Source organism: Staurois parvus, unplaced genomic scaffold (assembly GCF_062004578.1).
Source record: "Staurois parvus isolate SC_StPar_1 unplaced genomic scaffold, SC_StPar_1.0 ptg001629l, whole genome shotgun sequence".
Taxonomy (NCBI): Eukaryota; Metazoa; Chordata; class Amphibia; order Anura; family Ranidae; genus Staurois; species Staurois parvus.
In genome coordinates, this window is record NW_028319425.1 from 184 (window position 1) to 71,762 (window position 71,579).

Consider the following 71,579-nt stretch of genomic DNA (forward strand, 5'->3'; position numbering starts at 1 on the left):
CCCCTGTATTATCCTGGCCATCCTCTGTATGCAGGTAGGTTATGAGGGTCTCCTCCTCCCCTGTACCCCCTGTATTATCCTGGCCATCCTCTGTATGTGGGTAGGTTATGAGGGTCTCTCCTCCCCTGTACCCCCTGTATTATCCTGGCCATCCTCTGTATGTGGGTAGGTTATGAGGGTCTCCTCCTCCCCTGTACCCCCTGTATTATCCTGGCCATCCTCTGTATGCAGGTAGGTTATGAGGGTCTCTTCCTCCCCTGTACCCCCTGTATTATCCTGGCCATCCTCTGTATGTGGGTAGGTTATGAGGGTCTCCTCCTCCCCTGTACCCCCTGTATTATCCTGGCCATCCTCTGTATGTGGGTAGGTTATGAGGGTCTCCTCCTCCCCTGTACCCCCTGTATTATCCTGGCCATCCTCTGTATGTGGGTAGGTTATGAGGGTCTCTTCCTCCCCTGTACCCCCTGTATTATCCTGGCCATCCTCTGTATGCGGGTAGGTTATGAGGGTCTCTTCCTCCCCTGTACCCCCTGTATTATCCTGGCCATCCTCTGTATGCGGGTAGGTTATGAGGGTCTCTTCCTCCCCTGTACCCCCTGTATTATCCTGGCCATCCTCTGTATGTGGGTAGGTTATGAGGGTCTCTTCCTCCCCTGTACCCCCTGTATTATCCTGGCCATCCTCTGTATGTGGGTAGGTTATGAGGGTCTCTTCCTCCCCTGTACCCCCTGTATTATCCTGGACATCCTCTGTATGTGGGTAGGTTATGAGGGTCTTTTCCTCCCCTGTACCCCCTGTATTATCCTGGCCATCCTCTGTATGTGGGTAGGTTATGAGGGTCTTTTCCTCCCCTGTACCCCCTGTATTATCCTGGCCATCCTCTGTATGTGGGTAGGTTATGAGGGTCTTTTCCTCCCCTGTACCCCCTGTATTATCCTGGCCATCCTCTGTATGTGGGTAGGTTATGAGGGTCTTTTCCTCCCCTGTACCCCCTGTATTATCCTGGCCATCCTCTGTATGTGGGTAGGTTATGAGGGTCTTTTCCTCCCCTGTACCCCCTGTGTTCTGACCTCTGGTTCATTTTCTCTCCTTCAGGTTCATAAAGAGACCATTGACGCAGTACCCAATGCCATCCCGGGGCGCACAGACATTGAGCTGGAAATCTATGGTATGGAGGGCATTCCGGAGAAGGACATGGAGGAGCGCAGACGTATGCTGGAACAGAAGACACAAGGTGAGTCCTGACCACGTATGGACTGTCACCACTCAGTGTTGTCACTATGGAGAGTATTTACTAAAGCTGGAGAGGGCCAAATCCTGCTCACTTCTGCCTGGAATCCAATCGGCTTCTAACCTCAGCTTGATCAATGAAGCTTTGGCCATACAATCTGGAAGCTGATTGGTGTCTCTGCAGACGTGTGCTGGATCCTGCACTCCAGTTTTAGTCATTGATGCCGTGATCTGATCTGTGTGCTCCTTCACAGTGGATGGACAGAAGAAGAGAATGGATGACTCGGATTATGATGACGATGATGACTCCGGCCCTTCCTCCTCCTTTCCTCCGCAGATGCAGCCGCAGCAAGGCTATATGCCAGCCATGGCTCAGGCAGGTCTTCATGGCTTGGCCGGAGCTCCAGGCATGCCCCCAGGTAACCCCCTGCATGTATCAGGCTGGGAAGGCTGTGTGTTAGATGTCATCAGTCTGTCCTATATGATGGATGGGGGACTGGGTTTGGTCCCTCTTTTAGCTTCGATGCTGAGATTGGTCCCTCCTTGGGTGCGGGGCTGGGATTGGTCCCTCTGTTGGGTGCGGGGCTGGGATTGGTCCCTCTGTTGGGTGCGGGGCTGGGATTGGTCCCTCTGTTGGGTGCGGGGCTGGGATTGGTCCCTCTGTTGGGTGCGGGGCTGGGATTGGTCCCTCTGTTGGGTGCGGGGCTGGGATTGGTCCCTCTGTTGGGTGCCGGGCTGGGATTGGTCCCTCTGTTGGGTGCCGGGCTGGGATTGGTCCCTCTGTTGGGTGCCGGGCTGGGATTGGTCCCTCTGTTGGGTGCCGGGCTGGGATTGGTCCCTCTGTTGGGTGCCGGGCTGGGATTGGTCCCTCTGTTGGGTGCCGGGCTGGGATTGGTCCCTCTGTTGGGTGCCGGGCTGGGATTGGTCCCTCTGTTGTACAGGATTTATATAACGCAAACAGTGTGCTCAGCGCTGTACATTATACCTGTTTAGTTGCGGGGGGTGGGGTCGGGCCCTCCCCTGAGGTGCGGGGGGGTGGGGTCGGGCCCTCTCCTGAGGTGCGGGGGGGTGGGGTCGGGCCCTCCCCTGAGGTTGAGGTATATCTTTTCTCCATCACACTGTATACCTTTGTATATAATTTAGAGGATTGTCCTTCCACACACTGACACCCGAATCCTTCTCATCTCCAGGAATACCCCCACTGATGCCAACGGTGCCCCCGATTATGCCTGGAATCCCACCTGTCATGCCAGGGATGCCTCATGGGTTAGTATGTCATTGTGTGCCTTCCCTTTGTGTTCATGCAGGTAAGAGATGTACCTAATGTATAACTAAAGGCAGTGCTTTTGTTTTGGATGGAGGGGGATGAATAAGACCCCCTATCAGGTTTTATTATGGTCTGTGTCCCTGTTGGGGAGATTCACCCCTCTATTTTTCCTGATTATCGTTGAAAGTAAAAGGAAAATCCCACATTTTTGTATGGTCACCAGAACAGGAGTAGAGGGGAAACCTTCCAATGGTGACAACCAGGGATTTGGAGGGATTCCCTCACTTCCTGTTTGGCAATGGGACAGGAAGCAAATGGAGTTCTCTCCAATGGGACACAGATGGCAGAAAATGCCAGGGGTCATAACCCTCCCTTCTTCCTTCCACAAGCCAAGTTCTGCCTTTAGTTAGCACATTTTTCAGCTGTAAGCAGTGGTACCGTCATCGGCTCCATGTCTGCACCTGAAAGCCTAGCTGAAGTAGAGTCCAAACTTCGAAGTACAACCTCTCTGGGTCTCATGTCGGAGGGCAGGAGTGATGATGGTCTGGAGGGGCAGAGATGAAGTGTTGGGGGATGACTGACAGCAATGAGGCTGTAAACTGCTATGACATGGGTCGGTGTATATTAAATGGTATCCAGACCCCACTAATCACAAGTACGATGTCATGGAACCTCCAATATAGGAGAGGAGTTATTATGGAAGACATGAAATGAAGGGAAATGTCTGCACCGTTGTGATCTCCTGGACTAGGGTTTGTAGTACATGTTGTGTAATGGTCTCCCTATACACACCCTTCCACATGGGGTGGAGAGAGATGCCATGTGCTGTATTCCCGGGTCACCCTTTGGTTCTATTGCTGAGATGAATGGGGTTGGGTGCTGACCAGTCCTTTCACCCTTTCCTATCTCATACTTGTGTCTTTGTTCAGGATGCTGCCAATGAGTGGTATGATGCACCCGGCTGCAGGAATCCCCCCTATGATGGCTGGCTTACCTCCAGGTATGGCATCTCTTCAGCTGCTCTTGTTCTCCTGTCCTCTGGTTTTGATGTATTGATTATTTGTCTCTTATGTTCTCTAGGAGTTCCCCCACCAGTAGGACCTCGGCCTGGGATGCCGGCCACCTCCCCAGCTCAGATCTCTGTACCAGGTGTCGGCAGAGTCCCCACACCCGGTACATCGTCCCCTGCTGTGCAGTCTGTGCCCAAACCACTCTTCCCCAGTGCTGGACAGGTATGGCCTCCTAAAGAGCTGCTGCTCGTTCTCTCCAGACACTGACTGAGAGGTCTGTGTAGTGAATGGTGTTGGAGTGGTAGACTCGGGATGTGGAGCTGATGGTGTCAGAGCTGATGGTGTCAGAGCTGATGGTGTCAGAGCTGATGGTGTCAGAGCTGATGGTGTCAGAGCTGATGGTGTCAGAGCTGATGGTGTCAGAGCTGATGGTGTCAGAGCTGATGGTGTCAGAGCTGATGGTGTCAGAGCTGATGGTGTCAGAGCTGATGGTGTCAGAGCTGATGGTGTCAGAGCTGATGGTGTCAGAGCTGATGGTGTCAGAGCTGATGGTGTCAGAGCTGATGGTGTCAGAGCTGATGGTGTCAGAGCTGATGGTGTCAGAGCTGATGGTGTCAGAGCTGATGGTGTCAGAGCTGATGGTGTCAGAGCTGATGGTGTCAGAGCTGATGGTGTCAGAGCTGATGGTGTCAGAGCTGATGGTGTCAGAGCTGATGGTGTCAGAGCTGATGGTGTCAGAGCTGATGGTGTCAGAGCTGATGGTGTCAGAGCTGATGGTGTCAGAGCTGATGGTGTCAGAGCTGATGGTGTCAGAGCTGATGGTGTCAGAGCTGATGGTGTCAGAGCTGATGGTGTCAGAGCTGATGGTGTCAGAGCTGATGGTGTCAGAGCTGATGGTTGTAGAATGGACAATAAATCTAAAGGCTCCTGTATGACGGTCTAAGCGCCTTCCACACCCAATGACTGGTGTCTCAGGCCTCATCTAGTAAGAACTGCCTTAGCCTTGCATTGTGGGACACAGGATGACAATCGGGAAGATTGGGTCATATTGCCACCCTCAGGAGACTGACAGAGCTGCAAGGACAGTCTAGTGTACAGCCCTTCCATTCCCAGCATGCCCCTGACTCAGAGTCTGACTGCTGCCCCAGCCCTGCCCTCCTCAGAGGGTTTGTTGGGGATGGCGTGTTCTGCCATGTCTGAGTTTATGGATGTTATTGTCATTGCTTGAGTCCTCAGCTGCTTAGGAAGCAAACCAGACCCCCAAATCTTTGCCCTGGAGTCTCTCCTTTTGCTGCATCTGCTGGAACTCAATCAGATGTAGGAGGGTGATGGGACTTTTTCCAGTTCTGGGTATCTTCCCCGGGCTGTATGCTCCCTGTGTCCACGCTCCCCGTGTCTGCTCTAGCTATACACACCAAACTGAGCATGTGCAGAGTGAATCCACACAATGTTTCATCAGGAGATAAGGGGGGGGGGGGGGGGCGGCACTGGAAGAAGGGGAGGATCAAACAGCCTTTTTTGCTCAATGCAGAGGATTAACCCCTTAGGTTCCACAGTGAGTATAACAAGCATGCTTTATCTACAGACTGATTGTACTGTTGTGGGGTTAGTGACGCTTTAAGGGCACGTTCACTCCTTGATGTGGCATCCATATGCCTTGAGTTGGAGCTGCCAGCATTGTCCTTGCTAAAGGTCCCAGCCTGGTATCACCTTCCCTGTATGTCCACCTTGTACTGGACTACTCTCAGCATAAACTGGCCAATGCCGGTCTCAAGACATTTTTTGTTCCTGTTGAGGGAATCCTGGTGTAAGGACCCCGTGGATAGGCCTGAAGCCCTGTCTAAGAGTTTGTTCTCCTTTGAAGGCCCTGCCATGGACCATTGTGACCGTGTCCATCTGCCAGACTCTGGATCCTGGTTTTATACCTACTGACCCTTCTGTCCCACCTGCTGGAGCTCCTCCTGACGTGGTGTTATGGTCTAGGTCAGGGGTCTGCAACTTTTAAGACATAAAGAGCCACTTGGACCCGTTTCCGAAGGGAAAAAAAAGACTGGGAGCCGCAAAACCATTGCAACATTTAAAACAAATTGTCACTCTTTTTTGGTTTATAGCGTAAAAAATAAAAACCGCAGAGGTGATCAAATACCACCAAAAAAAGCTCTATTTGTTTGAAAAAAAGGACGCCAATTTTGTTTGGGTACAACGTCGCACGATCACGCAATTGTTAGTTAGTGATGCAGCGACAAATCGCAAAAAGCGCTCTGGTCATGAAGGGGGTTTAAGGGCCCAGTAAGCAAAGGGTTAATCAGGGCCACAGTGTATCGTCATAATCACAATCATAGCCTTCGGTAAATATGAGGGCCCAATGTAATCCAAATTATAAATACATTATTATATTATTGTCACTTTTCTATTAATATTTTTTTAACCCCCCCCTCAGAACTACTTTTCATAGAAAACGTTAAATTAACTTACCTTTTTTTGTTCTTCACTCCCGCGCAGTGCTGTGTTCTTCTTCACGCTCATGCAACGCTAGCTCACGCTGGTTTCGGCTCTGTCACTCCTCCCCCTCGCACACAGGAGGCCTGACGTCTCCAGGCACTGTACTCGTGGCGAGGCGGAGCTGAACCACATTGAGTAGCTACGCCGTATAGTAATTCATCCCCCGTATAGTAATTCATCCCCCATATAGTAATTCATCCTCCATATAGTAATTCATCCCCCATATAGTAATACATCCCCCATAGTAATTAATCCCCCATATAGTAATTCATCCCCCATATAGTAATTCATCCCCCATATAGTAATTCATCCCCCATATAGTAATTCATCCCCCCATATAGTAATTCATCCCTCATATAGTAATTCATCCCTCATATAGTAATTCATCCCCCCATATAGTAATTCATCCCTCATATAGTAATTCATCCCTCATATAGTAATTCATCCCCCCATATAGTAATTCATCCCCCCATATAGTAATTCATCCCCCATATAGTAATTCATCCCCCCATATAGTAATTCATCCCCCCATATAGTAATTCATCCCCCCATATAGTAATTCATCCCTCATATAGTAATTCATCCCCCCATATAGTAATTCATCCCCCCATATAGTAATTCATCCCCCCATATAGTAATTCATCCCTCATATAGTAATTCATCCCTCATATAGTAATTCATCCCCCATATAGTAATTCATCCCCCCATATAGTAATTCATCCCCCATGTAGTAATTCATCCCCCATGTAGTAATTCATCCTCCATGTAGTAATTCATCCCCCCCGTAGTAATTCATCCCCCCCGTAGTAATTCATCCCCCCCGTAGTAATTCATCCCCCCCGTAGTAATTCATCCCCCATATTGTCTCAATTCACTTACCTTTGCTCCGCGCGTTCCTCTCGCTGTGTTCCCGCGCTGTGTTCCGGTCTTCAGGGCGGACTGTGAGAGGAGAGGAGTTCGTCACGCTGCCCCGCCTACATCCTGGCTGCCCCGCCTACATCCTGACAGCCAATGTTCCACGCTCCGCGGGCCGGATTAAAAGAGTCCTGACTTTTGAGGCGGCCGCCCGAGAGGAGGGAGGGGAGCGGGCGCCCAGCACACAGAAGGGATTTTTCAGATGTTTGCATCTCTGAGATACTGTTCTGGACCCAAACTATGATTTGGTCTTTGCTGTCAGCCAGCTTCATTTTCTCAAACTTGCCAACACTTCCCAGACCAGTCACTGGTGTAGAGCAGCTCCCCTCCCAAGGGGTTACACTGTATGGTTCTGGGGGTTCCAAGGTTTTTACTCCTTCTGTAGATTTCTTTGGTTTTCTATGCAACCAACCCAGTCAGTGTTTGTTTTCCATCACCCAGGAGGCTTTCTGGTCTCTGTATCCTTCATGTCTGTGTATTTGCATGTCCCAATCTGCAAGCGGTCAGCTAATGTCTGATGCCCTGAACATTTCCTACAGATTTGTGTGAATATTACATTTCCATAAGTCTCAGCTGGAACAGTCTCATTGCTCGGGAGTATTGGGGGGCTGCTCCTGGATATGGCCTTGTCCAAAGTTTTCCTGACTCTCCACCCCCATGCTAGGATTCTGCAGTCCAGGAGCTGGTCAGCCATCTGCTTTCATAGGAGGATTGTGGGCATCATGGTAGCATTCAAGGCTGCCCCATATGTCCGTTCTTGTTCTGTGACTTGGTAGTCTGGCATCTTGGGACATGTGTGCCAAGTCTCTGGACCCCTGTGTTCACCTGACCTCCAAAACTGGGCTTGTGTTGGAACGAAAAGTGGAATTCTTCCTCGGTGGTCTGGAAGGTTCTCATGATGGATACCAGCCTGTTGGGTCTTCTACGTTTTCCATGGACTCGGTTGTCTGATGAAGCTCAGCTCCTGAGCAGTATTTTGGAGCTCAGAGCAATTTGGTTATTGCTTTGGTGCTGAACCTTACCTGTAGGTGATCTGATGTGGATTCAGCTCGGCAAGATCTTCAACTATTGGGGGACCAGAAGGTTTGCAGCTCAAACGGTTCTTTGTGGAGCAGAAAGTTCTACTCCTCCTGTCTGGACTTCAGAGTGGACTCGCCATCCTGAGCTTTCTGACCCTCTATGGTGGAGGACATTGGACTTTCTATGTTCAACAAACCAAGCAAGATGCTCTAGTTCAGCCTCATCTGTGCTTTTCCTTCCCTTCATTGCTGCTGTGCAGGGTTTAGATGGAGAGCATGTAGGTGATTCCTATCTCGCTGAACTAGCCGTGGCTGTCTGGGACCTCTGAGGGACCCTCCCAGGTCATCTGGATCTTCTGTCTCAAGGACAGATTTGTCGTCCCACTGATGCTGGTTTGGGTTGTAAGGTACTTTGGGGATGCTGTACACTTCGTTCAGCCTGGACTTTCCTTTTGTGTGGACGCCTTTTTAATGTTTCAGTCACCCTCCTCTCCTCCCCTCAGTTGGGCTGCTTGAGATGTCCCGTGTTCTGATACTAACACGTGTCCTGTAATATAACTAAGAAACTGGATTTTTGTTCTTGTATGTGAAATCCTTTTGGATTTTGTTATGGGACGCGGGTCCTTCCCAGAACAGAGGGATGCTGAGGTCAGGAGCTGGGCTGTCTATACAGGTTTGTGTTTTCCGTGTCAGATGTCTTCAAGGTGGCAGTATAACCCAGAATAATATCTTGTGTCCTGTAATGCACTCCAAGAAGGATTTTATGGGAAATACACAACTCCTATTTACCTCCACTGACCAGAAAAACTTTTTTTTTTTTTTTTTTGTTCCCTCTGACACTGCACCCCCAGAGTGGACAGGTTTCTGCAAAAGTGTTGTCAGTCTAGAAAGCTGTGGGAGGGGCTAGGTGCTGATTGACCAGCAGTGACCATTCTGATAGCCCCGCCCCTTCCATTCTAACATCTACTCCCGCTGTGGCACTACCACCTACATGAGTGACTGCTCTCAATTTAGGAGCAGTGCAGCATTGTCACCCCATCACAGGAAGCTGCATTTGGTGGGAAGAGGCATTTGTGTGCAGGAAGACAGAGGTCATAGTTCAATTACTTAGTTTTTGAGCTTGTATCAGTGGGGAGTGCTTTGAAATTGTGTAAGTATGCAGATGGCGGTATCTGGGGTCAGTATGAATGCAGAGTGTCTGTATTGAGTGCAGGTGGGGTCAGTAGGGGTGTGTGGGAGGAGGTGGGGTCAGTGCGGGGGCAGGTGGAGGCGGGGGGGGGCTGTGTGGGTGGACGGAGGCGGGGGGTCTGTTCGGGGGCGTGTGTGCGTAGGCGGGGTCTGTATGGATGCAAAGTATATGAAGAGTGTACATGCAGTGGGTGGAGGTGTGGTGCGTGCAGGCGTCGGCGGGGTCTGTGGGCGTAGGCAGGGGTCTGTAAGGGAGTGGGCGGAGGCGGGGTCTATGCGGGCGTAGGCAGGGGTCTGTAAAGGAGCGGGTGGAGGCGGGGTCTGTGCGGCGTAGGCGGGGGTCTGTGCGGCGTAGACAGGGGTCTGTAAAGGAGCGGGCGGAGGCGGGGGTCTGTGTGGGCGGAGGCGGGGGTCTGTGTGGGCGGAGGCGGGGGTCTGTGTGGGCGGAGGCGGGGGTCTGTGTGGGCGGAGGCGGGGGTCTGTGTGGGCGGAGGCGGGGGTCTGTGTGGGCGGAGGCGGGGGTCTGTGTGGGCGGAGGCGGGGGTCTGTGTGGGCGGGGGTCTGTACGGGCGTAGGCGGGGGTCTGTGCGGGCGGGGGTCTGTGCGGGCGTCTGTGCGGGCGGGGGCCTGTACGGGCGTAGGCGGGGGTCTGTGCGGGCGGGGGCCTGTACGGGCGTAGGCGGGGGTCTGTGCGGGCGGGGGTCTGTGCGGGCGGGGGTCTGTGCGGGTGTAGGCGGGGGTCTGTATGGATGCAAAGTATATACAGTGTGTAGATGCAATGGGTGCAGGCCTCTGGATGTGTGGATTAGTGTGAGTTGTAGTGCGGGGTCTGTGTGGGCGGATTAGTGCGGGGTCTGTGCGGGCGGGGGTCTGTGCGGGCGGGGGTCTGTACGGGCGGGGGTCTGTACGGGCGTAGGCGGGGGTCTGTATGGATGCAAAGTATATGCAATGGGTGCAGGCCTCTGGATGTGTGGATTAGTGTGAGTTGTAGTGCGGGGTCTGTGTGGGCGGATTAGTGCGGGGTCTGTGCGGGCGGGGGTCTGTGCGGGCGGGGGTCTGTGCGGGCGTCTGTGCGGGCGGGGGCCTGTGCGGGCGGGGGCCTGTACGGGCGTAGGCGGGGGTCTGTGCGGGCGGGGGCCTGTACGGGCGTAGGCGGGGGTCTGTGCGGGCGGGGGTCTGTGCGGGCGGGGGTCTGTGCGGGCGTAGGCGGGGGTCTGTATGGATGCAAAGTATATACAGTGTGTAGATGCAATGGGTGCAGGCCTCTGGATGTGTGGATTAGTGTGAGTTGTAGTGCGGGGTCTGTGTGGGCGGATTAGTGCGGGGTCTGTGCGGGCGGGGGTCTGTGCGGGCGTAGGCGGGGGTCTGTATGGATGCAAAGTATATACAGTGTGTAGATGCAATGGGTGCAGGCCTCTGGATGTGTGGATTAGTGTGAGTTGTAGTCTCCTCACTGCTTCCTTTCTTTGTGCTGCAGATGGGATCACCAGTCACAAGCTCAAGCACTTCGTCCTCCAATTCGGAGCCCCTCTCTGCACCTGCTAAAGCCCTCTTTCCTAGTGCTGCACAAGTATGCAGGATACTGCAGTTTGTAATGTTTGCTCAGGTTAACCCTTGGTAGACTGTAGACGATTGTACAATAACAGATGGAAGGGTTAATGCATGCCGTTAGCAAAGCATTGATTGGGCAGATAGTGGCTTCTTGCATGTCTGTCAGCAGATCCTCACCCCAAAGTCTTCATTTGGCTTCAGCTTCTGCTGGTTTTGTAGTGTGAGCAGCAGAAGGGATGACGGATCATTCGGCCTCCTTGGGGGGGTGCTCAGTAATGACCTTGATTGGGGTCCCCCAGAGACTCACATGATGGGTGGAGTTCCCCTGAACAGGCTTTCCCTGGTGGGTACTAGACTGGTGCCTGTCACTTGGGGGTCCTGTGCATGCTTCTGACTCAATGTGTTGGCATCCCTTGCTGTGACTGCGGATTTGGTTCGGATATGTAGAGTGTTCACTGCTGTGTGGTCTGGCTTGGCTTTGTGCATCACCATGGACTTCCTCCTTGTACTGCTAGTAACAGGACTTTTCTTTGCAGGCTCCTTCAGCGGTGTCAGGCCCAGTGGGAACAGACTTTAAACCCCTGAACAGTGCCCCAGCCACAACGTCTGAGCCGCCTAAAGCAACATTTCCTGCTTACACTCAGTCCAACATGTCAACCACTAGCACCACCAATAGCACTGCTGCTAAACCATCTCCTTCCATAACAAGTAAGCCTGCTACCCTGACTACTACTAGTGCCACTAGTAAGTTGATCCATCCCGATGAGGATATCTCTCTGGTAAGTCTGGGCTCTCCCCTCTCTTGTTTCTGCCATACTGGTGTCATTGTATCCCCTTTTATAGCATTGATTTCTCTGCATGATTGTGCCCACCACCTTCATCCCAACTCTATTGTAATGTACTGTGTTCTGTTCTCAGGAAGAGAAGCGTGCCCAGCATCCTAAATACCAGCGTAACCTTCCACGGCCTGGCCAGGCACCTATGGGCAGCATGGGCAGTTCAGCTGTGGGACCGCTAGGAGCTCTGATGGGACCACAGCCGGGAATTCCACCCCAGCAGCCTGGCATGAGGCACCCCATGCCGCCTCATGGTGAGCGACGAACACGCGTGTTATCTTGGCGACGACCCCGCTATGGGGCCTATTGGCGACGACCCCGCTATGGGGCCTATTGGCGACCGGTGCATACATGAGCAGTTCATCCTACTATCAGGGACATGTAAACTTGCTGCATCATACAATATGGCTGAAGGATACTAATGGGGTCCTCACACTTGGGTACATATCTGCAGTTGGAGACAGCCATGGAAATCATGGCAGTAATTTGGTCCTGTTCTTCCAGGCTCAGCCAGGGCAGATACATGTATGGGATGCAACGATACCGTGTGGGGTTTTGTTTTTTTAAATTGATTACCAATACTTTGGGTCACGTACTCACAGATACCGATTACAGATACTTTTTGGTGCAATTTGCATTAATGGACACATTTCACCACTGAGAATGGTATGCGATTTGAAAAGCAATGCCATTCTTGTCCAGATCGCATACAGTTTCCCCACCGCTCCTGTGTGATCCCAGGCTTGGCATCTTGTGTTTACACAGGAGCGGTGCAGGAAGGTCTCCCACAGTGGGGATGTGTACTATGGTGGCAGATGCTTCGTATACTCAGTGGTAGTTGAGCAGAGATTTGAAATCCCTGCTGCTTTCTCTCCTCTCCTTGCAGCGATGACAGTTCGGGCTAGATGACTTTTGATTGGCCATCAGCACCATCACGTGGGCAGTGCTGACCAATCCGATGCCATCTAGCCTGAACTGTCATGGCTTCAAGGAGAGGGGAGAAAGCCGCTTCAGAGGTCTGTGGATTTGATGCCCCCAACACTTTCTCTCCTCCTTGCAGTGATGACATTATGAGCTAGATGACATCTGATTGGCCAGCGCCGGTCCATGTGACAGTGCTGATCAATCAATAGCCCTCTAGCCTGAACTGTCATCCCTGCAACGAGAGAAAAAGTGGCATAAATTTCAAATCCCCAGACCTGTGAGGCCTGTGACAAGCCTAGGTTCTCACACATGCGATTCGGGCAGGAATTGTTTTCCTGTTCAAATTGCATGCTAATCTTTGTATCGTTAAGCAATCGGGGGTATGTTCAGGAATCGGGGGTATGTTCAGGAATCGGGGGTATGTTCAGGAATCGGGGGTATGTTCAGGACTCATGAAAATACTGTGTTTTGGCACAGACACCCTTCTCTGCACATCCCTAATAGAGATCTTCTACAATCTGATTGTAAATTGACAAATCTGACTTCCTTTAAAGAGAAACTAAACCCCCCTTCTCCCTTAGGAAGCTGTCCTCTGACCCATGTGATCAGGTAGGACTCCTGCCATGTGATGGTTTGACAGTTTGGTGGAGAGCTCAAGCAACTATGACAGCAATCCCATAATGCCAGGAATGTAACTTTTTTGAACCAGTTACATTTATGGGTTTTATTATCACATTGCTGATTTTTATGTTTCTCACAAAGCTTTTGTGTTTTTCGGGGGGGGAATTGAAAACCCTAATTTAGATGAAAATAAAGTGTTTGCTTCCACTTTAAACGTGAACTAAATCTTTTAAGTTTCAAAACTGACATTCCCTGCATGCTGTTAATGCTGTCAGTTGCTTGAGGTCTCAGCCAAACTGTCATACCACCAAATGGCTGGTGTCCTAACTGATCACGTGCAGCACCATGGCAACTGCAGGTCAGAGGCTGAGATGGCGGTTTCCTTGGCTGGAAAGGATAGGAGGGTTTAGTTCCACATTGTCTGCCGTCAGTCAAGCTTTATGAATGAATCGTGGAGGTTCTGCATGGTGCTGTCGGTTGGCTCGCAGTGTAAGCTGGTTGTTCACCTGCAGTTTTCCATACACTTTCTGTGTTTTCTGACACTAAAAGCCCTGCATGCTGCATCTTTGGTGCACTTTCAGAAAATACATGATCTAATCGTGTACAGCCCTGGCCAAAAGTTTTCTGGATGACAAATATTGGTTTACCAGCAAGGAAACACATAGTCATCATTGGTCTGCACACATTGGGATTCACAGACCAGGATATTGCTGCTACTAAGATTGCTCCTAAATCCATCATTTATTGGATCATCAAGAACCCCAAGGAGAGAGGATCATTGCTGTGAAGGAGGCTTCAGGGCGCCCAAGAAAGTCCAGCAAGTGCCAGGACCGTCTCCTAAAGTGGATCCAGCTGTGGGATCGGGCACCACCAGTGCAGAGCTTGCTCAGGAATGGCAGCAGGCAGGTGTGATGCATCAGCACACACCGGGAGAAGACTTTTGGAGGATGGTCTGGTGTCAAGAAGGGCAGCAAAGAAGCCACTTCTCTGCAGGAAAACCATCCAGGACAGACTGATAATTCTGCAAAAGGTCCAGGGATTGGACTGCTGTGGATGGGGGGGGGTTAGGTCTTTTTCTCTGATGCATCCTCTTTCCAATTGTTTGGGACATCCAGAAAAAACCTTGTCCAGAGAAAAGGTGAGCGACACCATCAGTCCTGTGTCATGCCAACAGTGAAGCCTCCTGAGACCATTCATATGTGGGGTCACTTCTCACCCAAGGCAGTGAGCGCACTCACGATTCTCCCTGAGAACACCGCCATGAATGAATGGTCATCCCAGAGCAACTTCTCCCAACCATCCAAGGACCGTTTGCTGAGGAACATCGCCTTCTCCACCATGATTGAGCCCCTTTGCAGAAGGGAAAAGTCATAACTAAGTGTCTTAGGGAACAAAACATGGAGATTTTGTGTCCATGGCCAGGAAACTCCCCAGATCTTCATCCCATTGAGAACTTGTGGTCAATCCTCAAGAGGCGGGAGAACAAAAACCCCAACAAATTCTGACCAAGTCCAAGCCTTGATGATGGAAGAATGGGCGGCCATCAGTCAGGATGTGGCTCAGAAGTCGATGGCCAGCATGCCAGGAGGAATGGCTGAGGTCGGGGATAAGACGGGTCAACACTGCAAATATGGACTCTGCACAATCTTCATGTCATTGTCAGTGAAAGCCTCGGACACGTATGGAATGTTCATCATTCTACTTCATATATACCTTCATGTATACCAGAGGAACATCTGACACACAGGCAGAAAACACGGAAGCAGCAGACTTTGTGACCGTTCATATTTGTCTCATTCTCCAGACTTCTGTCCAGGGCTGTATGGGAAAGCGCTGGTACACCCGTCCTGCAGCATTGTGACATGGCCATCCGGGTCTTCACAGGAAGGGACTAAGCATTGTAGGAGCCGGTGATGGACATGAAGAATTCAGACTCTTGTTTCCTGAGTGACACATGTCCATTAGTCTCTCCCATTGTGGGGGGGGGGTGTGTCTCTGAGCCCAATAATAAATGACATGCCTGATTTTGGTGGTTGGAAGGGGGGGAGGGATGTCATTGAGTTCCTGGACTGTCCGGTCTTCATCTTCTTCTCTCTCCTCAGGTCAGTTTGGTGCTCCACATCAGAACATGCCCGGCTTCCACCCTGGAGCAATGCCACCCTTTGGACAAGTGCCCCCTATGGTTCCCCCTTACCAGGGTGGCCCCCCTCGGCCTCTGATGGGAATGCGACCTCCTGTAATGTCTCAAGGTGGCCGCTACTGACCAGCTGCACTGTTAATAGGTTTGGAGATTAACGCTTTCTTCTCACCTTGTGCTGTGTATATAGCCGCGCTCCATCTCTCCCGCATACCAGGAACTGTTGGACATTGTTTTACATGGGGGGAGGGGATTTTTTTATTTCCGGGGAGGTTGGTTCAGGGACATAAAAGCGGACATGTTCATGATCTTACAATTTATACTGTATGGCTTCTTTTTCATCTAGGTTTTTAGAAGTGGCGTGTAGTAAATATGGTTCAGTTGTGAAGGCGCCATATACCAGGCAAAAGGCAAGTCCTGTAACATTACTTTGCTCTTTCTGAGGCCTTCACAGCTCTTCTGGGGCTGTTGGACTTCTGGTCCCCAACCGTTGTTGGTGAGGGCCCCAACTGTTGTATCTTCATGTCCTTGACTGACCTCTGTGTACTGATAAGTCTGTAATAAAATGGAAGAACATTTTGCCTTTCTGTTAATTGGCAGCTGTGAGGTTGGTAGATGCATGTCACCCGGCACCCAGGATCCAGGCTGGGACTTGCTGTGTAGGGGAGATCTATCAATCCCGTCCTGTCATCCCAGAGGTGGGCAGCAGACGCACCGCATTAGGGCTGGTCCTCTATTGTATATCCAGGTATGTAGGATCCTGCACTGTGCAGGGAGAGCGTGGCTTGGTTGCAGTATGATGCATACCCGGCATGACCTGCATGCAGCAGAAATGATCCCAATAAACTAGATCTAATCGGCATCTGTAGGTCCTCATGTGCCGAGGGTGATCATTCAAGACCCCCTGCCAGAAATCTTCATTATTCAGCAGCATACTGATCTAGTATGAAGGCATCTCCTGAAATCCCAGCAGCCCGTCTGAGGTAGACCGTCCCTTTCAAGGGCACACAAGTTGATATATCTCCCCTGGTAAGCCAGCTGCATGATTTTTGTAGATGTCTCCCTGTAGTCAGACATGTACAGATCACTGCTGTCCTGTATGCCGTGTTCAGAGCCCGGCCCACTCTACCTGTACTGGGGGCCGGAGTGACAGCAGAGCGGTGTGTGACCCCCTGTACAGATCTCTCCTGTATATCCCCCCATAGTCTGTACTGGGGGCCGGAGTGACAGCAGAGCATTGTGTGACACCCCCCCCCGTACAGATCTGTATATCCCCCCACAGTCTGTACTGGGGGCCGGAGTGACAGCAGAGTGGTGTGTGACCCCCCCTGTACAGATCTCTCCTGTATATCCCCCCCACAGTGTGTACTGGGGGCTGGAGTGACAGCAGAGCGGTGTGTGACCCCCTGTACAGATCTGTATATCCCCCCCACAGTCTGTACTGGGGGCCAAAGTGACAGCAGAGCATTGTGTGACACCCCCCCGTACAGATCTGTATATCCCCACAGTCTGTACTGGGGGCCGGAGTGACAGCAGAGTGATGTGTGACCCCCTGTACAGATCTCTCCTGTATATCCCCCAACATAATGTCTCTACTGGGGGTCGGAGTGACAGCAGAGTGGTGTGTGACCCCCTGTACACCTGTCCTGTATAACCCCCCACAGTCTGTACTGGGGGCCAGAGTGACAGCAGAGCAGTGTGACCCCCTGTACAGATCTCCTGTATATCCCCCCACAGTCTGTACTGGGGGCCAGAGTGACAGCAATGTGTGTGGGATACACAGGACAGAGGAGTACAGGGGGTCACACACCGCTCTGCTGTCACTCCGACCCCCAGTAGAGGCATTGTGGGGGGGGGGGGGAATATACAGGACAGATGCATACAGGGGGTCACACACCGCTCTGCTGTCACTCCGACCCCCAGTAGAGGCATTGTGGGGGGGGGGGAGGGAATATACAGGACAGATGCATACAGGGGGTCACACACTGCTCTGCTGTCACTCCTGCCCCCTGTACAGACTGACCCCTGTACACGAGTGACAGCAGAGTGGTGTGTGACCCCCTGTACACGTCTGTCCTGTATATCCCCCCTTACAATGCCTGTACTGGGGGGCAGGAGTGACAGCAGAGTGGTGTGTGACCCCCTGTACAGATCTGTATATCCCCCCCCCCCCACAGTGTACTGGAGGCAGGAGTGACAGCAGAGTGGTGTGACCCCCTGTACAGATCTGTATATCCCCCCACACAATGTCTGTACTAGGGGCTGGAGTGTTAGCAGAGTGTTGTGTGACCCCCTGTACAGATCTGTATATCCCCCCCTCCCCCCCCCCCCCCCCCCACAATGTCTGTACTGGAGGCAGGAGTGACAGCAGAGCGGTGTGTGACCCCCTGTACAGATCTGTATATCCCCCCACAATGTACTGGGGGCTGGAGTGTTAGCAGAGTGTTGTGTGACCCCCTGTACAGATCTGTATATCTCCCCCCCACAATGTACTGGAGGCAGGAGTGATAGCAGAGCGGTGTTTGACCCCCTGTACAGATCTGTATATCCCCCCCACAGTGTACTGGAGGCAGGAGTGACAGCAGAGTGTTGTGTGACCCCCTGTACAGATCTGTATATCAAACCCCCCCCCCCCCCCCCACAATGTCTGTACTGGAGGCAGGAGTGACAGCAGAGCGGTGTGTGACCCCCTGTACAGATCTGTATATCTCCCCCCACAATGTATTGGAGGCAGGAGTGTCCCCCCCGGAGGTATCTGTACAGGTCTGCCTACTAGTGGTGAGTTGGGGGAATGGCAGTCATTGTATAGGGACTGGCTCAGTAAGTGACTAGTGGCTCTGTACAGTATGCATGTGTTTCCCTTGCAGCTCTGTGGACAGTCTTCTAAAGTCGGCCTTTTTCTTCTCCCTATAGCACTGCCCTAGCACAGGCTGAGGCTGAGTCAGTGTTACCCTTTTCAGTCTGAGGCAAGTGGCATTTATTTTACCTGGGGCCCTTCACAGCGTTAGCTGTTGGATATATATGTCCCCAAACTTGCAGCAAGTTTGGTGAAGGCCCCTAATATTGTCTTATATAGGGATAGTGACCTGATGTTATCCGCTGTTTATAGATAATTTCTTTGCTGCAATGGGCTGTGTTATGGAAAGTGCAGGAGCCTGTGTGAAGTGGTGTCGGTGCCGGGTGTTGGTGCCGGGTGTGTGTCCATCAGGTATAGGCGGCTGCACTCTCCATACTATACTCCATCACCTGCTGCATATAGATGAATTTCTTTCATTGGTTTCCCTGCCAAAGGTTCCGATTTTCATTCAGCCGTCCTGCCCCACTGCACAGCCAGAGGCATACTGTCAGCTCTCCATCTCCAGGTCATGTCAGCAGTGTCCAGGCTCCGCCAGGGGCTGTGATCTGACTGTGCCGTGTGACAGGTACATGGGAACAATGCATCCTTTGGGAGGTGACCGATCCCAGTATATTGCCCGTAGGGGGGGTGGTAATATTCTGGGGTTGTCAGACAATACTCCATGACTCCTCCTTCAGATCACACTATGCAGTATTAAACCCTCTTCAGCTCCACAGAAACAAGCAATGTGTAACTTTGATGTCTTGGTGAAGCATGCCTATGTGTCAGTTATTTTCCATTCAATAAAGTTTTCTCTGAACGGGATACCCCCGGTGATCACTTTGTCTTCATAACATGTATGTTTGATCTGATCGACTCAACAAAAGGGATTGTCCACCTTTCCTGACCCATCTGCCTGGTCTTCCCTGTTCTCAGTCTGCACCAAACAAACATCTCAGGCTTCTGCCAAGGGTCCCGTACCATGGAGACATTCAGACGCCTCCAATTCCTCCACATACCTGCCTCTCTGAGGTCTCTGCATAGCAGGGAGGACACAGCAGCTGGAAAACCCATCTTGTAGGGTATCAGGCATTCGTCTGGGTAGTGAGGTCACCACTCCTAATAATGACCCCCAGGCCACACATGCTGGAAGCTCTCCACCAGCATATACAAGCAGAAGCCAATCTACTGGTCTGTGGGGTGTTCTGAAATGTGAGTGCAGGAGTGGAAGTACACCATGTCATGTATCCCCGTCACTGCACACCTAAACAGTCCGGTCTGCAGGAGATGTCATGGCAGCCTGCAGGAGATGTCATGGCAGCCTGCAGGCTTTCCTGAACAGTCCTAGATCTGCCCCAGTAGTTGGGGATCAGGACAGACTTGGTTCCTCATTAACATACAATAAATGACCGTGTGCAAGTCTAGTTCATACGTGACATCTGCCAGCGCAGTACAGACAGCTCTCCAGCCCCCTTCTACACAGAATGAAAGCTGAATTCCAGGGTTGGGTTTATTGTATAGTTAATAGTCCAGCTTGGCCTGTGTCTGTGAGGGATGCTGGAGGTCACTGTAGTAGTTGCTGCTACTACATGGATTTGTGGCTTCCACAGCGATCTTCTTCAAAGGCTTCCATTTATTCTAAACAAATACAGGGTGTTGTAGATGATGATGATGAGGAGGAGATGGTGACGTCTCTGTGGTCCATGGTACAGGACCTGGAGCACATCCATGATCAGCTGTAGTAGCACATCCATGATCAGCTGTAGTAGCACATCCATGATCAGCTGTAGTAGCACATCCATGATCAGCTGTAGTAGCACTGCCTATTGTCAACCTCCACTTCCATGGGGCTCTCCCCGCTGTAGCGCGTTACTCTGTCCAGGCTGAGCCAATAAAATCTGTACCGGGAGTGATGTAACATTGTAAATGTCGGTCATTAGAGTGGTAGTGATCCCACGCGGTGTGAGTGTCGGTCATTGGAGTGGTAGTGATCCCACGCGGTGTGTCGGTCATTGGAGTGGTAGTGATCCCACGCGGTGTCGGTCATTGGAGTGGTAGTGATCCCACGCGGTGTGTCGGTCATTGGAGTGGTAGTGATCCCACGCGGTGTGTCGGTCATTGGAGTGGTAGTGATCCCACGCGGTGTGTCGGTCATTGGAGTGGTAGTGATCCCACGCTGTGTAAATGTCGGTCATTGGAGTGGTAGTGATCCCACGCTGTGTAAATGTCGGTCATTGGAGTGGTAGTGATCCCACGCTGTGTAGGTCATTGGAGTGGTAGTGATCCCACGCTGTGTAGGTCATTGGAGTGGCAGTGAATCCCACGCTGTGTAGGTCATTGGAGTGGTAGTGATCCCACGCTGTGTAGGTCATTGGAGTGGTAGTGATCCCACGCTGTGTAGGTCATTGGAGTGGTAGTGATCCCACGCTGTGTAGGTCATTGGAGTGGTAGTGTTCCCACGCTGTGTAAGTGTCGGTCATTGGAGTGGTAGTGATCCCACGCTGTGTAAGTGTCGGTCATTGGAGTGGTAGTGATCCCACGCTGTGTAAGTGTCGGTCATTGGAGTGGTAGTGATCCCACGCTGTGTAAGTGTCGGTCATTGGAGTGGTAGTGATCCCACGCTGTGTAAGTGTCGGTCATTGGAGTGGTAGTGATCCCACGCTGTGTAAGTGTCGGTCATTGGAGTGGTAGTGATCCCACGCTGTGTCGGTCATTGGAGTGGTAGTGATCCCACGCTGTGTCGGTCATTGGAGTGGTAGTGATCCCACGCTGTGTCGGTCATTGGAGTGGTAGTGATCCCACGCTGTGTAGGTTTACAGGTGACATTACAACTCATAAATGAGTACTCCCCCAATGTGCACCATTTCAGCAATATTCAGGTTACTTTTTGTAGGCGGCACATGTGCTCAGTAGGAGCTGTGTACCCATGTTGTCCCTTCAGAGCACTGTCGTGTCCTGAGACTCCCGTGCACATGTGTGGGAGTGACGTCATCACGGCACAGGCAGCCAGATGGCCAGAGCCAGCGAGCGCTGCAGGAAGACCAGAAGATGGAAGCCTTGACAGCCGGGACAGGCGTGCCGCTGGAGGACTTTGAGGGTAAGTTTTACATACGGTGCTAGTCTGGGATGTATACTAGCATGTTGTGCCTTTACCTGGCAGGGGAGGTTTACATGGTTTATTATCGCTATAAATCTGTTCGTGTGAATGAGCCAATGTAACCGTTGGACAGTCTGTTCTCCCAATCTGGCTGCAGAACAGGAAATACATATTACAGGTTCACTGGCAAAGCCACCATGTGTCTGCAGTACAAGTGTCCCAGCATCGGGGAGCATCTAGCTGCTCCCATGGTGTGTACTCAGGTCCACCAGCCCCTCTGTCACTATAGGGCACAATACTGAAATAGGGGCCTGTAGGGGCCTTCCTTCCATTACTGGAGATGGTCCAAGCTGGAATACTTTGACTTCTCTTATGAAGACTGGAAGGTCAGTCACCCTCCTACAGGTAAGTATTATGCAGACTGCTTTATTGTATGTGTAGGGAGGGTCGGCATATTCATCCAGGGTAGGGAAGGGCTTGTTCTAGAACAGTGGTGCTCAACCTTCCTAAGGCCGTGACCCTTTAATACAGTTCCTCATGTTGTGGTGACCCCCAACCATAAAATGATTTACCCAGTAATTATAGTTCATGAGTGTCGTTTTACCTCCAATACTGCTGCTTTCTACACAGCTGCTTTTAACACATCGGAAATATGTGTTTTCTGATGGTCTTAGGGGACCCCTGTGAAAGGGTTGTTTGACCCCCAAAGGGGTCGCGACCTACTGTTCTAGAACTTTCCTTTCACTAGAGATGGTAATGCTGGCCCCCTTGTCACAGAAAATACATCTCCATCCTTCTAGGAGCACCCACCAGCCTGGTCTATTGTAGTTCTGTAATATGAAGTGGAGACCCACGGTGATGGAAACCACTACTCACTGCAAGGACTGGATAGCCAAGCCGGTCCCCGGATTCCTCTGCCTGGATTATTATTGCCCTCTGAGGACTGGCAGTGTCTCTCAGATTGGTGGGGTTATAGAAGGGTATACCACCCCTGTAGACTGCTCCCCTGATGTATCCGCAGCCGCTTTCCTGGTGAGGACAATGTTACAAATACCGGGATGGGAAGGAATGTCCTGCTGACAGGGACTTTGGTCTGCCCTAAGTGAACATCCTTTTGTTTGGCCAACAGGACGATTAAAGCAGAATTACACCTGAGCACCACAAACCAAAAATGCTGTGTTATCCATTTTTCATATTACAAACAAGTTCATCCATTTGTGTCTCTTTATCCATTAACCCCCTAGCATCCATCTGGCCTTAGCTTAGACATGTGGACAGGAGGGTATGTTTAACTGAGCCCTTCTATCCTAAAGACTCCTGGGATGCATGGCATGCCTAGTCATGGAAACCAGAAAGTAACTGAAGAAATGTGTATATTTCTTACTTCGTTACTAATGCCAGCAGTGTGAGGATTAAACCTAGTCCATGATGACTGAACTTCTGCTTTAATGGTTTCCAAAGGTAACCAGTTCCCAGTGGCAGTACAGATGCACTATATTGCCCCAATTATTGGACCGCTGGCCTTCCCCCACACATGACCTTTAATGGCCCCCAATCTTAGTCTGTAGGGTTCAATATTGAGTTGGCCCCGCCCTTTCCACGCACATGACCTTTAATGGCCCCCCAGTCTTAGTCCGTAGGGTTCAATATTGAGTTGGCCCCGCCCTTCTCACTCACATGACCTTTAATGGCCCCCCAGTCTCAGTCCGTAGGGTTCAATATTGAGTTGGCCCCGCCCTTTGCCTCTTCTGGGAAGGCCGCCCACAAGGTTTAGGAGGGTGTCTATGGGAAGGTTGGACCATTCTTCCAGAAGCACATTTGTCAGGTCAGGCACTGATGTCGGGGGAGGAGGCCTGGCTCACAGTCTCCGCTCTAATTCATCCCAAAGGTGTTCTATGGGGTTGAGGTCAGGACTCTGCAGGACAGTCAAGTTCCTCCACCCCAAACTGGCTTCTTCATGTCTTTATGGACCTTGCTTTGTGCACTGGTGGGCAGTCATGTTGGGACAGGAAGGGGCCATCCCCAAACTCCTCCCACAAAGTTGGGGGCATAAAATGGTCCAAAATGTCACCTTAAGAGTTCCCTTCACTGGAACTAGGGGGCTAAGCCCAACCCCTGAAGAACACCTCCACACCAGAATCCCCCCTCCACCAAACTTTACACTTGGCACAATGCAGTCAGGCAAGTACTGTTCTCCTGGCCACCGCCAAACCCAGACACGTCCATCGGATTGCCAGACAGAGAAGCGTGATTGGTCTCTCCAGAGAATGCGTCTCCTCTGCTCTAGAATCCAGTGGCGGCGTGCTTTACACCACGGCATCCGACGCTTTGCATTGCACTTGGTGATGGAAGGCTTGGATGCAGCTGCTCGGCCATGGAAACCCATTCCATGAAGCTCTCTACACACTGTTGTTGGGCTCATCTGAAGGCCACACCAAGTTTGGAGGTCTTTAGCTATTGACTCTGCAGACAGTTGGTGACTTCTGCGCACTGTGCGCTTCAGCATGTGCTGACCCCGCCCTGTCATGTGACGTGGCCTACCACTTGGTGGCTGAGTGGCTGTTGTTCCCAGTGGCTTCCACTTTGTTATAATCCCACTAACAGTTGAGCGTGGAATATTTAGTGGCCAGGAAATGTCACGGATGGACTTATTGCCCAGGTGGCCACCTATCACGGGACCACGCTTGGAGTCACTGAGCTCCTGAGAGCGACCCATTCTTTCACCAATGTTTGTAGAAGCCGTCTGCATGCCTAGGGGCTTGATTGTATACACCTGTGTCCATGGAGGGGATTGGAACACCTGAATCACATGATATGGAGGGGATTGGAACACCTGAATCACATGATATGGAGGGGATTGGAACACCTGAATCACATGATATGGAGGGGATTGGAACACCTGAATCACATGATATGGAGGGGATTGGAACACCTGAATCACATGATATGGAGGGGGATTGGAACACCTGAATCACATGATATGGAGGGGGATTGGAACTCCTGTATCACCTGATATGGAGGGGGATTGGAACTCCTGTATCACCTGATATGGAGGGGGATTGGAACACCTGAATCACATGATATGGAGGGGATTGGAGCACCTGAATCACATGATATGGATGGGATTGGAACACCTGAATCACATGATTTGGAGGGGATTGGAACACCTGAATCACATGATTTGGAGGGGTGGGGACAATACTTGTGGCAATATAGTGTATGTGCACCATTTTGGTGGGTGGGCTTGAGTGGCCACATATATGTAGTCCCATGTAAACACGTTGCTGTGATGACCACGTGCTCTCAGCACAATAACTGGCAGGTACTGGAAAGCTCCCAATATGTACTTGTGGTTGAGAGCTTTCCGGTCATGTGACCACTTTGCCTGCCAGTCACAGTGGTCATGTGATCAGAATGCATGCCTCCTGGCATTCAGAACCTCTTTCAGGGCCAGGAGGCAGCAGTAGGAAGGGGTTAAGGATTTCATTGTGTTGATCACTTCTTGGTACATACCAGTGTTTTCTCTACATGTGAAGTCCAGACATGCCTGTGGTGATCACTGTCACTCCTCAGTGTGTCTGCTCCCAACCAAACACGTTCATCACCATGGTAACTGCAGATCTTAATATGTCCTCGATAGGAGGGTTTGGTTCTCCTGAAGTCCTCTATCGGGGCACAGGATCTGGGGGGCCCGGGGGGAGCGGGCTCTGGATGAACAATGGCAGACCTTGGGTTGGCTCCTCCTCCAGCTATGGAGATGTCATTCTTAGAAGTACCCCGGGTCCAGGGCTGACCTCTGATATGTAGACCAGTCCTGACATTGATAGTATGCAGTGACAGTTGTGTGACAATGACAGACTCCCATAATGCTTCTTGTTTCTGTTAATTCAGCCCGTTACTGGTAGAGAAGAATTGGGCTCAGCACTGCCAGTACAGGTTAGTCCCCATCTGTAAGTACTCTTTGTATTCCTTCTAATCTGCACTGTGTACTGTCAGGGCCTCATGTCACCAGTACAATCATGTGCACAGTGAAGGAAGCCGTTCACAAACTCCTCCCACTGTGTAGGTGACCGGTGCACTGGACGTCTGTACAGATGTGTATGTACCTCATTGTACTCAGGCCTGACCCTTCATGTGTACTTGGGGTGAGCTGTCAGTGTGGACACTGCTGTGCTAACATGTGCATGTTCCCTGTGCTGATATGTCTGTGTATCCGTGTGTGGGGGGGACAGCTGATTGGTTGATGCAGCTCACACCCAGCCTGTGTGCTACCGGGGGGGGGGCAGGCAAGATGGGGACAGCTGATTGGTTGGTGCACCTCACATCCAGCCTGTGTGCTACCGGGGGGGGGTAGGCAAGATGGGGACAGCTGATTGGTTGGTGCACCTCACACCCAGCCTGTGTGCTACCGGGGGGGGGGGTAGGCAAGATGGGGACAGCTGATTGGTTGGTGCACCTCACACCCAGCCTGTGTGCTACCGGGGGGGCAGGCAAGATGGGGACAGCTGATTGGTTGGTGCACCTCACATCCAGCCTGTGTGCTACCGGGGGGGGTAGGCAAGATGGGGACATCTAATTGGTTGGTGCACCTCACATCCAGCCTGTGTACTACTGGGGGGCAGGCAAGATGGGGACAGCTGATTGGTTGGTGCACCTCACACCCAGCCTGTGTACTACTGGGGGGCAGGCAAGATGGGGACAGCTGATTGGTTGGTGCACCTCACACCCAGCCTGTGTACTACTGGGGGGCAGGCAAGATGGGGACAGCTGATTGGTGCACCTCACATCCAGCCTGTGTGCTACCAGGGGGGGCAGGCAAGATGGGGACAGCTGATTGGTTGGTGCACCTCACATCCAGCCTGTGTACTACTGGGGGGCAGGCAAGATGGGGACAGCTGATTGGTTGGTGCACCTCACACCCAGCCTGTGTGCTACCGGGGGGGCAGGCAAGATGGGGACAGCTGATTGGTTGATGCACCTCACATCCAGCCTGTGTACTACCGGGAGGGGGGGGGTTGCAGGCAGGATGGGGACAGCTGATTGGTTGGTGCACCTCACATCCAGCCTGTGTACTACCGGGAGGGGGGGGGTTGCAGGCAGGATGGGGACAGCTGATTGGTTGATGTACTTCACACCCAGCCTGTGTACATGACACCCCAATAGGACGCCACACATTACTGGCACATGAACCATACACACACGTGCGTAACCTCCCGGGTGCACTCCACACATTACACGTACATGTCTCGCAGAGCATCCATTAAACATTTGGGTACCACATGATGCTGGTGATGGCGCTGTGTAATGTTCTGGCCAATCCCTGCCTTCCCATTCTAGACTGCCCTGGGATGTGGGGGCTGGTCAGCTGTAGGCGGGGGTTGGGACGGAAAGTGTTGTGTTTTGTCTTTTTGTGCTGGAGCAATAAAAACCAGAACTGCATGATGGGGTGTCAGTACCGAGGGGAGCCTAGAACCTTCCGCCAGGACCCTCCTGTGACCTGCTCTGAGCCCTTCCATTGCACTTTCTTTTCTCCATGGTAACAATACTCACGATTTCCCTTTTAGTTGAGACTCCAGTCTCTGATTGGACAGCACCGAGCCTTTGGTTGCAGGCCCTTCCCATATCGACTTATCAGCCAACACTTAGTCTAGAATGGTTGTTGTGGCCCCAGGAGTGTGCAGTGTTGTAGCTGTGGCCCTCAGATGCTCAGCCCTCCTGTGCAGGCCCTGTATACCACTTGTATCTGTTTTTTTTTACCTGTAATTTAGTGCAGCTTCTCCAGCGACCCGTGTGCTGCGGCCAGCTTGTCTTCCCCGGAGGTCTTCTCTGTTCTGTTTAAGTAACCGAAGACCTCACCTGCGGTGGCCATGGAATGGTAAGTACCTCACACGTTTGGTTTTAATTTCTTTCTGGAACACACATCACTCACAAGTGCCCAGTATTAGGTAACTTGGGCTCCATTCCCACAGGACTGATTCCTTCAGCTGAAAATGACATCTGGATGTGGAGAGCTACAGCCGCTGAGCCCATAAACCATAATGACAGACTGTCAGGGACCACTGAGCCCATAAACCATAATGACCGCCCGTCAGGGACCACTGAGCCCATAAACCATAATGACAGACTGTCGGCTGCCGCTGAGCCCATAAACCATAATGACCGCCTGTCAGGGACCACTGAGCCCATAAACCATAATGACCGCCTGTCGGGGACCACTGAGCCCATAAACCATATTGACCGCCCGTCAGGGACCACTGAGCCCATAAACCATAATGACAGACTGTCGGCTGCCGCTGAGCCCATAAACCATAATGCCCGGCCGTCAGCTGCCGCTGAGCCCATAAACCATAATGCCCGGCCGTCAGCTGCCGCTGAGCCCATAAACCATAATGCCCGGCCGTCAGCTGCCGCTGAGCCCATAAACCATAATGCCCGGCCGTCAGCTGCCGCTGAGCCCATAAACCATAATGCCTGGCCGTCAGCTGCCGCTGAGCCCATAAACCATAATGCCTGGCCGTCAGCTGCCGCTGAGCCCATAAACCATAATGCCTGGCCGTCAGCTGCCGCTGAGCCCATAAACCATAATGCCTGGCCGTCAGCTGCCGCTGAGCCCATAAACCATAATGCCTGGCCGTCAGCTGCCGCTGAGCCCATAAACCATAATGCCTGGCCGTCAGCTGCCGCTGAGCCCATAAACCATAATGCCTGGCCATCAGGTGCCGCTGAGCCCATAAACCATAATGCCTGGCCGTCAGCTGCCGCTGAGCCCATAAACCATAATGCCTGGCCATCAGGTGCCGCTGAGCCCATAAACCATAATGCCCGGCCGTCAGCTGCCACTGAGCCCATAAACCATAATGCCCGGCCGTCAGCTGCCACTGAGCCCATAAACCATAATGCCCGGCCGTCAGCTGCCACTGAGCCCATAAACCATAATGACAGGCTGTCGGCTGCCGCTGAGCCCATAAACCATAATGCCCGGCCGTCAGCTGCCGCTGAGCCCATAAACCATAATGACAGACTGTCGGCTGCCGCTGAGCCCATAAACCATAATGCCCGGCCGTCAGCTGCCGCTGAGCCCATAAACCATAATGCCTGGCCGTCAGCTGCCGCTGAGCCCATAAACCATAATGCCTGGCCGTCAGCTGCCTCTGAGCCCATAAACCATAATGCCTGGCCGTCAGCTGCCGCTGAGCCCAGAAACCATAATGCCCGGCCGTCAGGGACCACTGAGCCCATAAACCATAATGACAGACTGTTGGCTGCCGCTGAGCCCATAAACCATAATGCCCGGCCGTCAGCTGCCGCTGAGCCCATAAACCATAATGCCCGGCCGTCAGCTGCCGCTGAGCCCATAAACCATAATGCCTGGCCGTCAGCTGCCGCTGAGCCCATAAACCATAATGCCTGGCCGTCAGGTGCCGCTGAGCCCATAAACCATAATGCCTGGCCATCAGGTGCCGCTGAGCCCATAAACCATAATGCCCGGCCGTCAGCTGCCACTGAGCCCATAAACCATAATGCCCGGCCGTCAGCTGCTACTGAGCCCATAAACCATAATGCCCGGCCGTCAGCTGCCACTGAGCCCATAAACCATAATGACAGGCTGTCGGCTGCCGCTGAGCCCATAAACCATAATGCCCGGCCGTCAGCTGCCTCTGAGCCCATAAACCATAATGCCCGGCCGTCAGCTGCCTCTGAGCCCATAAACCATAAGGACCGGCCATTGGCTTCCGCTGAGCCCATAAACCATAATGGCAAGCTGTTTGTGACTGCAGAGCCTATACACTTCAATGACAGGCTGTCTGCAGCTGCAGAGTCCATACACTTCAATGACAGGCTGTCTGTGACTGCAGAGTCCATACACTTCAATGACAGGCTGTCTGTGACTGCAGAGCCCATACACTTCAATGACAGGCTGTCTGTGACTGCAGAGCCCATACACTTCAATGACAGGCTGTCTGTGACTGCAGAGCCCATACACTTCAATGACAGGCTGTCTGTGACTGCAGAGCCCATACACTTCAATGACAGGCTGTCTGTGACTGCAGAGCCCATACACTTCAATGACAGGCTGTCTGTGACTGCAGAGCCCATACACTTCAATGACAGGCTGTCTGCGACTGCAGAGCCCATACACTTCAATGACAGGCTGCCTGCGGCTGCAGAGCCCATGCACGTCAATGACAGGCTGTCTGTGGCTGCAGAGCCCATACACTTCAATGACAGGCTGCCTGCGGCTGCAGCTATTTGTGAGTGTTCACACGGCCAGCAATAAAGGTGGTGATCATGGCTGGATATACACCGTGTGTCACAGAGTATCACTGGCTCTGCAAATACTCAGCCATCCATCCCAGCCACAGGAGTCTGATTCTTGCTGCTGGGATTTGCAGGGTGGCTAAATGCCATGTGAATGGAGCCTGGATTGGGCAGCCTTGGTCATCTGCCATGTTTAATAAGGAAGTGTACAGTATGAGCCGGGTGTGTTCATGTCTGCAGAGATTGAACACTGTGGCTACAAGCTGTTTATAGGCCCCTAGTACACCCAACAAGAGTTTTTGAGGGTCTTTAGTAAAATCTGAGATAAAACAGGAAGAGGGCCGCAGACAAGTCTATAAACACCAGCAGGACCACTATGATCAGTGTGGTGGGCCTCCCAATAGTTATTCATTAAAGGGGAGAACACTGTGCCACTTGTGACATGTAGGTTCAGTTGTGCTGAAAAGAGTGTCCCCCCCCCCCTTCCCCCTTGGAGAATTGGGGATGTACTATGAGTGAGCCGGCAAAACCCATTTCTTTTCTAGCAGTGAAATGCCCTCCTGTTCAATAGTCTGCATCCCACGAGTTTGTAATCCTGTGTATCGCCCCATTTACCATCAATGGCATTGTGCAGGCTTCTGTAATAGTTCTCTATGAGCCCCCAATTCCCCATCGCCCAATCATCTTGGCACAGTGCCTCCAGGTCATGCAAACTCTTTGGTCATCTTAGATGAATCGCACATTTGAGATCTCCCCAGAGCGGCTGGATGATAGGAAGGTCAGGAGACTGTGATGGCCACTCCAGAACCTTCACCTTTTCCTGCTGTCCCCACTGGAGGGTCAGCTTGGCCTTGTGCTCGGGGTCAATGTCCTGCTGGAACCCCTGGAGGGTCAGCCTGGCCTTGTGCTCGGTATTGTCAAAATGTGCTCCTTGAAACAACCACACTGTCTTTATACAGAACTGCCCGTAATTTCCCGATGTTACCTTTTGGGGTGTTATTTGTATCCCAAACAATTCTTCTGTCAGTTGTGACCAATCTTTCTTGTACTTCTCCTGATGTCCTGTCCTCTTCCTGTTTTATCTCTTTGTATCCCAAACAATTCTTCTGGCAGTTGTGACCAATCTTTCTTGTACTTCTCCTGATGTCCTGTCCTCTTCCTGTTTTATCTCTTTGTATCCCAAACAATTCTTCTGGCAGTTGTGACCAATCTTTCTTGGTCTACCTGACCTTGGCTTGGTATCAAGAGATCCCCAAAGTTTCCACTTTTAGCAAGTGATTGAACAGAACTGACTGGCATATTCAAGGCTTTGGTTATCTTTTTATATACTTTTCCATCTTTATAAAGTTCCATTACCTTGTTACGCAGGTCTTTTGACAGTTCTTTTCTGCTCCCCATGGCTCAGTGTATAGCCTGCTCAGTGCATCCACGTGAGAGCTAACAAACACATTGACTATTTATACACTGACACTGATTGCAATGTAAAAAGCCACAGATGTGGGAAATGACCCTTTAATTGCCATGGTAACCTATCTGTCACCTTGTGTGTCTGTACCAAGGCCAAACATTCCAGGGGGCGGAGACTTCTGATCCGGGCCATTTGGGGGATTTCTGTTCTCTTTAGGATTTAAGAAAAGGAGCCAAACAACTCTGTGATAATAAATGGCTTCATGTCATCACTGTCCTTCAATAAAAGACATTTTTCTTTTTGGCATGATCAGTCATATTTTCAATATAAATGCCAACCTGCAGGAGGATGGATTAGATGCTCCAGAACAAGACAATGAGCCAGCTTGCTTAGTGGCTGTGCCCCCTTTAGGACACAGTTTTACATGTGGTTTAAGAGAGGTGGGGTTGGCTCTTCATCCAAGTCTTTCTTGAGTCTATCAGGTCTTTGTCTCCAGCTTGGTCGTGGAGGACCCCCATATCCACTCAGGACCTTGGACCACATGTGATCTACTCTTTGCACACTTTGGTTGCAGATTGTTTCAGAGTGCTCCAGTTCTTTCCTCTGCAGAGTATCTCTGTCCCCCAGTGCACTTAGAGAATGGTTCCCCCGATATTTCATATTCCATTGTGTGAAATCCCTGGTGTTCTAACAGTCCCCCTGCATTCAATCTGGCCACGGTAGGCATGAAAGCACATGCATCTCAGTATGGTCAGCTCTCTGGCTGTGCTGGGAGAACCAATTGTCAGACTTGTACTGACACCCCCCATCTGCCCTCTGTCTGGTGACCTTAGTGACCTTAATCTGCCATTTTGTGTTGGTGGATTTGTTCCTTCCAAAGGAATCTCTCCTCAAATGTCTGGAGCCTTGGGCGTCAGTTGTGATTGCTTATTACTACTCTTGTCCCACATGGGACTCGTTTCCATACCAATGCACAGGGCTCCGTGGTTGTGCTGCTGAGATGATAGAGCTGTAGAGCAACTGACCTGGGTGTTTTTCAAGGGACCCGGTCTCTCTAGCTCTGCACTGGACACAGTGATTGCGATTTTGTGAGCATAGTTTGACCCTCTAATCCTTCACTGGGGCCAGTTTAATCCCACTCTTCTCATGTAACTCTGCCCCAGGTGCCCCTTGTGGTACATGATGCCCCCTGGAAGTCTTTTCCCTGCAGAGCTACTTCTTGACTTACAAGGAAATCCAGGAACAGCTGTATGTGCATCAAGTGTCACTTGGGCATTGCCATGACTTCAGAATGATGGCTTTCATATTCAGCCTACTGCCCTCTCCTGGCACCCCCATTTTGGAGTGCTTGGGCCACCACCTGTAGAGTCAGCTTTATGGACCTTTGTAGTTAGCACCCTTTCTGCAGGGCCTGGCTCCTGGCACTGGGGTTCCAGTACTGGTGATGCCCCCCCGATGTAACCTTTTGCTCCCTTGTTGTGAAACAGGGAGGTTAATCTGGGGTCTGACCCCTGATTTTTTTTCTGCTGGGTAGTGTTCAGTCCTGTAGGTAGCTGTGTAATCCTGACTGAATTCCTGAGCTATTGGCGAAGAGCACCAGCCATACAATATAGAGCAGAGGACTGCAGCACTTGGAAATGGGCTGTGTGTGTTTTACTTTGTAAAGTGAATCTGTAGTTGCATAGAATGGGGTACAGATGGAGGTGGCAGTGGATTGCTTTCAATTGGATTCCCATTCCCTTGGATGGCATGGATTAGAGAAGTGTCTCAAGCCTCGTATTGGCAAGCGCAGAGATCCACCATAATCCTACCGGCAGACGAGCCGTGCTAATAGCTGTCTGCCACGGACACAAGTTTTATGTAAATACAAAAGTGGTTCTGTGTGTTCCATGACTGCTGAATTTACAGATGATTGATCCGTGATGATTTTTTTTCTTCAATAAAGATTTCTTTCAAAAATTGAGTCCTGATTTGTCTCGGTTTATTAATTAGAGGGGTGATAACTTTGGGAAGGAGGGGTTTCCTGTTATATGCCGTCCTGTGCAGTAATCAGCAGATGAAGCAATATATTTCATACATACCAGATATCCATAACAAATGGATCCATTCTGAGATTTGAAGGAAGGACCCTTGGCCTCATATGCAATCGCAGTAGATTTTTGTGTCCACAAAGCAATGATTCTAGGTAAAGATATCCCTCCCTTGCCTCTGACCTGCAAGGGGTATGAAAGGGTTGCACTCATGATAGAAATCTGCTGTAGCAAAAGGTAAATGGATATTACTTCCACCATGGTGAGGAGATCCTCCTTATAGGCTGCTAGTAACACTGGTAAAATAAATTCCCAGTTGAAGTGGAAAGGAGATGCAGTTTTGGAAGAAAGTCCAGTGATGTTTGAAGGACCACCTTGTATACACAGACTCCGTAGACATGAAGGCTCGCAATTCTGAGACTTGCCTCGCTTATGTTCTGGACATCAAATCTATTGTTTTGCTAGACGCCATAGAGATCTTGTGCCCAGAGGATGAAATGAAGAGAGGAACCCGTGATATCGACAAGTCTCATGCTGGAAATAATGGTCTTCTTGGAGGCTCACCAAGGTGTGCAATAATTTTTTTTTTTTCCTAACTGCAAACTAATTTGCAGATGTAATCTGATGCAGATGTTTGTTATAGATCTGCAAAGTACACAGTGATTCCATAATATGTTCCTCAAAATTGAGTGATTCCATATCTTTTTCCTCTACTTGATCTGCAAAAACAGTTGCAACTGACTAGTTATTTTTTCTTTTTTTTTTTTTTTTTTTCTTTAAATATTTATTAATTTTTCATGCTATTACAAATATCCATAAAAGGAGACACAACACATATAAATAAATATTCATAACATTTCTACATTTCCCCTTCTAAAAACTCTTTTCTTTCCCGACCCTCCCAACCCATTCCCACCTCCCCCCCTCCCTCCCCTCTGCAAGCTCTCCCCCACTCTAATCTCTCGAGGCCTACTGACTTTAGGTAACGTCCTAGTTTATAGTTTTCTATATTTCTCTTTCAATCCTGATTTTTCCCATCTCATATAATATACTCCCATCCTGTCTTCCTGCATATGGTAAGATTTTTCCATTCTACCAATCTGGTTTACTCTATTGATCCAGTCTTCCTCCTTCGGCACCTCTGTTTTCTGCCAAAACTTGGGTATCAAACCTTTTGCCGTGTTTAAGTAGTACCCTACGCCTGATTCTTTGTATTTATTTACTGATGTCTCAACATTATGTAGGAGGCACATCGTTGGGTCTAACCCTATGTCATTTCCAGTTATTATTTCAATCAATTTAACTATTGTCTTCCAAAAAGCTTGAATTTTCGGACATTCCCACCATATGTGAAACACCGTGCCTATCTCTCCACATCCTCTCCAACACATTTTTGAATTTTCCCCACTCATCTTATGCTCAATACTCGGTGTAATGTGCCATCATGTCAAACACTTATAATTAATCTCCACTTCTCTCATACTAACGTTCTCGTGTATCAATCTAAACATCTTTTTCTATTTATCCTCATCTAACACCACTTCCATATCTCTTTCCCATTTTGTTATAAAAGTTAACTTTGTGTTTGTGTCTAATTCTGTGAGTATTCTATAGATTTTAGCAATACCGTGCTTCCCATCCCTTTGTGTTTCTAACAGCCTTTCAAACATATTCCACTCCTTTTTTTTTTTTTTTATATTAACAATTTTTTATTGGTTTTCAAAGAAATCATATGTTACAGAAAACAAAGGAGAGAAAAACAGATAAGTACATCGATGGCAAGGATTACATTTAGTCAAGACCAATGGAGTCATATATAACAGTGCGTTAATAATCATGGTCTTACATTTCGGGCCAGCATAGAGGAAGAGAAATTATTCCACGGGAGCCAGATCATCTCAAATACAGCAAACGAACCACTATGTGAAGCAGTCAAACACTCCATCTGTCTTACATCGGCAATAAGTTTATACAAAGTTGGCAATGAAGGTGGAGTAGAGGATAACCAACACATAGAAATACTTCTCCTGGCCGCTGTTAGCACATGTGCAGCAAGTTTTCTGGCTAGTTTAGGTAGACCCGGGAATGGCAAGCCCAGCAAAAAATGCAATGGGTCAAATGGGAGAGAAACATGCAACAATGATTGCAACAAGGAGCGGACCTCTTCCCTAAAAGGAGCAATGGAGCTGCAGGTCCAAAAAATATAAAGAGAGCCAGAAGCTCTACTACAGCGCCAGCAGGCAGGAGAAGCACTCAGATTATAAACATGAAGAACTTCTGGTGTTTTGTACCACAACATCATAATCTTGTATATATTTTCCTTAAAAACCAAACAAATAGAGGATTTAGATGCATTGTCCCATATTTTCTTCCATGACAATAAGTCAATATCACGTATAAATTGAGACCACCTACGCATATAAAGGTGACCGTCATTGGACAAAGGGGGGGCCTCCATAAGAAGTTTATAGGTGCTAGAGACAATACCCCTTTGGTGGGGACCTTCCATACATAGACGTCCGAAGGGGGTAGGTTTCCCTAAGCTCAATGAGGGTGATAGAGTAGAGAAAAAGTGGCGTATTTGAAGGTATATATACAGATGGCGAGAGGCTTTCCTCTGGAGATCCGAGAATGAATGCAACTTACGAGTCACCGGGTGTACCAAGTGACGTAGTTGAAAAAGGTTAGCTCCTACCCAGAGAGACATCCGGGACATGGCCATATTGTCTGGAAGATTAGGGTTATAAAGGATATTTGTCAGTGGGGAGCAATCAGAGGCCAATGTGAATTTAGCCTTACATTTCTGCCAAACAATCAATGAGAAAAGCATGGGACCTAGGAATAAGTGGCGAAAAGAAAGGACTTCCACCGTTGAGGTCGACCAGAGAAGGGAACACGGATGAACAGGGGACAATTGCAAAGACTCAATCTCAGTCCATGTATTGGGAGGGTAGTGGGTGGACCATGACATGAGAAAGCGAAGGTGGGTGGCAAAGTAGTATGTTATTATATCCGGCGCTCCCAAGCCTCCCCTAGAACGTGGGGAAAGCAGAACCGAACGAGCAATCCTGTGCCGCCTGTTGTGCCAAATAAAGTGTAAGAAAGATTTCTGAAGGGAGTGGAGCTTGGACATAGGAACGGGTCAGGGCAGAGTTGCAAACAGATATAAAAGTTTGGGTAGCACGGTCATTTTTAGGACATTAATACGACCGAGGAAGGAAATGGGCAAGGCATCCCAGTGTTTCAGAGAGCGAGAAATTGCTATAAACAGTGGGGGAAAATTGGCCTCATATATGGATTGGTAAGAGGAGGTGAGGTTGGTACCTAAATACTTTAAAGAGTGGGTGCACCATCGGTAGGAAAAGGCTGCCTGAAGGGAGGAAAGAACGTCGGGAGAAACATGTATTGGAAGTGCCTCAGTTTTGGACGTGTTGACCTTATAGCCCGATAAAGCCCCAAATTGTTTTGTGCAAAATCGGTAAAGAGGTGTGGGGACTCGTAAGTGTAAGGAGAATGTCATCTGCAAATAACGATAATTGTACTCATGAGAATGGGATTGTATTCCCCGGATATCCGGATTCGACCTGATGGCAATAGCCAATGGCTCCAGGCAGAGAATGAACAACAGGGGAGAGAGTGGACAGCCCTGACGAGTGCCATTTGACATCTGAAAGGGGGGTGAGAGAAAGGAGGCTAATCTGACCTGTGAGAAAGGGGATGAATAAAGGGCCTTCAAAGCTGCTACAAATGAACCCCTAAAACCAAATCTCTCCAGAACCATGAACATATAGGGCCAGCTTAAACGGTCAAAGGCTTTTTGAGCATCCAGGCTCAATAACACAGCAGGGGTAGAGGAACGATTGACCAAATCAACCAGATCAATAGATCTCCTGGTGTTATCTGCAGCCTGTCTGGCAGGTACAAAGCCCACCTGATCCCTGTGTATGAGCTTGGAGATAATACCGGAGAGTCGATTGGCCAAGATTTTAGTAAAAATTTATAATCGGAATTAAGTAGGGCAATAGGGCGATAGTTATCTACGATAGAGTGATCCTTATCAGGCTTAGGGATAACCGAGATATATGCACGGGAGAAGTCAGTCTGGGGTATGATTCCCTTAAAAACATCTCGGTAAAGGGAGAGGAGATGCGGGGCCAAAATACCAATAAAAGATTTATAGTAGGAGTAAGGCAATCCGTCCGGTCCCGGGGCTTTACGAGAAGGGAGGTGTTTAATTGTGTCCAATAATTCCTCTAGTGTAATGTCTGCGTTAAGGGCGTCCATGTCTGAGGATGTTACTTTCGGAAGTGACAAGGGGTCAAAAAAATTGTCAAATGATGACTGTGTGAGAGACGGGTGAAGGTCCGGGGTCAGACAATTATATAATTTCCCATAAAATGAGCCAAAAAGTGTTGCCATGGCCCGAGGGTCATAAGTAGGGCTTCCATCTGGCTGTATTAGAAGGTCGGGCATCGTAGAAGGGGACTGAGCTTTGAGACGGTTGACTAACATACGGTGTGGCTTGTTAGAAAATTTGTAAAATTTCTGTGTAACCCAAAGGAGGGACTGTGCAGTCTTACTGGAGTCAAAAGCTTTAATTTGGGCACGTAGAGATGCCACCCTCCTGAAGCCCTGAAATAGATGGCCTATTCAGTAACCGACGTTCCGCCACCGAGAGCTGTTGTATGAGAGAGGCCCTAGCACTCGCCGAGGACTTTTTTAAACGAGAACCCATGGAAATACAAAGTCCACGAAAAACCGCCTTGTGGGCCTCCCACAGAGATGAAGAAGAAGCTACGGAACCGACATTAAGAGTGAAATATGAATCTGAGTCCCCGTGACAATTCATCCCTAAGATGATCTGTGAAAAGAAATGTCTCATTAAGGCGCCAGTGACACGGTTTGGACACAGCAGGGGGAAAAAAAAGATTTAAGGTCAAAGAGGCATGGTCAGACCAAGTGATGGGATTGATTTCAGAGGAAACCAGAAGTGGGAGCAATGAGGCAGAAATGAAAAAATGATCTAGGCGGGAATAGCTACGGTGAGGGTTGGAGTAAAATGTAAATTGTTTATGAAGAGGGTGTTTAATCCACCAAGCGTCAAAGAGACGATGCTCCCTAATCAATTTACGAAACGATTTTGAAGAGGAGCATTGCCGCTTCGAGGGGGTGGATTCAAAAAGCACTTTCCTATCTTTATGAGGGGAAACAATCAGATTGAAATCTCCCCCTACAATCACCTGTGAGGTAGTAATGGAGTCCAGATTAGCAAGCGTTTGGGACAGGAATTGCAGTTGACCTGTATTGGGAGCATATAAATTCAACAGAATAAGGGGAGTCTCGCCAAGCATACACTCTAAAATAATATGACGACCCTGACGGTCAACTTTGGAGGAAACAACCCGAAGGGAGCAGTGTGACCCTATAAGGATTGCCACCCCGGCCTTCCCAGAAGGATTAAAGGCCGAGTAGGCTTGGGAAAAAACTCTCGAGGCAAAACGGAAAGAGGCAGTCGATTTGAAATGGGTCTCTTGGACAAAAATAATGTCTGCTCCTGAGGATCGGAATTCCTTCAAAGCCATCCACCGTTTTTGAATGGAGTTGAGGCCCTTGACATTATATGACAGAAACAGCAAAGCCATTATAAAATAACGACAACTGTTTTACATGTAATAGCATAAAAAATGAATGGGATACCATCGATGTAATACAGTAAAAAACAAAGAACGTCAAACAGTTGAACACAATACTTTGCAAGGCAATAGTGTAAAGAACAAAAAACAGAGAAATAAGTATCCGCAAGGATATAAACTCGGGAGCAACAATGTGACCCAAGTCATCTAGGCCTATGGCTAGACAAAATCGGGAGCAGCACAACAACCAGAACATCGGAGAGGACGCCAAGCCCTTCCAGGAAAGAAAAAGTAATCAAAAATGAAAAAAGCACCCAACACAATTTGGCCGGACAGATAAGGGAAACCTGTGGAAAAATTATGTAGAGAAAAAAAAAAGAGAACCAAAAACCCAGGAGGAAAAGGTTCATCACCGGATCCAGAAGGTCGCCCCAGAGATTCGTCAAGCAGGTGGATCAGTTGACCGAGGATGGCGCGGACGTTGTGGGGTACGTGAAGGTCTCTTGCGACCTCTGCGAACCGGGGTCCAAATCCCGCTGGGGGTGGCGGACGGACGAGACGGAGTTGGTGGCAGAGAGGACCCATCCTCTGACAGAGGCGGAAGTCCCAGGCGTTTTAGGAAGGAGTCCGCCTCATGAAGATCACGGAGCACAACTTGGGTATTGTCCCTATTTACGACCAACCGAAAGGGAAACCCCCAACGGTAAGGGACACGGTGTTGTTGAAGGTGCATGGTAATCGGCTTCAGGTCTCGTTGCTTAGCCAGCGTAATCGGGGACAGGTCGCAGAAGAGTTAGAGTCTGTCACCCTCAAAATCCAGCGATGATTTATGACGAACAGCAGAAAGTAGAGCTTCTTTGCTTTGAAAAAAATGAAAGCGAACAATAACGTCGCGTGGTCTGGTGCCTTCAGCAGGTTTTGGGCCCAAGGAGCGGTGAGCCCTATCCATACGCCAATCTGCTTCTGGAACTAAGGGGGCAGTGGCGATAAAGAAGGACAGAAGATGACGGTGCAGCTGTGCATCTGCAATAGACTCGGACATACCGCGAATACGGATATTTTGGCGCCGTTCCGTTTTCCAGGTCCTCTTGCTGGAGCTGCATTTGGGACATGGAGTGCTTCAGGCAAGCGTTATCATCTTCCAGTACGTGGACGTATTGTACGAAATTATCAAACTCGTTTTCCAATCTGTCCGTGCGGTCTCCAATCTGGGCAATTTCCCCTCTAAGCTCCAAGGCCAGCTTTCCCACCTGATATGGACGCAGTAATGTTGCGCAAACAATTTTGTAACTTATCATCCAACGCTGACAATGTGAAGGAAGCTGATGAGGTGGCCTGCTGAGGTGCCTGGATGGAGGGAGGATGCTTCCCTGATGCAGAGTGCTCCGCAACCCCCCCAGTAGCATGCTGGGGCTCATAGTCCTCCAGCAGTGATTGAGTCAGGGCAGAGGCTGGAACATCTGTGGGTGCAGTACCCTCCGCGACCATCGGGGGGCCGCGATCCCTTCCTGGGCTCCCAGCCATACTAGAGGCCGGGGATTGCGGCCTGGAGAGGAACCGCCGGAGCGGCGACGACCGCAGGTCACGTGACTGTGGGGAGGGGGGCCTCCAGCGCCCTATCTTCCCCATCAAGTCTCCTCTCAAGTGCCGGGCCGGGTGCGGGGAACGTAGGACTCACCCGCAGCTGAAGAGGAGTGGAAGCGGCTGTCAGGTGAGTCTATACTGGCCGGGGATGAGCGGAGCTCACTTGAAGTGCGGCCGCCATCGTTCCTGGCCGCGCATGCGCCCCCACTCCTTTTTTAATCTCAGGGGTTTCGGGAGATTTCCAATGAAACATTTTAATTGATGATATTTCCACTCATCCATTCTAGTAAAAATATCTCTCTTCTTCTCTTTTAATTCTTTAAATGGTCTCAATTCCCCCTCTACCAGAACATCTCTCAATTGGATATCTTCCTTTTTAAACCATCTCCCTGATATCTCATCCTTTCCTGGAGGGAAGTACTCAGTGTTTGTAAGAGGCGTTAATATAGAATTAAATTCCCATTTCATGTTTTTGTGTAAATTATCCCATACCCTTAAAACATTTAAAGTGTAAATACTTGTGCTTTCTTTAATTCCTCTAAACTGTGCTGGAACCCATATCATCTTACTCAAACTAATTCCACTAAGTTCATTTTCAATTTTTACCCAACTTTTCCCCTTATGGTTAAATGTCCAATCATAAATTTTTGCTAAAACTACTGCTTTATAGTATCTCTTGACATCTGGCAGTCCCATTCCCCCTTTCTCTTTAATCCTACTTAATGTTTCATATGATATTCTTGGTTTTTTATTCCTCCATATATATCTTGTTAACATTTTTTTTATTATCTTAAAGAAAGCCTCTGGGAGTTTGATTGGTACCATTTGAAATCTATACAGTATTTTAGGTATAATTACCATTTTAACTAGGTTTATACGTCCTATCCATGATGGATTTCCTCCTTCTAATGTTTTTAATTTTTCCCTGATCTCGTTTATCAAAGAAATATAGTTTAATCTATATAAATGCTTAGATGAGACAGTAAGTTTTATTCCTAGGTATTTTATATCTTTTTCTCTCCATATAAAGGGGAATTCTTTTTGTAGCTTTTCTTTTTCGCTCTTTGGTATATTAATGTTCAGAATCTCTGTTTTTGTTGGATTAATTTTTAGGTTTGATAATTCACCGTACTCCTTCAGGATCTTCATTATATTTGGGAGTGTTATTCGGGGGTTCCCCACATAGAACAATAGGTCGTCCGCAAAGGCCGCTACTTTATGTTCTATAGTTTCTGTCTGAATTCCCTTTACCGCTCCACTATTCCTTATTATTGACAACAGGGGTTCCAATGACAAAACATACAATAAAGGGGACAATGGGCAGCCCTGTCTTGTTCCATTAGACATCCCAGTGGGTTCCGACCTCTCCCCATTTACCGTAATGACTGCGGTGGGCTTCCTATATAATTTACCTATCCACTCACGCATTCTCTCTCTTATCCCCAGCGCTTCTAAATTATCCATCATAAAGCCCCAGTCCACTCTATCAAATGCCTTCTCAGCATCAATTGACAAGAGCACCACCGGGGCTTTCCCTTTTCTATTTTTCTGAATAAGCATCAGAGTTCTTAAGCCGTTATCTCTACCCTCTCTCCCTGGGACAAAGCCCACCTGGTCTCCATGAATCCATTCAGACATTAGGTCTTTCAACCTGTTTGCTAGAACCTTTGCGTACAGCTTGGTATCAGTGTTCAGTAATGAAATTGGTCTATAGCTGGAGCACTGAGAAGGATCTTTTCCCTCCTTGTGAATAAGTACTACATGGGCCTGTAAAGATTCTCTCCTCACCTCCATCCCACCTCCCAGAGCATTCATATACTTCTTCAGCTTAGGTAACAATAATTCACTATATTTTTTATAGTACTTAACTGTGTAACCATCCGGTCCTGGGCTTTTTCCACCCCCTGTACTTCTTAATGCTGCTTTAATTTCTTCCTGGGAAATTTCCACATCCAAGGAGTTCAATTGTGCTTCACTTAGCTTTGGTAATCCCGCATTTTTTAAATATATCATCATTTTTTCGTTGATACCCTCTCGAGTTTCTTTTAGAGAACCTTGGGGACTATACATTCTAGTACTATACAACTTTCTATAATACTCCGTGAACACTTTAATAATCTCTTTAGTTGAGTGGGCCAACTCCCCCTTAGGACTTTTTATCTTTTCTATATAATTCCTATTTTTCTTTTTGTTCAGAGCTCTCATTAGGTGTTTTCCCGGTCTGTCTCCCCATCTATATCTCTCACTTAAGACTTTGTTATATACTCTTCTCCTCTCCTCTTCCATCAACATCTCTAGCTCATCTTTTTTATCCATTAACTTCTGTCTTGTTTCTTTTGTTATTTTCTTCTTATGTATCTGCTCCAAGTCCAATATTTCTTTTAGAAGCCCACTAACCCTCTCTCTTCTTTCTTTCTTTTTTCTTCCTTGCTCCTACCGCAATCAAGATTCCTCTTATATATACCTTGTGGCTCTCCCATACTGTAGCTATCGATACTTCCTCTGTCTCATTCTCCTTAAAATATACCTTAATCTCTTCCCTGATCTTCTGAGCTATATCCTCATCCAGGAGAAGAGCCTCATTTAACCTCCATCCTAAACCTTTTCTTTTTTTTTTTTAAGTTTCTTAAACCCAGAAGGTTGGAATGTTACATGAAAATAGTTTTGAGGCGCGCTTGTGATTAGTTTTTTTTTCTACACAATTAAACATGTTCCAAGAGTGGTGATTCCATACTTTTTGCCAGGGGTTGTATAAGCAAATGATTGAGGGTGCAGTCTCACAGGAGCCAGTCCAGGAGAACCGTGCCCAAGTTCAATTCTTCACACTACCCCACTGGTCTGTATGTACAATGGGATATAAGGAAGTATTCCTGGGAACACTCCTCTGCTAACCAGAGGACCCTGGGCTCCATTCACAAAACAGTATCGACCGCTTGAAGATTTGCAGTAAAATACCTCTTAGCATTTTCAAAAATGTTCTTGCAATTCACAAAAAACAAATGTTATTAAGATACCCAAAAGAGCTATTTTATGAAGTAATTCAGTATTTTAGTAGTGAAAACTATTGGTAATTTAATGTCGATGCCAGCCGGCATCCTTAACAGCCAGCAACTATGTTTGTTAAGGAGTGAGCAACTGCCACGTTCTTAAGAACCATGACAGCACAATGCAATCAAAATAATTGTCCGCTTTTTAAAAAAAAAAAAAAAAAACAGCATCGACGCTTGGCTTGCACCCCTAAATAAACTAAGGGACATTGTCACACAATGATATCATAAGAGGGGCTGGGTCCCCCAGTGATGACATTGTGTGACCACGCCCCTTAGTTTATCTGTGCATGCCCAAGTCAATGATGACAGAAGGGGATGGAGCCAGACTGATGTCATTAGGTGGCTCCCACCCCTAAATTTATTAAGCAGAAGGAGGTGATGGAGCTGTCATCCAGCGGAAGCCGAGCATTGGTGCAAGTCAGATTTTTTTTCTCATTCGTGTCAGCACCCAACATTCACCCTGATTGACCTTGAATCTATATTGGGGAACATTCATTTTTTTTAGGTGGGGGGGAGCTGTCTGGGTCTGTCTGCAAGTACTCTGAAGGCTCATGTTTCTGACCTCTCGGCTTTTACAGGTACCTATGGGCATCAGACTCTTTAGTGGTTCAGTTCTTTAAGGAAGCTATCCGCCAAAGACCACCCAAGGCTCTTATTTTCCCGAGATGGGACTTGCCACTGGTGTTGGACTTCCTCTCGTCAGACACCTTCAGTCATCCTGTTTCACTATGGCATGTTACTCTGAAAACAGCGTTTCTCGTGGTGATAACATCAGCCAGAACAGTCTCAGAATTGGCAGCCTTAGGTTTTAAAGAACCCTTTCTGTCGTTCTTTCTGGATAGGGTCGTGCTTAGACCGATGATAGGATTCGTACCCAAAGTTGCCTCCGGGTTTCACATAACGCAAGGCATTACACTCCCAATGCTCCTTTTGGAAAATTCCCAGGACCCAAGTCCATTGGATGTCAAGCGCTCATTGAGAGACTATGTGGACACTACTTCCGAGCTCAGGAAGTCAGATCATCTTTTTACCATCAATAACGGTGCACAGAAAGGCTCGGGAGCTTCTAGCAGAGTAATCACTACTTGGCTGGTCAAGACCATCTCTTTATCTTACAGAGCGAGAGGCTTGCCTATGCTCGAGGGGGTCACAGCGCACTCCACTAGAGGGGTTTCAACCGCATGGGCAGCAGTGGGCCAAGTTTCCACGGAAACAATCTGCAAAGCGCCTACATGGTCTTCTGTCCATTCCTTCATGACTCATTATCGTATACAACCTGCGGCTTTGACTTACTGATGATTTTGCCCGGGGTGTCTTGGCCTCTGCTTCCAGGCAAAATTTAATTTTTTTTTTTTTTTTGCATTACCCTCCCGTGTGTGGCTAGTTAAATTCCAGCTGTGCTGACATGGAGCCATCAGGAAAACAGAAAATTGAATTCAAATACTTACCGTAATCGACAGGCTCCATGTCAGCACAAATCCCACCCAGTTTAGTAGTACAAATTACGGAACGCCTAGGCTGAGGTGGGTAAAAAATGTATTGAGTGACATCCTGATCAGACAGGGAGTGGGAGGGGCCTCACACAGCTGTGCTGCCATGGAACCCGTCAGGAAAAGAAAATTATGGTATGTATTTGAATTCAATTTTCCATTTTTTTGTTCCTGATCTCCTTATTTCAACTCAAATTCCTGTTACCAACAGATTAACTACTTTGTAGGAGATACTGATTAAGACTTTGATGGAGGCTCAGTACTGTTACCAGAAGGCTGCCGACAGACATCACAGATCACTTCCTACCTTTCATGTGGATGACAAAGGTTTGTTATCAACCAAAAATGTGAAGGTACACGTTCCATCTGCAAAGTCAGGTCAAAGGTCTGTGGGACCTTTCCAGATTTCAGCTCAAATTAACCCAGTTAATTTTTGTTTAAAACTTCCTGACTGTGTGAAGATTCACCCAGTAGATACTAATGGTGTAGCACTAATACTCATAGAACTGATGGAATACAGCTAGTAAATAAAAAACAACGGTAATCAAATGGATATGCATATATAAAACACATATGATATATATATATATATATATTTATATATATATATATATAAGAACATGTGAAATGCTCCTTTTTAACATGGGGAATGTACCATACCCCTATAGGTGACACTCAAAATAAAAGGAGCCAGTCAATCACACAGTGCACATAAATCCACATCAATGAGTAACAAAGTTGAGGCAACAAACAATAGTGCAGGTGTAGCACACTCAATATGTGGTATACAGTATGTGATAAATCAGTCCACTTTGCACACAAGTGAAGAAACGTCTTCATAAACGTGAAGGTGCCATAAGTGCCATGAATCCCAGAATAGTCTGAGTGCCCCCTCACCTCCTTGCAATGACCACAAGGGCCAGCAAACCTTGTAGTAACCACCAAACGATCTCCCAGGAACCACCTTGCCTGTTGGACCGTAATAGATGTTAAACCAGGGCTACAACCAGACCTTCTCCTGCACTTCTCCGTCCTGGCAATACCTCACGTCCCCTCAGGTTCCACTCAGAGACACAAATAGATATGCTCCATAGTGTAATATTGTCACTTTATTTAATAATATAATTAAAAATGCCCACTCACATGCTTGCAGGTAACATAAGCATATAACAGCTGGCTGTCCTCATAACATGGCTTCATGGAGTACCAATATGGTGCGTGCGCCGGAAGTGATGTTACCGCGCACCAGAACTAACGAGAGACGTACCAACGCGTTACGTCACGAGTATCACGTGACTTCATCAGGGTAAACCTGTCCCTCACTGGGACCATTCCCCAATATTCAAGTGTGATATGCACAAAAAAAGGTGAGTCCCTATACAGGGATATATATTGCAAACAACAAGTGTTCAGTGTACCATTCGCATTTGTTATAAATCAAGTTTAAAACATTAATGTCCATATAGTCCCATCATACATGCTAATGGCAAGAGTAACACAATAATTTTCTCCTTATACGGGTGCTCTGGTGTTACTGCAAGCAGTGAGTGTAAACCCTAAACAGCCAGCATGTCCGCTCACCTTCCTGCTGCGACCGTAAAAGGGTCAAAACACTTTTCGGATCTCCCTGGATCCTGCCCACAATCTCCAGGTAGGTTAGATATCACAGCCCTTTATTGGTCTCCCCTTCCAGCTCCTCTTCCATGTACAGGTGGCCATAGGTTTACCAATATGTAAAGACCATGTGGGAATCATATAAGGACAAAACAAAGATCCTCCATAGTGCAATATTGTATTTAAGTAGACTGAGCCGGATCATTCCTTGAGTACTGACAGGGCATGTAGGCACTGTGCAGGAGTTTGAGTTGTTCACGCCAGAATTCTTTGTGGTTGAAAGCACATGTGGAGTTGAAGCCTGATAGTAAGTGATCGGCTGTAAAAGCATTGTCAAAATCTTTGACCCAAGATATCGCAGCATTGTATGACTCGAAGGGTTTGGCATACAGTAGGTTCAGGGGTCCGTATATGGATGATATTTTATATTTTCGAGAGTTCACCAAGGCATCAAGGAATGTTGTACAAAATCTATTAGATTTGATAGGTGCAATGGAGTTGACATAGTTCCTTACTTGGAGGATATAGAAGAAGTAATGTGCTGGTAGTTCATAGGTTTGTAGAATTTCGTTGAGAGGTTTTGGAGAACCCATAGAGGTGTCATACAGGTGATGAACCAAAGTTAAATTTTTGTTTGACCAAGTTTCGTAAGCATCATAGGATTGCGGGGGAGAGAGAGGGGTTATGCTAAATAGGGAGAAAGCGAGACAGCCACCGTGAGAGCCCCAGTTCACGCCTGACTTCCCTCCATGCAATAAGGGTGTCGCGGATGAGTGAGTTATATTTTAGGTGGGGCCGAAGAGAGTTGACATTTGGTGTGTAATAGGGCTCTGAGATCATGAGGATAAGCTATCGTAGAATCAATGTGGTAATTAGAATATTTGAAGGAGTGAGTGAGCCAGTCTAAACCAACACGTAGCAGGCATGAGAGATTGTAGACTCGCACATTTGGGAGGCCTGAGCCTCCTTCACTTCGAGGTAGGAATAATTTGGGGAGCGCTATATGAGGACGTTTGGCCCTCCATAAAAATTTTGAGAGAGCCCGATGAAATTTAGTTATGTCGCTGTGTTTGAGAAGGAGAGGTATGGTTTGGAGTGGATAGAGAAGTTTTGGGAAACTCACCATCTTAAAAAGATGTGATCTGCACAAAAGTGAAAGCAGTAGTTCCCTCCACATTTCCAGTTCCCCGGTGAGTTTAGCAATCATTGGCATGTAGTTTAGCGTGTATAGAGAGGAAGCTAATTTCCCTATTTTTATGCCTAGATAGGTGATCTGTTTATGAGCAATTTTAAAGATCTAGTTTTGAGTCCATAACGGAGGGTGAGATTGACATAGTGGGAGCACCTCAGTTTTAGAAAAGTTTATTCGGAGTCCTGAGCATAGACGGAAGGAGGAGAAGATACGCTGTATGTATGTCAAGTCCAAGGATGGGTCAGAGGTGAAGATTAAAATATCATCTGCGAATAAAGCAAGTCTCAGCGCCTGTTGGCTATTTGTGATACCATGAAGTTCAGAGTGGAATAACAGAAAGCGTGCTAATGGTTCTAGGGCCAGGTTTAAAAGTAAAGGGGAGAAAGGGCATCCCTGTCTAGTGCCCTTGTGCAACTGAATTGGGTTAGATATGAGGCCAGCCGCTACCACTTGAGCTGTTGGGGATGAATACATGGCTTGGATCAGATGCACAATAGAGCCCTCAAATCCAAACTTCTGTAATGCTAGGAAAAGCCATTCGAAATTTACATTGTCGAATGCCTTCTCGGCGTCCAATGAGACAATTGCTGTATCTAGAGATGTGCCGCTAGAGGCTTGGTTCAGTACCAATATCACTTTACAGATATTCGATGTTGCCGATCGACCCTGTATAAAACCCAAAAAAGGAGAAATGCTACGAGCGCTGGATGGGAATGAAAAAGCGACTAGCATGAAAAGACGAACACCAGGGGCCTCCAAAGTACATAAATCAAAAGAACATGCAGCGCTAAAATACAGTATTACATGCATGTAATACTGTATTTTAGCGCTGCATTTTCTTTTGATTCCTGTATAAAACCCGCTTGTGAGGGATGTATGAGAGTGAGTAGTATAGTTGCAAGTTGTGAAGCAATAATTTTTGACAGGAGTTTTGCGTCTAGGTTCAGTAGGGAAATCGGCCGATATGATCCGGGGTCCGACAGATCTTTGTCTTTTTTGGCAATCAGTTTTATGTGGGCTTGAAATCCGGAGGGTAGGTAGCCCCCTCCTCCCTGGATTGATTGAAACACCGATTGCAAGGTGGGGGAAAGGGTTTTGGCCATAAGTTTGTAAAATTTGGCTGTATAACCATCAGGCCCGGGAGCTTTGCCATTTGTAAGTGTTTTAATGGCTAGGGAGATGTCCAATTGAGTAATGGGGGTGTTTAGAGTTTGTAGTACAATTGGGTCTAATTGAGGTAACATGTTTGATCCATGAAGGAGGTGGCCCTAGCAGTATCTATAGGGTTCGGGCCATAAAGATTTTGGTAAAATTTTTCCAGTATAGAAATAAAATCTGAAGGGTCACTTTTTAACTGTCCCTGTGTGTCTTTCAAAGATGTAAAGAGGGTAGGCGTGAATGGCTTTTTACATAGTCTTGCTAGCAGCTTGCCTGGCTTATTGTCAAATTTATGGAATTGCAGGTCACCATAGGATTGTCGTGTAGCTTCTTGAGCTGCTGCCCATGTATCAAAGCGTTGTTTGGCCTCCGACCAAGCTTTCCTATGATCAGGAGAGTTGAGACTTGCCAAATCCTTTTGAGCTTGTCTTAGACTAGCACTTGCTACTGTATAATTTCAAAGTAAGTTTTTCTTGTACATTGAAGCAAATGCAATAATTCTGCCTCGTAACACAGCCTTGCCTGTCTCCCAAAATAGATTGGGGTTATCTCTGTGCTTTGCATTAGTATCACAAAACTTGCTCCAGGCGGTGTTCAGTACCCGAAGCAAGTCCTGATTATTTGCTAAATAGGAAGGGAAGCGCCATGTAGATGGGTGATGCAGAGGTTGTGATGTCTGGACTGATATAGAGATTGGGGGAATGGTCAGAGATTGCTATGTCATGTATGTTTAGATTCCGTAATGTTTTTTAATAAGATGGGGTTGACAAAAAATAGTAAATTCTGGACAAAGTATGATGAACAGGAGAAAAGAAGGTACATTTTCTTCCTTCTGGATGGTTCAGATGCCATACGTCTGTGAGTTGTAATGCCTCTGTAAAGTTATTCAGTAACGAGTGTTGGGGGGGGGGTTGGGAGGAGATAGGTGAATTGAGGTGGAAGACTTTAGCTTATCCTCCTGTGTATTCATACACAGGTTAAAGTCACCTCCCATCACAAGTGGGAGGTGCAAGAGGTTCGCTATTCTAGAGGACATATCTTGAAAGAAGGGCTTGGGTGAAGAGTTCAGGGCATATATGTTGACCAATGATAAGGAGGAGGATCCCAATTTGACATGCACCACAACATATCGTCCCTCATCATCCGCAGCTAGCGTTATAATGTCTGGAGTAAGACGCTTATAAATGAGAATGATTACTCCCACGTTGCCTCTATGTGAGGGAGATCCCAATACCTGACCTACCCACAATTTTTTGAGGTGCGAAAAGTCTTTTTGTGTCAGGTGTGTTTCTTGCAGAAACGCAATGTCCGTTTTTAATCGTTTAAGATGGTGGAGAATGGCCATACGTTTGTGGGGTGATCTCAGGCCCTTGACGTTCCACAATACTATACGGGTCATGAGGGCTTGGGTATGTAAGTGTTCAGAGGAGAATTAGAGGCATTGCTACTTGGTGTCAACTCTCTTGGGTTATCGCTATATGTCCTGATCTCTCGGTGTGTAGAAGAAGGAGGCGTTGGAGGGTCCCCGGATAAGCAGAGGGTAGAGATAAAGATAAAAGGGGAGAAAAAAAAAGGGAGAGGAGGGAGAGATACACATCTCGTGATGACCCAACAGGGATCCAACAAAAATACAATATAAACAATAAACTGCATAGGCATTAAGGACTTCACATTATTCTGCATGTTAGCTCCTATCTTTGCCTGCGTTACCGGAAACGATAGGGTATGCATTCTGCATCGGGAGGCTGCATAAACCAATACAATAATAATAATAGTGGCTTGTGAGAAACCCGATAGTCGCCTGGACCATCTTTGAAGGAGGGGCAGCTCGCCCTAGCCTCAACCTTAGTATCGCAGGCAAGAAATTGCACCAAGATGCAGCTGCCACAGCAACTTGAAATGACTAGAGATAAACATGGCAACAAAGCCTAATTATTTCCTAGCTTAGCATCAAATTAAGAGCATTATAAGGCTGAAGAGAACATTAACCTGAGGGATGAAATACCCAAGAGCATGTACCTAGGTGAGGTGAGCATCAGTTCTCAGGGTGGTCTTTGTTTTGCTGAGGTAAAGTTGACCCGTTGGCATTTTGGTGGTTCCTTTCTTGGGCTACGCTGGTCTCTCGGGGTGGGATCTCGTGAACACTGTGTTGGTGGAGGGCCTGTGACATCCGAAAGATTATTTTGTAGGAATAGAAGGGCTTCCTCTGGGTGTACAAATGATTTAGGTTCTCCTGTAGGCGTAGTTAAGCGGAGTGTAGCTGGATACGCTAAGGTAAATTTGATCCCTTTTTGGAATAGTGTACCGCAAATCTGTTGAAACGCTTTTCTTTTGCGGGATACTTCTTGAGAATAGTTATCAAATAGTAATAGCTTGTGACCGTCTAGCTGTAGGGAACGTGAGTTGCAAAATGAATTGAGTATGGCTGCCCGGTCAGTGTAATTGAGGTATTTGACTATTGTCGAACGCGGTGTGCGTTTGTCGTTGGAGGGTGCGCCCAAGCGATGTGCCCGTTCAACCTGGCATGAGTCGTGATACCTAGAGCTGCAGGAATGTGTTTAGAGCAGATATCACACAATAAACCTAAATTGTAGGATTCTGGAAGGCCTATGACGTGCAGGTTATTCCTGCGGGAGCGGTTTTCTAGATCATCTAGCTTGTCCATTATGATCTGTTGCGCTCGCTTTGATTGTGTGACCCCCGCCTGTATAGCTTGGACCTCCTCCTCCAGATCAGAGATGCGTTGCTCCGCTTCAGCTATGCGTTTGACATTTTCTCCCAGGTCCCTTCTCAATTGGTCTATGCCCTGCGATATGGCCCTGTCTACTGCCTGTGTAATGGTAGGTAGCAATATTGAGGCCACAGCCTGTGCAATTTTTTTCATATTGCTCCATAGGACTACAAGTATCAGCTTGCCCTAGTAGATAGGTATGTGGTGATTGTGATTCCCCCCTACCTGCTCCTGGGTCTGCTTCAGGCTCATCCATATTCGCCAGTCTGGCATCTGTGCTGTTATTACAGGTGCTACTATTGCCGGTGCTGCTGCTGCACTGATCGTGTGCGGCGGCCATCTTGGCTGCGAGAGGGGGAGAGATGTTCCCCAGGGACCAAGCCGCGGGATCAGGGCCGGGTGTCGCCAGCCACAGATACCGATCCATCCAGGATCAGATGAGGGAGACCTAGGGGGCACTCCCGTGCCGATCAAGTAAGTCCCCCGGTGCAGGGGGAGGAATTTATAAGCCGGTGATTCCGGAGCCGCGGGATCTGTCCCCTAACTCATGCGGCGCCGGAACTGGAAGTATTGCCTATCATAGGTGCATTTTAAATGCTAGAGACAGAACATCAACCAAAATCCAGAAAAAAACACATAATACAGATGTTATAAAGTGAGTTGAAGTTCAGTGAGTAAAATAAGTATTTAATTCCCGAGCAAAACATGACTTTGTAGTTGGTGTAGGAACCCTTGTAGGGAAGCGCAAAGGTAAGGCATTTCTTGTAGTTAGTTCCCAGGTTTTCACACATCTAAAGGATTTGGAGAAGATCAGTAAAGAGTGGACCAAAATTCCTCTTAAGGTTTATTGGCTGTTGCTTGTAACTCGAAGTTTCAGCTCCCTCCATACATTTTCTATAATATTAAGTTCTGGAGATTGGCTAGGCCACTCCATGGCCTTAATGTGCTTTTTCTTGAGCCACTCCTTTGTTTCCTTAGTGGCATGTTTTGAGTCATTATCATGCTGGAAGACCAATCCACAACCCATCTTCAGTGTTCTGGCTGAGAGAAGGTGGTTTTCATCCAAGATTTTACAATACATGGCCCCATCCATTGGTCCCTCAATGCGGCTAGGTCGGCCTGTACCTTTAGCAGAGAAACAACCCCAACACATAATGTTTCCATCTCTGTGCTGGACTGTAGGGATGGTGTCCTTAGGTTGATTGTCAGCATTTTTCTACCTCCAAACACGGTGAGTCGAGTTAATGCCAAAGAGCTCAATTTTGGTCTCATCTGACTTTCTCCCAATCCTTCACTGAATTATTTAGATGTTAATTTGGAAACTTCAAATGGGCCTGTACATGTGCCTTCTTGAGGAGGGGGACCTTGTGGGCATTGCAGGATTTCAGTTCATGGTGGCAGTTAGTGTGTTACCAATGGTTTGATTGGTGACTGTGTTCCTAACTGCCTTGAGATCCTTCACAAGCTCCTTCTGTGTAGTTCTGGGCTGATCCCTCACTTTTCTCATGGTCATCCTTACCCCATGAAGTAAAATCTTGCATGGAGCTCCAGACCAAGGGCGATTGGTTATTTTGTATTTCTTACATTTGCAAATAATCGCTCCAGCAGTTGTCTCCTTCTCACCAAGCTTCATGCTGTTGGTCTTGTAGCTCATTCCAGCCTTGTGCAGGTCTACAGTCTTGTCCCTGAGGTCCTTTGACAGCTCTTTGGTCTTGCCAATGGTGGTGCCCAAGAATTCGAGACTATATGGACAGGTGTCTTTTATACACATAACCAGTTGTCGTTAGGAGCACCTTCTTACATTGACAGGACTGATCTGTGTACCACATGAGCACATAGCCAGTCAGTGGGAGCCAGAATCATTATTGGTTGGTTAGGGATCAAATACTTATTTTCTCAAACTGCAACTCCATTTATAACTTTTGTATCATGCCTTTTTTCTGGATTTTTGGTTGATATGCTGTCTCAATCATTTAAAATACCCCTAAATAAACAATTATAGATCCTTCATTTTTTTTGTAAGTGGGAAAACTTACAAAATATGCAGAGGATCAAATCATTATGTTCCCCACTGTATATTACAGTCATGGTGGAAATCTTGCCCCCCCTGCATTTCTCTCAGTTAATACACCACTTCACCCAGTAAATTGTTGCAATTACAAATGTTTCGGCATTCTCATGTTTATTTCTTTGGTTTGCATTGGTATGACACAAAAAGTGGAGAAACAAAAAGCCAAACCTGACACATTCCATGCAAAACCTCGAAAATGGACTGGACAAAATTATTGGCACCTTCTCAAATTTGTAAAAAATAATTGCATTCCAAATTTGTGACACTGCTGTCATTTGTCATTAAACTCCCTTGTATCAATGACCAGGTGATGACAACATAGGAATTGCACCGACAACCAGTTAAAAAGGTGAAAAATGGCCTCCACCTTTCTGTTGTGTATCTCTGTGTGCCACATGGAGCATGAAGAAGAGAAAAAGCAGCAAAGGATTGTCAATATTTGAGAACAAAAATTGTAGAAAAGCGTGGACAATCTCATGGCAACAAGCCCATCTCCAGAGATCTTAATGTTCCTGAGTCCACTGTGCTCAGCATTGTCAAGAAGTTTACAGCCCATGGCCCTGTAGCTGATCTCTCTGGACTGAAGATAAAAATTGATCAAAGATTGCAACAAAGAATTGTTGGAATGGTGGATAAAAAAATCTTGATCAACTTCCAGACTAATTCAAGCTGACCTTCAGGCACAGGGTACAACTGTGTCCAGTCGCACTATATGTCACCATGTCAGGGACGCTATGGTAGGAGACCCATTTTTTTCAGAAAAAGCAAAAAGGCCTTTAAAGAATGTAGTCCCTTCAGTCACACATGGTGGGGGAGTCACTGATGTTTTGGGGTTGCTGGAATACAATTGTATTTCATTGAATTAATGCAGCAAAAAAAAATTTATATCCAAATACTGGAAGACCCAAAAAGCACCAAAAGTTAAAGATTGAAGAATCATTATCCTGTTTTTTTTTGTTTCACCTTTTTTCCATGTTATTGACACTACCATATATGCTAATATATATATAATATTATTGTTATTATTATTTATTTTTATTTTTTTAAAGCTTTGTGCTTTCAGATCATGTTCCACATTGATATTTTAGTTTTTTTTGTCCATGTTATGGTGCCTTTAAACCTCCACTGAGCACTATTGATCCATTCCTGACAGTGTCCTCTATTTAAGCTGCTACTTCTCCAAGGTCCACCAGGCCAATAGAAGGAGCTAGAGGCTCCGGGCACGTAGCTCGACTGTCTCACATCTGTGCTCTTCCTCCCCACTGACCCTCCGCCTCTTCCTGTGACATCACATGCTGCCGATGTGTTCAAGGCTGGTTACTAGACTTCTTCCTGCACACGTCACTGGATTGGCCTACAACACCACCATTCTGTAGGATTGACCACTTATTGTGTCTCGCACCATCTCCATCAGCACAGCAGCTATTGCACTAACGTCCGGTGGCACCTGCAGGGCATTTTGAGGAATGGTCATCTCTCATATAAACAGATGAGCATGTTTTATTACTTCCTTTGTGAGTGTTTTTAATCCTTTGATATTAAATACAGTGTTATTACTACACTCAGACGGGTGCCTCCTGTCTCTTTTCTTCTGTCCCTGCATACAGAGCTGGCTTGCTCCGAGGCTGGCTTCTATCTTTTTGTGCTAACAAGATTCCAGGCAGATTGCCTGAGAGACTCTTATAAGGACTTCTTGTACATCAATGCATTTACATACCCTTTTTTAAAGTACTTGCATGCCAATATTGCCATTCTCTTTTACTTTATATTTTGTTTATCCTTTTTACCCTTTCATTACTTTACTCCTTTGCGCCACAGTTACTCGTTCTTTACTAAAAGTTAAAGATTGGATAAAGAGGGTGGAATATATATATATAGATAATTAACATAAAAACAAAGCATGACAGAGGTGGTGTGAATATAGGACTACAGTACACAGAACTATGTTGATCTGATGGAGTAAAGAGGAGAAGAAAAGAGTTAGGAGAGGAATAGGGGGAAAAATATATAATAAAAGTGTAGTGAGACAAAGAGTAGGAAAGTAGAAAGAGAGATGAGATAGGGTGGGGATGGGAAAATGGAATATGTAAATGTGTTTTAGAGAATTTTTGTTAGTGATGTGTTGGAATTTTGTAAAATGTAACAAATTAAAAAAAAAAAAAAAAAAGAGATGGTTTCAGACAAAGCGCTGGAGAGGACTGAACTGGCCAACTATGAGTCCAGATCTCCATCCCATAGAGCTCCTGTGGAGAGATCTCAGAACAGCAGTTGGGAAAAGGAACCCTTCCAATCTGAGAGACCCAGAGTAGTTGGAGGAAGAAGAGCGATCCAAAATCCCAGTAGAGAGGTGGAGGAAACTCATTGATGGTGACAGGAAGCCATTGATTTCACTTATTTTCTCCAAGGGGTGTGCTACCAAATATTACATTGAGGGTGCCAATAATTTTGTCCAGTCCATGTGTTGGGGTTTTACATGGAATGGGTCAGATTTGGCATTTTGTTTCTCCACTTTTTTGTGTCATACCAATACAAACAACAGAAATAGACATGAGAATGCCGAAACATTTGTTATTTCTGGCCATGACTGTATATTGCTTTTTTATTCTTTCACTTCTGATGAAAATGTTTTCTTCTGACCAACACTTAATACATGAGGATACAACACACAAGGACATGTCACGAGTCACTACTTGCAGAAATAACAGCAGGAAGTTTATTTATTTCAGGTACTTCTATAGCACCATCAATTTACACAGTACTTTTACATACAGTATATGTTGTACATTTACATCAGTCCCTAACCCTCAAGGGGCGTACAATCTATGGTCCTTAAATCACATTCATATACTAGGGCCAATTTAGACAGGAGACAATTAACCTACCAGCATGTCTTTGGAGTGTGGGATTACAGGAAGAACATAATCTGAAACTGCATGCTGTGTTATAATGACAGAGTAAGAAATAGCCACTTGTCTTCCAAGAAAAAGAAACATGGAGGCAGCTGTTGCCTGTCGTCCTGAAAATGTTAGATACATGGAAACTTCCTAACTTATTAAAAACAAAGGTTAATTTGAGAAGTGTGGCATACAGGAAAGGGGTATAGAGACTCAAGCTATTCTACTGTGGTTTTATATTGTATGCGACCAATCCTGTATATGTAAAGCCGAGGTAAAAGGTTACATTCTCATTCCCGCAAGGCACAGAAGAGTTGTTTATGGGAATAATTTCAAATCTTTGTTTTCTGCAGTGTCCTTTGGCATAAATCTTCCCATTTTCAGCAAATCCCGGCACAGTTTTAAGCAGTCTCTGCACACTTCCTAACTTTCCGACTTCTCCGTCATCCCACTTTAATCTCCATTCATTTACTGGTCCTTCCATGTGTTTCTCTACAGTGCTACGGTGCAGAAATTTCTTAAGACCAAAGCCATGTCCCAAGAAGAATAGCACATTGCTTCTTTTCTTCCGAACAGGGACATTTTTGATCCTGATTCCATGGAGTCTTTGGGCTGTTTGAAGAGCATAGTTTAGGATATTATCCTTTTTATCATCTGGCTCTCTGTCCATTATCTCATCAGGCCAGTAGAGCAGCAACAGCAGCAAATAAGCACTTGGCGGAAAAGACTTCCTCTGTGTTTGAAATTTTTTGCTCAGTTGCCTTAACTCCTGAAAAGGAAGAAGTCTGGGAGAACCTGGGTCTACACAACCCAAAGCTATGTGACTCATGATGTAGTTGATTAAGTCTGCATCATCCAGTATTTCATGTTCTATGCATTGCTTGTACAGATCTACAATATTGGAAAGTTTACCTTTTGACCTGTCATCCTTGTAATCGGAGAGTAAAGAAAATATTGTTGTAGTGCTCCCACCTCCCAATCTGTAAATGTTCATCTTTTGAATTAGTTTGTTGATTGCATTCTCTGTATCAGTATCAGAAGTTGATAGCTGGTGGCTAAAAAACTTGGCAAATGCTTCTATTTTTCTCATCAGCCATTTTCTAGGGGTGAATACTCTTTCTTCGACTTCCCTTTCTTTTACTTCACTGTTATTTTGCCCTCCATCAATTTTATCAGACTGAAAGTAATTCAGTTCTTCAGCAATCCAGTCTAGAGCATTGTAAATGTTTTTGTGCAGGCCTTTTAAATGGCTATGGAATTTGGACCATGGTTTCTTGATGGTGTCTGGAATATAATCAGTCAAGAGATAACATATTAGTTCATAGCTATCACCATTTTGGTCTTTAGGAAATATCTCAAGTGTTGATAACAGGTGCAGCAAACGGCATCCAACTTCAACTTCTCCAAAATATCCAGCATTGTTCATCGTGTCCATTTCTGCTTTTGCAGCTTTTTGTGCTGCACAAAAACATTGCATGGCTTTTATTGCACATTCAAGGTATTCTGCCACTTTATCCAGAGGTTCAGCAATATCTAGAGGCTCAGCATTATTCCTCTTCTCTAATAATGAAAAAAACCACCTTTTATAGACTTGGCCTTCTGTGTCCAAAATAAATGAATCTTTAGGCAGCTGAGATTTAGCGGTTTCAGCCCAATGCTTGGCCTCTTCAAATTTCTCGTACTTGTAATGCAACCTTGCAAGCTGCTGTGCTAGGAAAGGATCTTTGTCAAATCGTTCGTAGGCTGCTACCAGAAGTTTAACAGCTTTCTCTTGTTGTTTTTCATCATTACAAACATGTTCAATAAGAGGGGACAGATATGAATCCACACCATCACCCCTACTTATTTTATGCCGCCGGAAAAGCAAGTCCCTAACAAATCCCATAAATTCATCTCTGCCAAATCTGTGGTGGAACAGGACATTTTCCTGAAGGAGGTCCATCGCTATTTGACTTTGTGGATATTCAGGGAGCTGTTTTAAGATTTCTTGCGCAACCCGGAAATGTATGATCTGAATGCAGTTAATGGAAGTATAAAGATCCACTTGTTCAATGAATATTAGTCTAGCTTGCTCATTTAAGCATTTGTTGAAGTTGAATTGCCTCAAAGAGCTTGAGACTGAGGTATGCGGTTCAAGGCCTAGGAAAGCCTCACAATGTGATATAGATATGTAGGAATTTTGAATATAGCTGTTTAAAAGAGCTACATAACGCATTAGCCGTGTCACATTTGAAGAGTGGTCAGCGTTAAGCATGACATTATGAACAAAGTTTGTCACATATTCTTCAACAAATTCTTGGCTCATTAAAATAAATATCATGATGGATTCTGGTGAAAACTGCTTCTTAAGCTTTTCAACTTTTGTTGTGAATTTTGTCTTTTCTTCTTTGCTCAGTTTGTGGGTTATGACAACTGTTTCATGTATTGAAAACCTTTGGAGATTTTCAGGGGCATTATCTCTTTTACAGCTGAGTAGAATAAAGCATGGTTTTAGAGAGACAATTTTCATGGACACCATTGCTTTCATTAATTCATCCCTCAAGTCATCAATGTACTCATCATCACAGTCTTCAATAAGGAGGAGGACGGGTAGACATTGGTTCATATCCTTTTCATCATATTGTCGTAAATTTACAGCATGTTCACATACTGTCATTACTGGAAATGATGACTTTACTACAGCACATCGCAATTCTTTTCGTTTTTTCCAAAAAATTTGTCGTGCAACTGTACTTCCACCACTGCCCGGTTGGTGGACAATTTTTATCCGGGCAACAGGAAGTCTTACACGGTTCTCAATATTATTTAATATGGTTTCCACTTCCTTACAGGCTTCTCTTTCAATGAGGTTTTCACAGAGATTCTTTTCTGCAAGCCAGAAATGTTTCCAGCAGACTTTTCCTCCTCGATAGAAAGTAGTCTCCATTTCCTCGATTTCCTCCTTGGCCAGGGTCTGTAGCCCTGTACTGTCACACTGGTTTTCACACAGCACTTCCAGTGAATGCATCTTCTCTTCATCTGGTCTGGCAAGGATACAAACTCCCTTTGTGGAAACACTTAACTGTCTCGGAGAAGATGATGAAGGTAGAAGGCTCTGGACTGTTGCATCAACATGGCTTAGCTTCATGCCCACTATGCTCCTCTGTTCTAGGATCTCCATTTTACAGGAAGCTTGTGCCTGGCTGGCCCACATCTTGTAATTGTCTTTGCTTTCGGAAATGCATAGTATGTACTCCATTCCATTTAATTCCGTGTAGAATTCATGAAATGTATTTACAATGGGCTTTTCCACGGGAGAGAACAGCAAGAAGATGACAATAAAGTATCCCTTTGGAAGAATTTCATCACATAAAAAAGAAACTGCTTTTTTTAGAAGTTTCCTCTTTGTTGTAATCCAAGTGTTTTCATCGCAGGCTTCATCTTCCCCCCTGTAGTTGCTTCTTCCATTACAAAATATCCAGCTGGTTTGATTGAAGAGGGAGAGTTTCTTTTTTAGGTCACCTGTGCTCACCCCACTTTCATTGGAATAGGTCTTTAAGGAATGTATGTTTACTGCGTGATGTTCTTTATATCGAGCACACAATCCTCTGCTGTCAGAATTTGGGTCAAAGTCAAAAACACACAAAATGTTTAAACGTGTCAGAAAAGTGATGTGAGTTAGAAGAGTCTCACTGCATTCATTAGTGACCAGTATGTACCGAAGAGAGTTGTTTATGTATTTTTTCCCATCAGTCAACAGAACTGATAGTTTTCTCCCTAAATCTTCGCTTACCGATGTGTCGCAGCTGACATTCAGTTCTGCTCTTTCTCTTATTTCATCAACATCTTTGAGTCCTTGAATAAATGCGACCTTATCGTCTTCTGTTACAGGTTCAGACTTGGCACCGATCCTTTGGTACATTGCTTTCTTTTCCTGAATCATTTTATTTGATTTTTCATTAAATTTTGGCAAAGTCACTTCAAACACTTTTCCTTTTACCGTCTTTGCGTCCGGCACAATGTCAACTTCCACCACAAATTTCTGTACATTTGAATCCCTGTCAACAACCTCAATAAATTTTGGGGGGCGGATGCAAAATCTTGCTGCATCACTTTTTACTTTAGGAAAACACTTCTCAATACAATCCAAAGCATCCATGTACCAGTCTTGGTCATTTATAGGAATGCCAACTATTTGTCCATGTTTGTAAGTCTTGTCTTCTACACTGTCCATCACACCGAAATGTATTGTGCCATTTGTACGCTTGTTCATGCAGGCACAAGCAAAGCGGAGAACTTCAAAGGCAAATTTTGTCTGTAGTCTGACTCGATCCAACTTTGCTGCATGAACAAGTGACTTGTATTCATGACAAGGTGTAATGAGATCATCAACTCCTGTTTCTGGTGGAAGAACTTGGTTTGTGAAGTATTTGAAACCTTCAACCTGTTTATCAAATGGCCGAAACATAGCTGTGGTTCTCGGTTCTGTGTGTTGTATGCATTTCTTCTTCTCCAGGTTGGATGCTTTTGATGAATTCTCACCCAGTGGCTGGTCCTCCAGTGACAAGGATTGCATCGGTTGTGTAAGTTCAACATCAGTAGAAGATTGCACTGCTTCTGGTTGGATGGCACTTTGAAGTTCTGTGGAAGCCGCTTCAGCTTTTGCTTTACTTGAGTGCTGAACATCATCTGAATCACTTCCCCTGCTGGGAGCATTCGAAGGTGGTGAACTAGATGCATTATTTACAGCCCCCGACTTCTCGTTCCTTAATTTTTGATCTCTTAATAACTCATTTCTCTTTTGGATTAACAATTGAATCTGTCCTTGCTTCATGCCAATCGTTTTAAGAAAGTCATCTTTGATTTCTTTTAGCACTGGTCCAGTTACTTCTTCATCATAGAACTTATCAATATACGTGGTCTTTATGCGTATGGAGTGCAGCCATGATCGAACATGGTCTTCTGTCCAGTCAGCTAGAGATATGGTCATGTAATCTAAGGACAAAACAAAAGACATCATCTTCAGTAAAGGCTTGAACCCACCATGAAAGGAAGGTGTCTTTGTATACCCCCTCCCCCATCCTTCTTGCATTGAACAACTAGCAATATGAAAATGTTGGGTTGAAATACTATTGATATTGGTCTATTTCACATGCTGGAGTTTTTCCCCAGACTAGAAGCTGCACCAGAACCTGGTGGACTTTGCACTGATCATGGAGACAGACCATAGTGTCTGTTACAAGGTGACATTATTATGAAATCTACATTTTTGAAAATATACAACCAAGATAGAAGCTGGAAGCAGGGAAATGGCTTTTCCTGGACATTTTTCAGTGGGAGGAGGCAGAACACGTAGTGGGGTGACATACCTGGATGAATTGGATAGCACCCCAACTTTTAGCTCAGAAAGAAAGCCAACATTGAACTCACAACCTTGCTGGACAAGTGACTATCCAACATCATTTATAGGGGCTTTGTGCATGTGGCTGCAGGATTCTCTGACTGACAAATACCAAATTCCTTGTGGATGTGAATTCTCTCTCTGCTAGAGAAGCACCTACAGGAGCAGAAAACCTGTGCTGGAGGTACAACAACTCCACTATCACTCCCGCCCCGCAAGCCAAAGTCCTTGGCGTCATTCTTGACTCGAACCTCTCCCTCCAACCGCATGTCAAATCACTCACAAACACATGCAGGCTCCATCTTCGCAACATTGCCAAGATACGTACCTTCCTCACCCCAGACACCACCAAACTTCTAGTACACTCCCTCATCATCTCACGCCTTGACTACTGTAATTCTCTTCTCACCGGCCTAACCAAGTGCAGGCTCTCCCCGCTCCAGACCATCCTGAACTCAGCGGCTAGACTCATCCACCTCACCACCCGCTCCACCTCTGCCACCCCCCTCTGCCTCTCCCTCCACTGGCTCCCGATTGCCCAACGCATCATATTTAAACTCCTAACCCTGACCTACAAAGCCGTTCACAACACTGCCCCTGACTACCTCACCAACCTGATCCCCAAGTACCGCCCTACCCGTACCCTTCGCTCCTCACAGGACCTCCTTCTATCCTGCTCCCTGATCTCCTCCTCCCATGCACGACTGCAGGACTTCTCCAGGTCCTTCCCCATCCTCTGGAACTCACTGCCCCAATCCATCAGACTGTCGCCTTCCCACTTCACATTCAGGCGCTCCCTCAAAACCCATCTCTTCAGGGAAGCCTACCCCACCCTCACCTAACGGCCATTCTCCCTCATTCCTCCCACCACTTCATTCCCCTCAGCCATTTCCTCCTGTACCACTACCCCCTCCCTCCTAGATTGTAAGCTCGTAAGAGTAGGACCCTCTTACCCCTCGTACGTTGTTTGTTGTTGTTGTTGTACTGTGCCATGTATTGTCCCCCCCTCTATTGTACAGCGCTGAGCAAACCCTTTGGCGCTACATAAACTCCATGTAATAATAATAATACAGCGAGCCGCTTACATTACTCCCTTCCCTGGGGCCAGTCACGCATCACTCACTATAGTTTCCACACGTTTACTTCTGCTGATGCAAATGCATTGAATGTAAAACATCCACACTAAGAGCACCCTTTGCATCTTTCTCAAATTATAGGAATACAAAAAAACAAATCACTTTGACTTACCCATTTCTAGCCTTGGAAATCATCCGTGCTTCTATCCATAATCTGCAACAATAAAAACAGAACAAACCAATTTATAACAACCAGAATGCAATCCAACTATTAGAGACATTTAAAGTGGTTGTGAACCCTTCCATATACCCAGTGAGGTGACCGGCCTCAGGTGAAACACACAGATGAAACAAATCCTACATACGTTGACCTGTTTATCTGCTGCTCTCTCTTCTCTACATCCATTCAAAGTCCAGAAATGATAGTTTGTCTGAGATTTCAGAAAATGGGGTGGGAGCTGAAATAACACTCAGGAGAGCTGAAAGCTGATTAGAAGGAACAGAGCTGAGGATGTCAATCACAGGTAGTAAGCTAGAAGTCCCTCCCCTGTAATCTTTCTATCTCTTGGTGTCAGAAAAACCTGTCAGAAGTGACTTATGCTAACAGAGGAAGGAGGCAGTAGACAGAAATGACACTCGGTGCTCTGGACTGAGGCAAGTACACACTTCAGAGGGATATGCTTTGTTCACATTTCATGGCTGAGCTTTACAACCACTTTAATGGGTTGTTCAACTTAAACGTTTCTTCCATGATGTCACAATATCCCATAGCAGGTGTACTGACCTGAGAAATCTGCTCAGGGATCTCTCCAATATAACTGTGTTGATGGACTCTGTCAGAAGATGATTTCCTAGCCTTCAAGACTGTATGAACAAACTAAGTCAAATAGGCCCCTATCTCTGAGGACCAAACTTCAATAGCCACGACCTCTTGGGTCAAACAAGCACCATCTAAATCACCAGAATTCCTTGCTTCTCGATCCCTCAGGACATTAGAGGGAGAATTTTCAGGGGAAGAATGGCTTAGATCAGGTTAAACCGATCCCCTCCAGTCATAGATGTGTCTACTGTAAAGGTCCAAGGGCCCCTGAAGCTGGCCACAACGAGGGTGTGCAGCTGTACCCTATGAGAGTCAATCATGCAGGTATAGTGAGTGCCAGGGCTGTGAAGGAGATACAAAGGCACTTTGGGGAAGAATGTTTAAAGGGCATCCACACTTACAAAACAGGGTCTTTGGTTTCACCCTTCATGATGGACATACCCTTACAGGGTTCTTCAGGGACAAGGCTCTGCTGCAGGCAAATCACATCCCTGGACTGGTAAAGCACACTATGATTGGCTCCACACTTTACACTGCTATCCAAGGGGAGCGCCTCCAGCAGGATGCGGTCCATTCCTGCAGCATTACAGGCCTGCCTTGCTTCTTCCTTGTCTGGAGGGGCAGGGGTACCATCCCCCAAGGCTCTGATGAGGAGATAGTCCATCTGCCAGCTGCTGTGGCTATGGTGCATCAGAAATCTTGATAGCAGAATCATCAGCAAGAGAGAAACCTCCATAGGAGGAAGGTAAGCTTCCCTCAGTATATGGAAGAGGTCAATCACCTGAGGACACTAGCTGGGAGTGGGAGGGGTTATACAGGGGGATGTCTCTGCTGGGAGTGGGAGGGGTTATACAGGGGACTGTCCCTGCTGGGAGTGGGAGGGGTTATACAGGGGGATGTCCCTGCTGGGAGTGGGATGGGTTATATAGGGGGATGTCCCTGCTTGGAGTGGGGGAGTAATTATATAGGGGGGTGTCCCTGCTGGGAGTGGGAGGGGGGGTTATGTAGGGGGATGTCGCTGCTGGGAGTGGGGGAGGGGTTGTATAGGGGGATGTCCGTGCTGGGAGTGGGAGGAGTTATATAGGGGGATGTCCTGTGTCGTGTCCAATCACCTGAAGGCGGCTACATATCCGCAGTGGTAATGATTGTACTGGCTGATGATATATGACGGGAGGGGTTGTTGGGATTTCCCGATTGTACGTACTCACGGTATTCCTCTGCAGGACACGGTGGGGCTGGATGAAGCGGCTACACATTGGGACAGATCTGATCCAGGTACCCCCACCTGTGTGGATTGCATGTGAGCAGTGCAGGTAAGGACCCGTCGGCACAATTCTAACAGATATGAGGTAGGACGGTGCGTTATACGAGGATACAATCATGGTCTGCTCTGGTCACCACATACAATCTACCGTTTTTAGTAAAGGTTGTGTACTCTGAGCCATCATAGTGTATCGGTCACCCTCCCCACCTCCATATTACTGCTGCTGTGGACAGGACCAGATTTTTCCTAGGCCACCTACCAACACTCAACATACCCAGCACCAAAACTAAAACAATCTCTCCACTTTACAATCTGATTGTACAATCTGCTTTATGGTGGCCACACACACACTTCAATTATTAAATCTGAACAATGTGTGATTCAGTCAGTGCAAGTGAGGGGCCATAGATTTAGACTTACTTTAGATCAGACATAACCAAACTGGTTGGCCAGGGTGGAACACGATCAATCGGCATATTGATCAGATAGGTTGATCATTCTGATTTGAACCCTAAGAAATTGGTCATGTATTGAAGTGTGTATGGCCACTATTTGAACTGCCCACAACTATGTAGTACAATGTCTGCCTGATTGGATGGAAGGTACAGTGGGGCAAAAAAGTATTTAGTCAGCCACCAATTGTGCAAGTTCTCCCACTTACAGAGATGAGAGAGGCCTGTAATTGGCATCATAGGGAGACCTCAACTATGAGAGACAAAATGAGAAAACAAATCCAGACAATCTCATTGGCTGATCTGGAAAGAATTTATTGGCAAATTATGGTGGAAAATAAGTATTTGGTGAATATGAAAAGTTCATGTCAATACTTTGTTATATATCCTTTGTTGGCAATGACAGAGGTCAGACGTTTCCTGGAAGTCCTCACAAGGTTGGCACACACTGTTGCTGGTATGTTGGCCCATCCTCCATGCAGATCTCCTCCTCCATACAGATCTCCTCTAGAGCAGTGATGTTTTGGGGCTGTCGCTGGGCAACACGGACTTTCAACTCCCTCCAAAGGTTTTCTATGGGGTTGAGATCTGGAGACTGGCTAGGCCCCTCTAGGACCTTGAAATGCTTCTTACGAAGCCACTCCTTCGTTGCCCGGGCGGTATGTTTGGGATCATTGTCATGTTGGAAGACCCAGCCACGTTTCATCTTCAATGCCCTTGCTGATGGATGGAGGTTTGCACTCAAAATCTCACAATACATGGCCCCATTCATTCTGTCCTGTACATGGATCAGTCGTCCTGGTCCCTTTGCGGAGAAACAGCCCCAAAGCATGATGTTGCCACCCCCATGCTTCACAGTAGGTATGGTGTTCTTTGGATGCAACTCGGCATTCTCTCTCCTCCAAACACGACGAGTTGTGTTCTACCAAACAGTTCTATTTTGGTTTCATCTGACCATATGACATTCTCCCAATCCTCTTCTGGATCATCCAAATGCTCTCTAGCAAACTTCAGACGGGCCCCGGACATGTACTGGCTTAAGCAGGGGGACACGTCTGGCACTGCAGGATCTGAGTCCCTGGCGGCGTAGTGTGTTACTGATGGTAGCCTTTGTTACGTTGGTCCCAGCTCTCTGCAGGTCATTCACTAGGTCCCCCCGTGTGGTCCTGGGATTTTTGCTCACTGTTCTTGTGATCATTTTGACCCCACGGGGTGAGATCTTGCGTGGAGCCCCAGATGGAGGGAGATTATCAGTGGTCTTGTATGTCTTCCATTTTCTAATTATTGCTCCCACAGTTGATTTGTTCACACCAAGCTGCTTGCCTATTGCAGATTCAGTCTTCCCAGCCTGGTGCAGGTCTACAATTTTGTTTCTGGTGTCCTTCAACAGCTCTTTGGTCTTCACCATAGTGGAGTTTGGAGTGTGACTGTTTGAGGTTGTGGACAGGTGTCTTTTATACTGATAACAAGTTCAAACAGGTGCCATTGATACAGGTAATGAGTGCAGGAGGAGGAGCCTCTTAAAGAAGAAGGTCCAGGTCTGTGAGAGCCAGAAATCTTGCTTGTTTGTAGGCGACCAAATACTTATTTTCCACCATAATTTGCAGATAAATTCTTTCCAGATCAGCCAATGAGATTGTCTGGATTTGTTTTCTCATTTTGTCTCTCATAGTTGAGGTCTCCCTATGATGCCAATTACAGGCCTCTCTCATCTCTGTAAGTGTGAGAACTTGCACCATTGGTGGGGACTAAATACTTTTTTTGCCCCACTGTAATTGGATAGACTGAGGAGGTCCTCAATATACATAGTTTTGGTAAATCTAATGTTTACTGTGTGGTCAGATTGTCATGTGTATGGTGAGGTTCCTACAGAGACCAGGCAGGATCAAACCTATAGCCTCAAACCCAGTCCCACCCAATCATAACCAATCACATAACCATGGAGACAGCACTGACAGCCAGACTGCAGACATACAATCCGTATTGTGTGAGACGAGGTGCACATATACAGTCATTATCATATGGACAGGTCAGGGCGGGGACCGTGTACAGCAGAACTTCCTCCTCTTAGAACAAATTCTGGGTGGCTTTACCTCCTGTCTGTCTGCTCATGTGATAGGTGGGCCCCTGTAGTGTGTGTAATATAATAGAGGGGCCCCTGTAGGGGGAGGAGGTGTGTAATATAATAGAGGGGCCCCTGTAGGGGGAGGAGGTGTGTAGTATAATAGAGGGGCCCCTGTAGGGGGAGGAGGTGTGTAATATAATAGAGGGGCCCCTGTAGGGGGAGGAGGTGTGTAGTATAATAGAGGGGCCCCTGTAGGGGGAGGAGGTGTGTAGTATAATAGAGGGGCCCCTGTAGGGGGAGGAGGTGTGCAGTATAATAGAGGGGCCCCTGTAGGGGGAGGAGGTGTGCAATATAATAGAGGGGCCCCTGTAGGGGGAGGAGGCGTGCAGTATAATAGAGGGGCCCCTGTAGGGGGAGGAGGCGTGCAGTATAATAGAGGGGCGCCTGTAGGGGGAGGAGGCGTGCAGTATAATAGAGGGGCCCCTGTAGGGGGAGGAGGCGTGTAGTATAATAGAGGGGCCCCTGTAGGGGGAGGAGGCGTGCAGTATAATAGAGGGGCCCCTGTAGGGGGAGGAGGCGTGCAGTATAATAGAGGGGCCCCTGTAGGGGGAGGAGGCGTGCAGTATAATAGAGGGGCCCCTGTAGGGGGAGGAGGCGTGCAATATAATAGAGGGGCCCCTGTAGGGGGAGGAGGCGTGTAACATAATAGAGGGGCCCCTGTAGGGGGAGGAGGCGTGTAACATAATAGAGGGGCCCCTGTAGGGGGAGGAGGCGTGTAATATAATAGAGGGGCCCCAAACATGCTACCCAAACATTAGTAGCACTCTGTACTCTGCCCAGCAGCAGCAGCTTTCTGCCTCCCGGAGAGCTTTCCAGGCTGGACTGTGCACCTGCAGCAGAATGCACACGAGGTCTGACCTGCACTAGGAGAAGGGAGCAGCTCCTCAGTGACAGAAGACATTTCATACAGCTGAGCTGAACTTTACCCGAGGAATGATCACAATCATACTGTGCAGGAGAGACCGGAGGCACCTCACCCCCGAGGAGACCGGAGGCACCTCACCCCCGAGGAGACCGGAGGCACCTCACCCCCGAGGAGACTGGAGACGCCTCACCCCCGAGGAGACTGCGGAGACGCCTCACCCCCGAGGAGACTGCGAAGACGCCTCACCCCCCCCCAGGAGACTGCGGAGACGCCTCACCCCCCCCCAGGAGACTGCGGAGACGCCTCACCCCCCCCCAGGAGACTGCGGAGACGCCTCACCCCCCCCCAGGAGACTGCGGAGACGCCTCACCCCCCGAGGAGACTGCGGAGACGCCTCACCCCCGAGGAGACTGGAGACGCCTCACCCCCGAGGAGACTGCGGAGACGCCTCACCCCCGAGGAGACTGCAGAGACGCCTCACCCCCCCCCCAGGAGACTGCGGAGACGCCTCACCCCCCGAGGAGACTGCGGAGACGCCTCACCCCCCCCCAGGAGACTGCGGAGACGCCTCACCCCCCGAGGAGACTGCGGAGACGCCTCACCCCCGAGGAGACTGCGGAGACGCCTCACCCCCGAGGAGACTGGAGACTTCTCACCCCCGAGGAGACTGCGGAGACGCCTCACCCCCCGAGGAGACTGCGGAGACGCCTCACCCCCGAGCAGACTAGAGACGCCTCACCCCCGAGGAGACTGCGGAGACGCCTCACCCCCGAGGAGACGCCTCACCCCCGAGCAGACTGGAGACGCCTCACCCCCGAGGAGACTGCGGAGACGCCTCACCCCCGAGGAGACTGCGGAGACGCCTCACCCCCCGAGGAGACTGCAGAGACGCCTCACCCCCCGAGGAGACTGCAGAGACGCCTCACCCCCCGAGGAGACTGCAGAGACGCCTCACCCCCGAGGAGACTGCGGAGACGCCTCACCCCCCGAGGAGACTGCAGAGACGCCTCACCCCCGAGGAGACTGGAGACTTCTCACCCCCGAGGAGACTTCTCACCCCCGAGGAGACTGCGGAGACGCCTCACCCCCGAGGAGACTGCGGAGACGCCTCACCCCCGAGGAGACTGCGGAGACGCCTCACCCCCGAGGAGACTGGAGACGCCTCACCCCCGAGGAGACTGCGGAGACGCCTCACCCCCCGAGGAGACTGCGGAGACGCCTCACCCCCCGAGGAGACTGCGGAGACGCCTCACCCCCCGAGGAGACTGCGGAGACGCCTCACCCCCGAGGAGACTGCGGAGACGCCTCACCCCCGAGCAGACTAGAGACGCCTCACCCCTGAGGAGACTGCGGAGACGCCTCACCCCCGAGGAGACGCCTCACCCCCGAGGAGACTGCGGAGCCGCCTCACCCCCGAGGAGACTGCGGAGACGCCTCACCCCACGAGGAGACTGCGGAGACGCCTCACCCCCGAGGAGACTGACCTCTATAGAGATCTGCAGAACATTGCTCCATCCCCTCCCCCTCCTGACAGATCCACACATATGATATATTCTGCAGGTTATCCCATCACTGACCCCTCTAGAAATCTGCAGAACATCGCTCCCTCCCCCTCCTGACAGATCCACATTGATATATTCTGCAGGTTATCCCATCACTGACCCCTCTAGAAATCTGCAGAATATCGCTCCCTTCCCTCCCCCTCCTGACAGATCCATATTGATATATTCTGCAGATTATTATTCCATCACTGACCCCTCTACAGATCTGCAGAACATCGCTCCCTCCCATCCCCCTCCTGACAGATCCATATTGATATATTATGCAGAACATTGCTCCATCCCCTCCCCCTCCTGACAGATCCATATTGATATATTCTGCAGGTCATCCCATCACTGACCTCTCTAGAGATCTGCAGAGTATTGCTCTCCCCTTGTATACGGGTGACATACCTTCTGTAGAGTTGCTGTCATCTGTGAAGTATTTCCTGATCTGGGTTGGTGTTTTTCTCACTTGGTTTCGTTTTCCCAGTGGTGGGGAGTGGTGGGGAGGGGGAGGGGAGTACAGATATCACCATGGTGGGCAGTGCTGGAACCTCTCCATGTATGTCCACTAGATCAGTGACATCCGGGGAGACCAGCATTGTGTCTGTGGGAGGAGTTGTATCCAACGTGTAGACCTGACCTCCATCCTGTCAGCTCTGCTCGTGTATACCACACTCTGCACACACCACGGGCAGAGCCACACGGCATCTCAGCTCCACACGCTACTAGTCATTTCTAACATTGAAAGCACATGCCCCCAGCCATTCATCCACTTCTCCAACCTTCCATCTACTCCTCCATCCATCCATCTACTCCCCCATCCATTCACACCCCATACTTCCATTTACTCCCCCCCCCATCCACACATCCATTCACACCTCCATCCATCCACTTCTCTATCCAGCCACCCCCATCCATCCATCCATCCACTCCTCCATCCATCCATCTACTCCCCCCATCCATCCATCTACTCCCCTCATCCATCCATCTACTCCCCCCATACATCTACTCCCCCCATACATCTACTCCCCCCATCCATCCATTCACTTCTCCATCCATCCACTCCTCCATCCATCCACTCCCCCCATCCATCCATCTACTCCCCCCCCATCCATCCATTCACTTCTCCATCCATCCACTCCTCCATCCATCCATCTACTCCCCCCATCCATCCATCTACTCCCCTCATCCATCCATCTACTCCCCCCATCCATCCACTCCCCCATCCATACATCTACTCCCCCCATCCATCCATTTACTTCTCCATCCATCCACTCCTCCATCCATCCATTAACTCCCCCCATCCATCCATTCACTTCTCCATCCATCCACTCCTCCATCCATCCACTCCTCCATCCATCCACTCCCCCCATCCATCCATCTACTCCCCCCCATCCATCCATCTACTCCCCCCATCCATCCATTCACTTCTCCATCCATCTACTCCCCCCATCCATCCATCTACTCCCCCCATCCATCCATCTACTCCCCCCATCCATCCATTCAGTTCTCCATCCATCCACTCCTCCATCCATCCATCTACTCCCCCCATCCATCTACTCCCCCTCATCCATCCATCCACTCCCCCATCCATCCACTTCTCTATCCACCAACCCACATCCATCCACTTCTCTATCCACCCACCCATATCCATCCATCCTCTCCCTCATCCATCCATCCACTCCATCCATCCAGGAACCACAGAGAGTAACTAGGAGCACTTCATGGCAGACATTCTACTGGAGGTTTGATGTTTTTCACACCTCCTACTGTCCACAATGTGGTGAGGAAAATATAGGATTCTGA

At 47.9% G+C, this 71,579-nt stretch overlaps 2 protein-coding genes and 1 long non-coding RNA gene across 6 annotated transcripts; 2 read left to right on the top strand and 1 right to left on the bottom strand.

Moving 5' to 3' along the window:
• The first annotated feature begins 1,002 nt into the window (after positions 1-1,002).
• On the top strand, positions 1,003-15,779 carry ZNF207 (zinc finger protein 207). Of its 3 annotated transcripts, XM_089663118.1 has the most exons (10): positions 1,003-1,234; positions 1,485-1,649; positions 2,421-2,496; positions 3,427-3,497; positions 3,578-3,729; positions 10,609-10,701; positions 11,219-11,461; positions 11,601-11,772; positions 15,166-15,345; positions 15,547-15,779. In XM_089663118.1, the coding sequence occupies exons 1-9, from the start codon at positions 1,018-1,020 to the stop codon at positions 15,324-15,326; spliced, it is 1,350 nt and encodes a 449-aa protein (XP_089519244.1). In that variant the 5' UTR covers positions 1,003-1,017; the 3' UTR covers positions 15,327-15,345; positions 15,547-15,779. The 3 variants fall into 3 exon arrangements, with proteins under 3 accessions (XP_089519244.1, XP_089519243.1, XP_089519245.1); XM_089663117.1 differs by having other exon boundaries at positions 15,166-15,779; XM_089663119.1 differs by lacking the exon at positions 10,609-10,701 and having other exon boundaries at positions 15,166-15,779.
• A 1,374-nt stretch (positions 15,780-17,153) lies between these two features.
• Positions 17,154-18,861, top strand: LOC149434995 (uncharacterized). The gene is made up of 2 exons (XR_016308581.1): positions 17,154-17,769; positions 17,859-18,861. It is a non-coding gene; the product is annotated as an uncharacterized LOC149434995 (long non-coding RNA).
• A 37,182-nt stretch (positions 18,862-56,043) lies between these two features.
• Positions 56,044-70,339, bottom strand: LOC149434996 (sterile alpha motif domain-containing protein 9-like). Of its 2 annotated transcripts, none has more exons than XM_089663120.1 (3): positions 70,182-70,339; positions 62,876-62,917; positions 56,044-61,221 (listed from the first exon to the last, which is right to left on the bottom strand). In XM_089663120.1, exons 2-3 carry the CDS (start codon positions 62,877-62,879, stop codon positions 56,471-56,473), a joined length of 4,755 nt encoding a protein of 1,584 aa, XP_089519246.1. In that variant the 5' UTR covers positions 62,880-62,917; positions 70,182-70,339; the 3' UTR covers positions 56,044-56,470. The 2 variants fall into 2 exon arrangements, with proteins under 2 accessions (XP_089519246.1, XP_089519247.1); XM_089663121.1 differs by lacking the exon at positions 70,182-70,339 and adding an exon at positions 64,728-64,806.
• Between the last annotated feature and the right edge of the window lie 1,240 nt (positions 70,340-71,579).

Coding starts and splice junctions, on each gene's coding strand:
- ZNF207 (XM_089663117.1), top strand. CDS start 1,018: ATGTGGGTAGGTTATGAGGGTCTTTTCCTCCCCTGTACCCCCTGTGTT. Junction 2,497..3,426: donor ATGCCAGGGATGCCTCATGG/GTTAGTATGTCA, acceptor GTCTTTGTTCAG/GATGCTGCCAATGAGTGGTA. Junction 11,462..11,600: donor CCGATGAGGATATCTCTCTG/GTAAGTCTGGGC, acceptor TTCTGTTCTCAG/GAAGAGAAGCGTGCCCAGCA.